The sequence below is a fragment of the Mustela putorius genome, unplaced genomic scaffold (assembly GCF_011764305.1).
Source record: "Mustela putorius furo isolate JIRA1106 unplaced genomic scaffold, ASM1176430v1.1 tig00000281_pilon_pilon_pilon, whole genome shotgun sequence".
Lineage (NCBI taxonomy): Eukaryota > Metazoa > Chordata > Mammalia > Carnivora > Mustelidae > Mustela > Mustela putorius.
The window spans coordinates 11,610,841-11,682,929 of NW_025421343.1; positions in this window are offsets into that span (position 1 = coordinate 11,610,841).

Genomic DNA, 72,089 nt, shown 5'->3' on the forward strand with positions numbered 1-72,089 from the left:
TTGAAAATCTGTACTTTCCTTCACTTTCAGAAAATACATGTACGGTACTGTGCCTATGGGGATGGGGTAGTTGAAAGAATGCAAAGGAAGAGATAATACTGTCAAAAGTACTTTGAATGTAGGGACCCCTGGGTGGCTCAATGGGTTAAGCCTCTGCCTTTGGCTCAGGTCATGAACTCAGGGTCCTGGGATGGAACCCTGTGTTGGGCTTTCTGCTCAACAGGGGGCCTGCTTCCTCCCCCCCCTCCGCTTGTCTTTCTGCCTACTTGTGATCTCTGTCAAATAAATAAAATCTTAAAAAAAAAAAAAAAAGAAAGAAAGAAAGGAAGAAAAAAAGAAAGAAAAGAAAAGAAAAGAAAGAAAGAATTTTTCTCACACAGGATCACTTTATGTTTAGGATACCTGGGTGGTTCAGTTGGTTGAGCAACTGCCTTCGGCTCAGGTCATGATCCCAGAGGAGCAGGATCGAGTCCTGCATCAGGCTCCCAGCTCCATGGGGAGTCTGCTTCTCCCTCTGATCTTCTCCTCTCTCATGCTCTCTCTCACTGTCTCTCTCTCAAATAAACAAAATCTTTTAATTAAAAACAAAAGTGCTTTGACTATAGCACAGTGCTATTCAGTAACAAAGCAGGTGTCTGTCTTGTCCAGGTTAAATAAAACATCAATCGCCCAGTGAAATATGCTTAAAATTACAGTTTATTTATGGATATGCACTGGCAGTTGCAGTCACCAATATAAACACAGTACATTTCAGTTAGAAACAGACCACTTATCAGAAAGCGTCCTGAGAGCCTGATAAGCAAGGCCGCTGTGGGGAGAAATATGTAAAAATGTTTGTGATAGATTAATGGAAGCAGCAAAATTTGTTTCTGGCAAAGGAAGGAGGTACGATGAGAGAAGAAAAAAATGAGAGAGAATAAATTGTTCTGTGCATATGAAGGCACTCTTTCTGTAATTCACTGTACTTTGCATTCAGAGATGAGACTCCTGAGGAAGCTCAATCTGGGTGGATTCTTGTGGGTAAAAAAAAATATGTGTTCATAAGTTGGTTTTGACAAATATACATAGGCTGGAAAATTAAAATAAAAAAAAACAAAACTCAACAATAACAGTAGAGAATCAAGAATGCAGTCTTCCCTTAAAAGGATTATAATACATTTGGGAGACCAGAAAACTGAAAGTGAAGGTGGTTAAAGGTTAAGTAAGGTGAGGTTGGGATTTCCTTTCTATTCCTACTTTCCCAAAAGCTAAAGTGATTTAAAGACAACTCATCTCTGAGAATAAAGAGCAGTACTTCTTCAGCTCCTAAATTATTCTTGGTGCAGATTCTACAAAGTACTTTGTAAATTTTTTTTTAATTTTTAATTTTTTATAAACATATATTTTTATCCCCAGGGGTACAGGTCTGTGAATCACCAGGTTTACACACGTCACAGCACTCACCAAAGCACATACCCTCCCCAATGTCCATAATCCCACCCCCTTCTCCCAACCTCCCTCCCCCCAGCAACCCTCAGTTTGTTTTGTGAGATTAAGAGTCACTTATGGTTTGTCTCCCTCCCAATTCCATCTTGTTTCATTGATTCTTATTCTACCCACTTAAGCCCCCATGTTACATCACCACTTCCTCATATCAGGGAGATCATATGCTTAGCAAAATAAGTCAAGCAGAGAAAGACAACTATCATATGATCTCCAAAGTACTTTGGAATCTCAGAAGTTGTTTGGTGTATTTTGCCATTAGGGAGTTCAAAATCAACTGAAAGGGGGAAAGTTGCTTTGTGAGAGAATGTTTGGGAGAGCTTGTGCACAGCTTATTCAGGTGCTTGGGTCTGTGAAGATCAAGGATAACGCAAGTAGGGTGAACAAGTGTGCCCATGTTTCCTGGGATGTTCCTGATTATAAGACTGATAGCCCCACATCCCATGAACTGCCCAAGTCTAGGGACCAGTGTATCAGTTGGTCATCGTAGAAATAGGGGAAATTAGCATCTTGCCCCCCCAACTAGAGTTAGCTGAGTATCGGAACATGCAGATAGACTCTGGTACCACTGGCTATTAAGAAAAGAGCTATGGGATGGGGGGCAGTACTTACTGAATTGGCAAAAGCATAAAGTTTTCCAAAGGAGCCAAGTTTCATGAGTAAAGGACTCCCTTTTTCTTTGTATGTCTAGGGAATACTGTAGGAAATAGGCAGAAGTGTCATGGTTGCTCTCAGTCCCTCCTAGTGAAGGACTACCTAACAGGTAAAGGGACCCAACTGAGATGTTCTGAAGTATACACAACCCAATAGAGGAGGAGACAATTACTATGCTGCTGCAGAATTTCTGACTTCAGAAACTATGAGTGTGTGTCCAGGTGTGACTCAGAGACCACCAGCTTCACCACAAAAACTTAAATGGCTCTCGTTGCTATCCAGACTGAGGGAAGTAACAGCTGGCTAGGGCACAGGCAGACTAGTTTCCAACAAAACAAGAAACTACATTGGATGTGGGAATCCAAAACTGGTGCTGGCAGAGAGATAGAAAGGAAACAAGTCATAAAAGATCCTGTTTCCTTCAGTGTTTCCTCAACGAGGCCTTAAGGAGAAAAAAACCCTCTCATTTCTGTTAGGGAATACAGGGAAAACCTATAAAGGTAGGAATGGAATTGAAAGGAGATGAGGCTTAGAAGCAAACCCTGTTGGCGATGTGTAAAGGACAGTAGCTGAAATGGGAATCCCTGAACTAAATTAAAATTGCCCTTGATTGGATTTACTCCAAGGGCGTAACTGATAAACGGGCCTAATAAGGCTAATGTGCAAGATAGAAAAGGAAAGATTTGGGAGATAGGAAATATTTGTGGTTCAGTATTACCCCAGATTTATCTTTATAGAAGAGACTCATTTGAGTTTTCTTTTATTACTAAAAATTAACATATGCTTGAGTAATGCACAATTTGCATGACTCCCTTGAGAGAGGAGTCTCACCTGGCCCATAAGCAAAAGCTGATTAAATCACACGATTCCCTCTCACCGCAGGACTCGTTCTACAAAGCCTTTCTTGTGGCATACTAATAGGACAAGACTGTTAACAGTTACTCAAAAGCAGTCCCCGGCGCTCAGCTATCTGTGTCTTCTTGGAATGACAGAAGGAATATGGAGTCTCTGTGTTGTATAGCCAGAGGCAAATAGGGAATCAAAGGCAGGCGGAGATGTCTGTTATTAAAACAGAATATACTTGTCTGAGAAACTACACTGAGAGATGTCCATGTCACATATATCATAGAAAATGGCTTCTGAAGTAGCTGAACTAATTATATATTAAAAATAAAGTGGATAGAGGGGAGGTTGAATGCTTGAAAATACAATTTTTTTTTCAATTTAAATACTAAATAAGATATAATATGCAATGGCATAGGGGAGATGTTCGGGAAATCTAGGAAGATTAGATATTAAAAAGTAAAAGATGTTGGGGTGCCTGGGTGGCTCAGTGAAGCAGTGAAGTGTCTGACTCTGGATTTCAGCTCAGGTGGTGATCTCGGGGTGATAAAATGGAGCCCATGTTGGGGACTCCTCGCTCAGTGGGGTCTTCTTCTGTCTCTCCCTCTCTCTCTCTAGAATAAAGAAAGAAATCTTAAAAAAAAAAAAAAGGTAAAGGATTGATTGAAATATGAAAACAGTCCAGTGAATTAGAAAAGCTTGTTTAACCTGTTAAACTGACTGTAAAAGATGGGGTTCTCTTGCTCAAAGAATTGCCCCAGTACAAAACATAAGATGATACTTTCTTCTTTTTTTTTTTTTTTAAAGATTTTTTATTTATTTATTTGACAGAGAGAGATCACAAGTAGGCAGAGAGGCAGGCAGAGAGAAGAGAGAGGGAAGCAGGCTCCCTGCTGAGCGGAGAGCCCGATGTGGGACTCGATCCCAGGACCCTGAGATCATGACCTGAGCCGAAGGCAGCGGCTTAAACCACTGAGCCACCCAGGCACCCCGATACTTTCTTCTTTTTGGTTATTTTTTCTTATTGCCCCTTTTGATTCTATGACATGAGAATGTGTTCACTAAGAATCAGTAATGTCAAGCTAAATCCTTTTATTTATTCTTGAGATGACCCATCGTAGAGAATTAGAAAAAGCATCATCATGTTCAGAGTTTGAAACTCTGGGCTCCAGCCTGGACTGCTTCCAATTTGTATGCCATTAGGGAATTTATATGACTTCAGAATTTCTGTTTCCTCACCAATAGGAAGGGGGAAAATATGTATATGTGAAGTTCATAAAAAAGATAAAATGTAATGACATATATGGAAACACTTCAAAAATTGCTAAGAACAGGGCACCGGGTGGTTCAGTTAGTTGAGTGTCTGATTTTGATTTCTGCTAGGTCTTGATCTCAGGGTTTTAAGATTGAGCACCATGTTGGGCCCTGCATTGGCCATGGGGCCTGCTTAAGATTCTTTCTCTCCCTCTCTCTCTCTCCCCTGCCCCCGTCCCTCCCTCCCCAAAAAGAAGGGAAAAAATTGCTGGGAATATTCTAAATTTAAAGCATGAATGTTACTATTTTCTTTTTAACAGCCTTCTAACTTCTTATTCTGGGCTGCTAGGTTCTGATTGTTCATGCTACAACTCTCACTTTATTATTTTATGTAAATCATCTCCAAGTTCATCTGGTTTCTTTTCAAATTTCAGCTCTGTTATCCTCATGCTGGTTTCTCATATGAAAGCAAAGCGCTATCACAGTGCCAGGAATCATATACAGACATGATAATGTAAAGCAGAATAAGAGAAGTTTGCTATCCCTGCATATTGTTTATATGCTACTGATCAGAGTGGAAACCTTTCAGAGAAACCCTCCTCCCAGATACTCACTCTTACATCCTTTTGGTCCAAATCCAATCATATTTCCATGCCCAGACCATCAGTGGAAAGGTGAACTTGACCACTGGGGTAAGTTTAGACCTATCAGAACCTAACCCTGAAGCATAAATCTTCTCTGTGAAGAGACAAGACATGAAGAAAAGTAGGGTTTTACTGAGATGGAGAGAGTAGGTTTTTTCGGTTGACAACAATCAGTATCCACACATAAGCATTATTCAAAATCTGGTTGCATAAAAATCGAGAATTTATATAAATATAATTAGATAGTCTGGTTCCATATATGCATTTTCCCCCTAAATCTTATGTTGGCAAAATATTTCCTACTTTTTAATACTTTTTTGAAACTATCAGAAGCAGATAAATGCATGGGAGTTGTAATACTAAAAGGTTAAGATTTTGAAAAATTAGATCTCTAGTTTTAAGTGAACACTATGTTAGACATTCAAAGGCAAAATATCAGGTACCTGTAACTACCGACAACGGATTCTGCAGTGTGTATGTGTGCAAAGAACTACACTATACAGAAATGGATTCAATAGGTGATTTTGTCTGTGTTAACGTGGGTGTGCTTTTTACTACTGTTTTAAATTCATTTGTTTTTCCTTTTATTAGTTATGTGAGGAAGAAAGACTAATTTACATTTTACAGTTTTGTGAGGAATTGCCATGGAAGTGTGGAGTTAGCTGTTCCTTATGATATATTAACAGTGATGTCTTAGAATCCTAGTAGATTACACTCCAGTCAGTTCTGGCTAGACTAACCCATATTAACAGTATCTGATATGACTTTCCTGTTTTTGGCATCTCAACAAATGAGGAAAAACTGATTTCCATGATCAAAGAAAAATAAGTTTTTTAATAAGATACTACTTCAACAGTTATAAATACTTAATGCTACATTTATTAACATTGATTTACATAATGCTTTTATGGACTGTTAATTCATTCAAGATTATAATATTGTAAACTTTTAATATTGTTTTCTTTAGGGAAGAAAACATTTAAAAGTTTCAGAATACCTCGTGTATATTGTATAGAAATTGAATAAGCTAAATTTTATTTTCATGACTTCAGGTTTAAAATCAGGAGAGGCAGGGAAAGCTTCAAAAGCAATTGTGAATTCTAAAAAAGAATCAAAATTCCATTTTCTTTTCTAATTCCCAGCCATTCATGCATCATTGCAATCCTGCATAACACAAATTTCCTGAAGGCTCTATGGTAGCAGTGTATGTGGAAAACCATTGTATTTGGGATTAAATCTCCTGAGGGCATGCTTATCAATAGAAAAAGACTGGTTCTTTCATAAAACAACTCTTTCTTATCTGTATGAACACAGTATTTTTACAGTAGAACTTAGCTGCTTTCTGGAAAATGTTTTCAAATATTGAACTGAATTCATTTGTGACATCAGCTGTTCCTTGACACTAGTGAATGTTCTCTCAGATGCCAAACAATTGTAGGTAACTAAAAAGCTAAAACCAGTACATTGAAAACAAAACAATGTAACAACAAAAAACTTAACCAAGTAATTATAACAAGAAATCAAATGTTTGTATTTATAACAATGTGTAGTGTAGTTTATCACAAGAATTTTATATTAGTTCCATCAGATTGGGTTAGTTAGTATCCATGATATTCAGATATATTCACATTGGTTTGAGGTTAAGGGAGTGTAGGAGGAGGTAAAAAATAAGTAAATAATAATCAGTGTCTTTTAACCTAATTAGAAACACGAGATAAATTCGCGTGAAAGACATCATATCTTCACTTTGTCACACAGTAAGTCCTATGGGGGTGGTTATTCCCATTTTATAGGAAACAGCTCGAAGTCTTAGAGAAAAATGGAGGAAGAGAGAGAAATGAGGGAAAGTAGATTTCAAAGCAGGGGGCTAGGATCAGAGTATACCAGACTCTTTACTTGGGATGTAACACAGCTGCTACTAACCAGCCTGGATGACATTTTGAGCCGATCGCCACTACCCACAATGAGAAAGATGGGGAAGAGATGCTCTATATTCAATGAGGAATCTGTCTTCCTAATTTTGCTCTATATATGGTTTTCTTTAATACTTCTGACCAGAGTAAGAATCATATCCAGAACCCTGCATGTGGAGGATCTGAAACTCTGGAAGGTTGTGACAGCCTCAGTGGAGAGTTTCAAGAAGCAGGGTCTGAGGCCAAACCAGAGCTTTTGTCACTGAACTGAGTGATGTCAGGCCAAAAGAGAGAAAATGAAATGCTGAAGTTAGAACACAAATGGGTGATGCATATTAGAGAGGGCACTTGTGATGAGCAGTGGGTATTAAATGTAAGTGATGAGTCACTAAATTCTGCTTCTGAAATTAATATCACACTGTATGTCAACTAATTTAAATACAAATATGAAATATTAATAAAAACATATAAATCATAGGAACAAGTTAGAGGATGCAAGATACTAAAAGCTAGGCAGAATAGAAACAATAGATTGTTAAAAAGAAAACAAAACAAAACCATAACAAATGGTATCAATTTAGGAATGACTTATTTTGTTGCAAGATTCTGGGAACTTTTACTTGCAGTCCATTATACTTCCACTTGGCAGGCATTGGCATAGAAAGTGCTCAGTTTTTACTGATGCACTACTGACTAAGGTGTTGATAGACTCCATTTCTTTTACAGATTTACTTTTAAGAAAATAACATAGTCTGACACAGTTTACCCAACATTATGAGAGAGGAGAATGCATTAAGAAACCCACTAGATACTTCTAAATAATTTCTAATTGGAGTACCTGAATTAAAGTAGTAATTGTAACAATTTCAAAATATAAAACTTCTGGTATTTTCACTGACTTGCCTCTATTCCTCTTCCCCTTCCCCCAAGTGGCATTTATCAGTCATCTCAGTTTCTCTACTTCAAATACAGTCCATACTCACATAGATGCAGGAGATTCTGTGCAAAATCTGGATTAATTCAAAAGCCTAGACCACTTTAGCCTGCGTTCTTCTTTAGTTCTCTTCTTGTTCTGGATGGCCATACTGTGTTTCCCATTAGCAATAATTGACAGTAATCTAATTTCTTAGGGCATTTTCTGAAGGTCAGGAATTGAGGCATAGATTGTGTCCTCTGCTTTACTGTCTCTCACAGAGGTATAAAGTTCTGTGGTCTCATCTGGTAGCTCAAGTGGGAAAGGATCTTCTCCCCATCTCACTCACGTAGTTGTTGACAGGGTTTGGGTCCCTGCAGTCTGGGATGGAGGGCCTTTTAGGCTGTCAGCCAGCAGCTTCCTCATTTCTTTCCAATGTGGGCCTCTACGGCTTCTACATGACAGTTTATTTCATCAAAGTGTACAATCCGAGAAGCCAATACAGAGTATGAGTGAGATAGAAGCCACAGTCTTTGTTAAGATAATAATGGCTGTGACAACTCATCACTTTTCCATATCCTGTTCATTAGAAATAAGTTTTGAGACCCACTCCACTCTCAGGGGGAGGGGATAACACAAGTTGTCAGTCTTGGGGGTGGGAATTTTCAAGGGGCATCCTAAAAGTCGGTCTACTACATCTGAATAGCGGGATTTCAGCAGTACCTGCCTCATGGGATTATGAGATAAAAATGAAAAAATAAGCACTTTCTGAATTCTTTTAGCCTTGTAATCATTCGATGGGTATTAGTTTTTACCACTGTTAACCTACCTAGCCTCCCTTAGCTTCTTTGTATATTTCATATTCCTAGTGCTTCCTGATCTGTGTGCTTTAGCCTCTGTCATACCCCACAACCTGTTACAGTAAACTACATCAACGTGACCCAGCAAAGGTTCCTTTGCAAATGGATCCAGCTTCTTGGGATGGATGATAAGCAAATGATGCAGATTTAATGAGTTAAAATCAGTTTTAATATCATGAAAAAAATAGGTATTTCACTGTAAGTTATCTCAGGTCTTCATGAACAGGTGTTTGGAAAGCTGCTTTTGTGTACATTTATATTTGTTTGTGCTTCGTTTAGGTAATGTTGGTGTCATAAAACAACTTAAATGTGCAGAATTTTTCATTCCCTCTAGGCTGTTCAGGAGCAGCTTCAGTATCTGCAGCTCTACTCTGGGAGGAACAGTTCTGTGTGCACAGAGATTAAAAACATTCTATCTCGTTGATATGCATTGGTCACTAATATAACCTTAGGAAGTTCTTTTTACTACCCAAACTTTCTGATATTGACTGGAACTTGTAATTGCATAACAACATGGATAGAGAAATAAAGTTTAAAAGTTCCGTCAGTGTTTTTATTACAAAATAGCAATTTCAGAGTTTTATATCTTCACTGTAAAATTTATAGTTAAATCAATCATTGCCCCAGGGCCTGGTCCAGAGGTGAATTTAATTTTCTGGGATGTATTTTAGGCAAAAATTTTAAGTTACAGTAACATTCAGGATATACATTTGCCCATTTGCAATGTTTAGATTAATAACAGTGACATTTTAACAGTCCGTGTTAGAAAAATACTGTATCCCTGCCACCTATTGATAATACTTTTTTGAAGATAATAGCACTTTGATCACGCTACAGAATACAAATGAAAATTGCTCAAATTATTGATGCATTGTTCTATTCTGATAACTTTCCACTTTGCAGAAATTATCCAAAGAAACTAAATTAATGCAGCTATCAGGAGGAAAAAAAAAAAGGAAGAAAAATATGAAACCTATTTATTTTTCTTTCTTAAAATATGTGACTAGAAATATTCAAAATATTAAAAGTGTCTTCAGGGATAATCCTACTCAATTCTTTAACTTTTAGTTGAGAAATCTGAAGCTCCTGTAAGTGTAGTGTTGTCTTGTGACAGAAGGACTCATTGGTAAGGGATTATTTCCAATTCCTTATTCCTGATTTTCTGTCTGCCGTCTTCTCATGTCCAAATAGTACTATATGCACTCTTCATTTGCATTTTCCTGATTACTGATCATGTTCAGAGTATTTCCCAGTACTCATTCACAATTTATATGTATCCTTTTGAAAAAATCTGCTAAACTATAAAGCTCACTTTTTTTGGTATGGTTTTTATTATTAAGTTTGCAATGTAATTTAAAACAAATTACATACAAGCACTTTGTCAGATATCTACCTAGTCAGATATATATCTATATGTACTACACCTAAGATATATAAACGTGTGTGTGTGTGTTAAATATTTTCTCCCATTTTGTGGCTTTGACTTATTTTGTTAATACTGTCACACTTCTGAATTGTTTTTGTTAGTATTTTGTTTGTTAAAATTTTTTATTTTGTTAATACTGTCACACTTCTGAATTTTTTTTAATGAAGTCAACTTAGCTTTTTTTTTTTTTTTTCTAAGTAGGCCCACACCCAGTGTGGGGCTTAAACTCATGACCCTGAGATCAAGAGTCAGATGCTCTACTAACTGAGCCAGCCAGGCACCCCACCAACTTTTTTTTTTTTAATCATTTTTTAAAAAATTTTATTTATTTGACAGACAGAGATCACAAGTAGGCAGAGAGGCAGGTGGGGGTAGGGGGAACAGGCTCCCTGCTGAGCAGAGAGCCCGATGTGGGACTGGATCCCAGGACCCTGAGATCATGACCTGAGCTGAAAGCAGAGGCTTTAATCCACTGAGCCACCCAGGTGCCCCACAACTTACCTCTTTAAAAAAATATTAACAGAAGTCCATTGTCTGTCTATATTTCCTTTGTTTTTACTTAATGTCCTTCTTCTGTTCCAGTTTCCCACCCAAGATGCCATACTACATTTTGTTGGCATGTGTCTTAGCTGTGGCAGTTTTTCTGACTTTCTTTGTTTTTCATGACCATGACAGTTTTAAGGAGTACTAGTCAAGTATTTTGAAGGATGGCTCACTATTAGAATTTCTCTAATGTTTTTCTCATGATAGTACCGTGGTTATGAATTATTGGGAGGAAGACCACAGAGGTAAAATGTCATGTTCATCTCATCATATGAAGTGTACATACAATCAACATGATTTTAACCTGTCTTTGTTAGTGTTTGTCACGTTAACCTCACTGCAAAATGCCCTTTCTCTCCCTTTCTACCTTTTCCATTCTACTTTGGAATGAAGTTAGACTATGCAGCTAACATCTAAGGAGTGTTATTTGAAATCCTTCAGCATGGGAGACTTGTCCCTTCTCTATTAATTTGTTCAATCATTTATTTAAGTTAAAATGGACACATGGATATTTATTTTATACTTTGGTAATAATCTAAGAATATTCTGTTATGTTGCTTAAATTGCTTCAGATTTGGCTAGTGGGAGCTATTTCAGTCAACTCCTATGCTCTTTTGACATACCCCCATCAATATATGTGTGTGACAGGGGTGTTGGTTACTTTCTCACTTTCTGATTCATCAAGATACTTCAGTTTTATCTTATCTTACATATTTCCTGCCACAGTCCTAGAATCAGCTATTTCTCCAAGGATCCCAGGTTCTTGTTATTTCAGGATGGTGTTCAAAACCAGGATATGGGTGCTATAGTTGGTTGTTGCTACTAAAGTGTTGGTTCTTTAGCATCTCTCAGTTGACAGAGCAAAAAATATGTTTTTATCAACCTGTATATATAAGACTATCTAGAAATATTTCATTATGTAACTATCTGTACCAAGGGTAAGCTAAACATGAGTTCACACTAATGTGTCCATACTTGATTCATTACCCTGTGGATGATTCTTGCATCCTCCTCTTAGTTTTCTATAAATTCCACTCCACCTGTAGGACAGTTGGTTTTTGCTATCTGTCACCTATTGATTTCATTATTTCATTCCAGTATGCATATATGGTAGTATACCATACCCTGAAAGGAGCAGTTTTATCAACTAGAGTAAAATATCTATGTTTAGTTCCTTTTCCCTTTATTTTTACAGATTCCACTCCTTTCTGTAGATACTCAGGTCACTGTTTCTTCCCTCCATTCCCTTCAGTGAAGTGGGTTCATGCATTTATCATGCATTTAGTTCTACTGTTACAGTCTGCATTCCTTCCTGGGTCCCTTCTAAATATATATATATATATTTTTTAACGTGCATACATTCAGTTCACTCTTTGTGAGGAGTTTTTATGTTTTTTTTTAAAAGATTTTATTTATTTGTTTGAGAGAGAGAGAGAGAAAGAACATGGAGCAGAGAGAGAGGGAGAAGCAGACTCCTCACTGAGGAAGGAACCCAATGTAGGGCTCGATCCCGGGACCCCAGGGTCATGACCTGAGCCGAAGGCAAACGCTTAACTGACTGAACCACCCAGGTGCCCCACTTCATGTTTTTTTGACACATGCCTAATGTCTTGTATCCACCATTACAATATGACTGAGAAAGATGTTTCTATGCAAACAATTCTGTGTGCTTTATTTATCCCTTCCCCTACTCCCTGAATCCCTGGACTTTTTCTTTTTTTTTTTTTTTTAATACATCCATATTTTTCAGAGGCAGTGTGTTACCAACAAAAGAGGAGTAGAACAAATTATTCTTGGACAGACCTTCTCAACTGTGTGTCAGTGTTGTCCTCCTCCACTCCTCATCATCTCCAGAGCTGCTGCAGTGGGAAGGGTCAGCAGGTTTCCGCTCTTATCAGAGGAGGCTATTGCTTGGAAGCACATGCCTCCTCCACATTTTTGCTATCTCCTTGTACCTGCAGTCCTCTCTGCGTGTCTCTTCTGCCTTCCAGAAGAATGCAGTCTGGTCAGTATCCATATGGTTGAGATACAAATAAATACATCACAAGGACATACTTTGTTTCCACTAGAGAGTACAGGTCATTATCCTGGCACCAGTTCTCACTTTTTCTTGTGAGCTGTCACCATTCACTGTCTGCTTTCATAATTCATGGAGCAGAGCACACCTTGGACCACGTAGTGAAGGTGCAGTCATCTTGACATGGTATCATTTATTCTTGCACAGGGGAGAAACCATTTGGTCCTTTTCCTGTCTCTGGAGTTTTACATTTTCCAGAAATTCCAATAATGGAAATCATATAGTATGTGGCTTTTTCAGACTGCCTTCTCTCAATGATCACCAAATTTTTTTTTCATGTCTTTTTTTTCAATTTTATTTTATTTTCAGTGATCCAAAATTCATTTGTTTATGCACCAAACCTGGTGCTCCATGCAATATGTGCCCTCCTTAATACCCACCAGTAGACTCACCCAGTTCTTTACCCTCTTCCCCTCCAAAACCCTCAGTTTGTTTCTCACAGTCCACAGTCTCTCATGGTTTGTCTCACCCTCTGATTTCCCCCAACTCAGGTCTTTTTATAGCTTTTGTATTATTGAATAATATTCTTTTTTTAAAAAGATTTTATTTATTTGACAGAGATCACAAGTAGGCAGAGAGGCAGGCAGAGAGAGGAAAAAGCAGGTTCCCTGCGGAGCAGAGAGCCTGATGTGGGGCTCGATCCCAGGACCCTGTGATCATGACCTAAGCCGAAGGCAGAGGCTTTAACCCACTGAGCCACCCAGGTGCCCCTTGAATAATATTCTATTGTATGGATGTATCGGTGTGTCTGTCCATTCAGCTACCAAGGATATCTTGATTATTCCAGATATTGGTGATCATAAATAAAGCTTTTATAAATATCTATATCTGAGTTTTTATGTACATGGTTTCTCACATTTAGCTTTGAAGAAACTGTCAGACTGTGTCCTAAAGTTGCTGTACCACTTTTCATTCCCTTCATCAATAATACAAGTTCATGTTACTTTTCATTCTCACCAGACATTGCTAATTCAGGGGATGGGTGGGTGGGTAGTTATTCTGTTAGGTGCATAGTGATTTCTGATTATTACTTTATTAATATTTGCTTCCTGATGGAAGATTATAATGAGCATTATTTCATATACTTATTTGCATCTACATATCTTTAGCAAGGTGCTTTTCCCAATCTTTTGCCTATTTTTAATAGTCTGGTTTCTTATTGTTGAGTTTTTTTTTTTTTTTTAAGATTTATTTATTTATTTATTTGACAGAGAGAAATCACAAGTAGATGGAGAGGCAGGCAGAGAGAGAGAGAGGGAAGCGGGCTCCCTGCTGAGCAGAGAGCCCGATGTGGGACTCCATCCCAGGACTGAGATCATGACCTGAGCCGAAGGCAGCGGCTTAACCCACTGAGCCACCCAGGCGCCCTTATTGTTGAGTTTTAAGTTCTTTTTGTGTGTTTTGAAGGTAAGTCCTTTATCAGATACGTATTTTGAAAGATTTCCTCCTAGTTTATGGTTTGTTTTTTGATCCTTTTAATGGTGCTTTTTACCTAGAACAGTTTTTAATTTTTAAACAGTCTAATTTCATTGAATTCTTCTTTGATGGATTGGCTTTTAGTATTGTATCTGAAATCTCATTGCCAACACCAAATTTTCTCAAAACAGATTTTCTCCTGTTCTTTTTTCTTGAAATTTTACAGTGTTGTTTGATATATTTAGATCTGTGGGCCATTTTGAATTAATTTTTTTATTTTTATGAAAATTGTAGGATTTACATCTAGAATCCTTTATTTTTTCTGCATGTGTATTTCCAGTATTCCAGCACTGTTTTTGAAATGACTGTCAGTTCTCAGAGTTTGTGACTCTGCAGCAATAAGGTAATTTTAATTTGGTGAGTCTATTTCTGGACTCTGTTTGATTCTTTTGATCTCTTTGGTTCTTTGTCAGTACCTTGCTGTATTGAATACAGTGTCTTTTGAGTAAAACTTTAATGTTGGGTATGTCAGTCCTCCAAGTTTTTTCCACTTTAATACTATGTTATTTTTTCTGGGTTTTGCCTCCCCATATAAATTTAGAATCACTTTGTGTACATTCAGAAAATAGATTTCTGGGATTTGATTAGAATCACTTTTTGGATCTACAGATTAAATTGGGAAAACTGAAATCTTAACAATATTGAACTCTCTAATTCGTGAACATAGAATATCTCTCCATTTGTTTGGCTCTTCTCCGATTTCTTTTTATCAGTTTTATAATTTCCACATATAAATGCAGTATAAAACTTATTAGTTGTGTACTTATTTTATTTTTTGGTGCTACCGTAAATGGTACTGCTTTAAATTTCAAATCTCAGTTGTTCAAATAGTAAAGTGATTGATTTTTGTATAATAACCTTATATACTATAACCTTGCTATAATCATTTATTACAGTTCTCTGAGATCTTTTATTTAGACTTTCATGCTATTCATGGTCATCATCTGTAAACAAAGGCATTAAGATTTTTTTTGTTTGTTTGTTTCAAATCTCTCTTTCTATATTTTGTTTCCTTTTCTTAAGAGGATTTACAATGCATTATTGAATGGGGTGGCAAGAAGAGATATTCCCATCTTGTCCCCAATCTTAGTAGGGAATTTTTGTTTCTCTTCATTAGGTATGATGTTAGCTTATAAGCTTTTTAAAGCTGTTCTCTATCAAGTTTAGGAGGTTCTCCCATATTTCCAGAGACTTTTTATTATGAATTAATATTGGATTTTTGTCAAATATTTTTTTCTGTTGATATTCCCATATGACTTTTCTTCCTTAGTTCTTGGTATGGGGGAATGACATTAATTGGTTTTTGACTATTGAGTGAACCTTGCATGCCTAGAATAAATTGTACATGGTCATGGTATATGTTGAATTTGATTTGATGTTATTTTGATGAGAAGTTTTAAAATCTAAATTCAATAAAGAAACTTTTAATAGTTATGATATATATAGGCATTCAAGTTTTGTACAACTTTATATCCTTTTAGATCCTTTCGTCCCTTCATCATTATTTGTTATTTTGACTATCATATGATGCTTCCTGCCTAGTTCTGTTTATTATCAATATTTCTATTTTGTTTTTGTTTTGTCTTATTTTGTAGACCCCAGTACTTTCATTGCCTATTATTTTTTTCTGAATTATAATCTCATTTTCACTAGATTTTTCATCAAAATTTTATGATATATTGATTAAATAAATTTTTATTTGCCGTTATTAGTTTCAAGTATGTATTTCAGTATTGTCTGAAGTAAATGTCACAAGTAAAGTATACTTAAAATATGCCCAGTGATATGTGTTAGACAAAATTCACTTTGTATTCTTTTACTATTTATTGATTTCTGACCTGATAATAGAAAAAAGTATCATGTCAGATAGATAAAACCCTCTTTTATTCAGTCTTGAACAGGGAATTGAAAACAAACAAATAAACTATGCTCATAATCTCAGTTTTCTTCCCCTACTACCTCAAGGAGTAAGTAATAGGCTTTAGATTAGTAGTTACTGTGATTCATCATTACAGAATTACCTCTATAAGGAAGACAATGTTCAAGTCATGTGTTAATCCGAACAATTGTTAATTTTGGTCAAGAGAGCTGTATTGAGAAAAATTCTGAAGAAATATTTTGGTTACATTGGGTCAAGTTCCCTATTTTTCCTAGAACACCTTCTATGTTATATACATCCGCCTACTGCTGTGCTCTGAAATAATGGGCTATATCTAAAAATTGCATATTCCCTCTAGCAAATGCCTTTTAAAATTTTTTTAACCTATCACTGCTCTGAGTTTAGGAGGCCTTCTCTTGTTTTCATTTGTAAGGTAAGTAAGCTTACCTTAAATGTCAGTAATTGACCAGTGCTTAGAATTTAGGAATAGAGAAACTGAGCAGAGAAGGGTCATGGATTATATCACAGTGTTTAAAGGTTACAGGTTTTAAATTTGATAGATCTAGGTTCAGTTTGTCATATATTACATACTTTCAGAGCAGTTCAAAGCAAGTTCCTTAAGTTCTCTGAACATGGGTCTTCTCATCTATGAAATGAAGTTAATAAAATATATCTCACAGTGTTTCTGTAGGGAATATACAAGATCATGCACAGGTGTGCTAAGGAGGGGGCCAAGCGGAAAGTTACAATCATGGCATCTGCAGTGATAGTGGGGGAATCATTTCACTAGCTGCGTTTTCTCCTCTTTTTCTTTTCTATTCCTGCTCTTCAGTTGGCATCTAAGATAACTGATGTTGGATTTCAGCTCTCATTATAGAGACATCTTGCTGAGTAGTCTCTCAGGGAGGAAAACACTCATAATATCATCGTCACTACGATGTACAAATCTCTTCCACAGTAACCATGACTTTTGGTATAAAATGACTGTGTTCAATTGTGACCATTCACGTTTTGTTCTTCCCTTGAGATAAATAGATATCTGTGCGGAAGGTTGAGGGACTTACTTAAGGAAAAGAGAAGTGAAAGTATAAGGTAGAATATTTACTGTGACTGTCACTGACTTTCTGAAGTTTTCCACTTATATTTCAGTAGATTGTTTTTCTCTTTAGCCAGAACTGAAATTTCTCTGGCTGAGAAGGACTTTATGAAGCAGTTGAATAACTCATCATTAAGAGGTGCACCCAAGAGAAGAAAAGACTTATTTCCTTGCATTCACTGGGTTAAAAATCATAAAAGAGAAAAGAAGCAATGTTAGTGTTTTTTCCTTTTTTTTAACGTGTAAGGAAGGTATTTTTAGTTGTATTATGCTGACGTCGGAAAATGACAGTCCCAAGGCCAATGCAAGGGAGATAACAAGATAGTGACTCTTTTTTTTAGCCATTCAGATGAAATCAATAGTGTTTTCGTGGAGTTTCAGTGAGAAAACAACTTGTCATGCCAGCAGCTAAGCAATGTGTCAACAGAAAGAAACCGTGGCTTTGAGCAGGCAAGCCCAGGAGATGACAGTTGCAGGCATGACTGCTTATTGTTGTTGGTTTCAAGTCATTGATGCACACAGTAAACTCTGATTAAAAGAGGAACATGCAGTGGTGGGAAAGCAAGGTTTTATTCTCCATGTTACAGCTCCTTTGGGTTTACACTGTGACCAAAGCAAGGCCTGGTATACCTAATGCTCTTGCACCTTCTGAACAACAAAACACACATCCAGTTGCTATTTTTCACATGATGTTGAGTAGACAGATGGTTCTCGCTGTTATTGAAAGGAGTAAATAGTATTACTGCGTGATAGAAGCAGCATAATGTAAAAATGAAAAGCGTGGAATTTGTGTGCTGACTGCCTGGGTTCAACTGCACATTTCATCACTTCCTAATGTGTGGCCAATGAGCAACCTTCTGTGTATCAGTGTATTTGTGTGTGCATGTGTGTGTGTTTGTGTATGTGTAAAGGGATAATAGGACTATATGTATCATAGTGTTGTAATCAAGTTCAAAAGAGCTAACATTTCTCAGTCATCTAAAACCATTTGGTGCTCACAGAATATGAATTCTTTATCATTCACTCATTTGAAGTATATAATTAAATGGATTTTAATATATTCATAGACTTGTACATTCCTTACCATAATCAATTTTACAACATTTCTGTTACCCTCAAGTCAAATCCTGTATCCCTTAGGTATGATCTCTAGTCTTCCCTTCCCCCAGATCCTGGCAGCCAATAATCTACTTTCTATTTCCCCATAGATTTGCCTATTTTGGGTGCTTCATATTTCTATAGGGTCATAATATGTGATCTGTTGTGACTGGATTCTTTTACTTAGGACATTGTTTTCAAGGGTCATTCATGTTATAGCAGATATCAGTACAAAATTCTCCTTCATTGCTGAAAAACACTCTATCATGTGAACGACCACATTGTGTTTATCCATTCATCATTTAATGGACAACACATCACTTTTTGGCTATTATGAATAATGTTGCTATAAATATTCATATCACCTTTGTGTGGATATGTTATGAGCTTTAATAGCTGCAAAGAGAAAGAATAATTATTAACTCTGAATTTTATCCTAACATGCACTATTTTGATTAACTAGATTCTTGTACTTTATTATTTTACTTTAAGTTCACCCAAATCCTAAAACATCCTAAAAAATGAATCCAATTCATTTTTATCATAGTATTTCAGTAAGTTTTCATTATATAGTTCTAACCCCTACATCCCCACTAAGGTCTCCCCAATCATCTCTACTGAAATTGTTAAATTGCTTCTTCCTTCATCACTTTCTGAAACTTACTTTGCCTCTCCATGGCACTTACTATATTCTGATTTAGGGTATAGTTCCTTTACCACCAAACACTTAAAAAGGAAAAATCTCTTCTCTCTGGATTTAAATTTTAAAAACATCACTTCCGAAAATAAATAAGTAAATAAATAAATAAATAAAGTATCACTTCCCAGCAAATGATTGTATCTCTTTAATGTACATTATATAACATATATTTAATATAGATATCCATATTATTATATATTATAATATATATTTACATATATTTAAGTTATAACTTATGAAGATATACTTAATATATGCCAAAATAGAAACAGTTGCTCCAGTTGGATACTGCATACTTTTTTAAAAAAGTGTCCTTCACAAATAATGCTTGCAAGAAGGCATTAATAGGGAAGATCAATGCATACTGGGAAGCTATTGATAGATCTCCTGAAGAAATAACTTCAGGGGTGCCTGGGTGGCTCGGTTAAACATCTGCCTTTGGCTCCGGTCATGATCCCAGTATCCTGGGATCGAGCCCTGCATCAGGCTCTCTGCTTGGCAGGAAACCTTTCCCACTCACCCTGCTTGTGTTCCCTCTCTTGCTGTGTCTCTCTCTGTCAAATGAATAAATAAAATCTTTTTAAAAAAAGAAATAATTTTGGGGCACCTGGGTGGCTCAGTGGGTTAAGCCGCTGCCTTCGGCTCAGGTCATGATCCCAGGGTCCTGGGATCGAGTCCCACATTGGGCTTTCTGCTGGGCGGGGAGCCTGCTTCTTCCTCTCTCTCTTTCAGCCTGCCTCTCTGCCTACTTGTGATCTCTATCTGTCAAATAAATAAATAAAATCTTTAAAAAAAAAAGAAATAATTTTAATTGTCATATTCAGAGGAAAATAAGGGGCAGGAAGTAATACCAACCATCCCCTCTCAGTGTTCTGGATGCCATTAGTGTCGATGTGTGTAACTTTTCAGTGAACAATGACTATTTGACACTATCTATAATAGAAAGCTCTCATATTTCATTTTGAGATAAAGGGAAGAGAGAAAAATACATTGATTCAATATACTAAATTGTAAGCCTCTTCAAAGTACAAACTGGCTATGAATATAATCAATATCCCCTCAATACTTACTAAGCATACTAACATGAAATAAATACACACGTGAAATTAACCACTGTTGGAGCACCACTTTGTTTGGTACATGAGGGAAATAATCGTCAATAAATGCAGGGCTCACTGTCCTGTGCAGGTGCACATCTACCACAGCCTCCTTGATAATATCTGTATTAGTTTCCTAAGATTGCTGAGATAATGTACAGTAGAGTAGGTAATTTAAACCATAGATAGTTACTTTCTCTCCATTTTTGAGGGTAGAAGTCTCAGACCAAGGTATTAGCAAGGTTTGTTTCTTCTGAAGGCCATGAGTGAAGGATCTGTTCCAGGATCGTAGATGGCTGTTTTCTCATAGTTTTCCTTCTGTAAGTGATTTTGTCCAAATTTCCTCTTCTTATAAGGACACCATTCATATTGAATTAAGGCCAACTGTAATGGGCCTCATTTTAACTTAATTACTTCTTCAAAGACACTTTCTGAGGTGTTGGTGGTTAGGACTTTAATATATGAATGTTGAGGGCATACAGTTCAGCCCACAGCATTACCTGAATCTGCTGAATGTGTGGGAGGACTGTATACAATAAAGATTTCGCTAGCTCTAAAGTAAACTGGAGTCAATTGGAAATAAAAGCATCCTTTGCTGGCATTCTCTGGCAGTATGACTGACAGAGTATTAAAGAACCACCCCCTCACATCTTTATCCATAAGAACACAAGGTGCCAATATTAATTATACAGCTGTGTATTTGCATCGATCTTTCATACTGTGAGATTTCTCCCCATAAATGCATAGGAGGAAACTGCAATTTTGTAAGGCAGTACTTGTTTTTCTTCTGCAGATATGAAAACTGACTCAGAAGTGTCAGTTGACTTCCCTAAGGCTGCAGGGTAGGTCAGTGATTTTCTGAATGCCCTGACTAGCTTGATAATGAGTTTGCTCATCAGGAGCTATATGAAAAGATAAGAAAAAATTCCACTCTCTTTTCCTTAATCTGTTTTGAAATTTGAAATTTGAAATTGGATATGTGCCTTTTTGCTCCCACAAGTTAACAGTTGTTTATAAAGTGATTCAGAGAAAAACTAAATTTTTAAGATTAGGGTATAATTATAGTAGGCTTGCCTATCCTCCTGTAATTCCCTGGGGGCAGTGAACAGGCAGGTAAACTAATGGTATCCCAAAGATGTCCTGCTGTAGTGCCCAGAAACTGTGAAGATGCTAAGTTATATGGCAAAGAAGAATTAAGGTTATAGATAGAATTAAGGTTGCTAATCAGCTGACCTGGAAATGAGAAAATCACCCTGGCATATGTGAGTAGGTGCAGTGTAATCACAGGGTTCTTTAAAAGAACCTGGAAACAGAAGAGGAGTCAGGAGAATGTGATGTGATACAGACCCAACCCACTGTTGCTGGCTTTGATTCAGGAGAAGAGCTATAACCTTAGGAATAGGGGTGGTTATCTACAAACTGGAAAACATGAAGAAATGGATTTATTCCTCGAGCCTAGATAGAAATAAATATAGCCCAGCTGGCACCTTGACTCTAGCCCAGTGAGTGCCATTTTAAAACTTCTAGTCCTCAGAACTATCAGCCAATACATTCGTATTATTTAAGCTACTAAGTTTGTAATAAATTGTTATAGCAGCTACAGAAAATGAATGCAGTGGAATAATTTATTCTCCTGTTTCATCTGTGACTTCTGTTAGTTTAATCAACAGAGATTCTATGAAGATCTCCTGCTACAAAGACTGTTACAGGTGATGAAGCACTGTTCTGGATCAGCTTCCTCCTCCCTGCTACTCATGCATGACAGGCACCAATTTTCCATCATATGTTATGAACATTGCCCTGTTATTCCATATGAAACATTAAAGTTCTGGAGCCCCACATTGGTTCCATTGATCCATTTCCATGTCATGTAGATAACCATGTGAGAATCTGTTGTTCCCCTAAAGGGGAAGAAATGGTCCTTTGAAACTACACATCAACAGAAGGAGAAGAGCAAATATTTATTGAACCCTTACATATGTCAGGCATTGTGGTAGCTGTTCATGTATATCATGATCTTTGCAGCAACATGATGAAGTAGGTTGTAATATTGTTTTTCTTTTACACATGAGAAAGCTGAAGAGCAGAGAGGTTAAATTATGTCTCTAATGCCATGAAAATAATAGGTGGTATAGCCAGGACTCCAAAGTAGGCTATTTAATTCAAGAACCTTTAGTTAACCACTGTACTCGCTGGATTGCAAGATGGAAGCAAAAATTTTAAGATTGTCTACTGTGGTTCTCCACATATAAAGAGGAAACATTTGTAAAAAATATATTGTGGAAAGGGGATAAGAGACAGAAAAGGAAGTAAGTTTTCTGAACTTCCCTTAAACTGGTAAAATCTTAACGTCAATAGAATCATAAGCTGTTTGTGTATAATAAATTCCTAGAGCAATCACTACGAAGTGCTGTGTATGGATAACACTGAACTAGATTATAGATAAACCAATATTGAATTATAAAAATGTCCAAGTAATCTATAGGGAGATGGAAAAGGGAGAAAAAAATGAAAAAGAACAAGCAAAAAAAAAAAAAAAAAGGAAAAGAACAAGCAGAAACAATAACAAAAAATTAAATGACAGATTCCTTGCCATATTAATAATTACATTATATGTAGAGAGTCATAATATACCAATTAAAAGAGACTGTCAGAATAGAAGCAAAACAAGAAAAAATTAGCCAAGTATAGGTTTGTTTACAAGAGCCTCAATTCAAATATAATGATATACATAGGTTTTCAGTAAAAAGTTGGAGAAAAAGGATACCATACGGAAAATGGAAAGCAAGACTCAGTGTACTAGTATCAGATAAAATAGACTTTGGAATAAAGAAAACTATAATAAAAAGGAAATCTCAAGGCCCAAATGGTTTTACTGGAGAATTACAGCACATATTTAATAGACTTAACATAAAGTCTTCCTTATCTGTCCCAGAAAATAGAAGAGAATACTCCCCAGTACATTTAACTGATACCTAAACCAGAGAAAGGAATGATTAAAAAAAGAGAACTACAGACCAATGTATTTCCATAATGTAGATATAAAAACCTTAATAAAATATTGGCAAACCATATTCAGGAATATATAGAAATAATTATATACCATTACCAACTTGGATTTATTTCAGGGTTGCAAGCATCACTCAGTATTTTAAAACCATCAATGCAATCTATAGAAATAGACAAGTATGTTCTATAATTTACATTTAAAGGCAAAAACTCTAGAATATCTACAATAATTTCGGAATAGAAGAATGAAGTATAAGGTATCATCTACCACATTTAAGACTTACATAGCTATAGTATAGCCATATAACCACCAGTCCTCTATATTTAAGAAACTTTTTTTGTCTCTTTTTTTCTTAAATTCCACATATGAGTGAAATCATGTTATTTGTTTTTCTCTGACTGACTTACTTCATTTAGCATTATACCGTCTACATGCATCCATGTTGTTACAAATGGCAAGGTATCTTTTTGTATGGCTGAATAATATTCCTCTGTGTGTGTGTGTGTGTGTGTGTGTGTATGATATACGTACATCACATCTTTATCCATTCATTTGTTGATGGAGACTAAGGTTGCTTCCATATCTTGGCTATTGTAAATAATGCAGCGATAAATGTCGGAGTATTGGAATTAAAAGAAAAGAAAGAAAATAAAAGAGTGCAGTTAAAAAATAGGGGTACATATATCTTTTTGAATTAGTGTTTTTGTTTACTTTGGGAAGATATATAGTATCTTATATAGTATCTTATATAGATATATAGTGGAATTATTACTGGATTCATATAGTAGTTTTATTTTTAATATTTCGAGGAACCTATATATTGTTTTCTGCAGTGAATGTATCAGTTTGGTCTCCTACCAACAATGCACTGGGGTTCCTTTTTCTCTACATCCTTGACAACACTTGTTTCTTGTGTTTCTGATTTTAGCCATTCTAACTGGTTTAAAATGAGATCTTATTGTGGTTTTGATTTGCATTTCCCTGATGGTGAGTGATGATGAGCATGAGCATCTTTTCATGCATCTTTTTAATTGGATTATTTGGGGTTTTTTTGTGTTGAGTTGTGTAAATTTTTTTGTATATTTTGAATAGTAACCCCTTATTAGATATATTTTGGATATTAACCCCTTATCATCTGCAAATATCTTCTATTCCATAGGTTTTGTTTTAGTTTTGTTGACTGTTTCCTTTGCTGTACAGAAACTTTTTATTTTGATGTAGTCCCAATAGTTTATTTTTGCTTTTGTTTCCCTTACCTTAGGAGGCATATCTAGAAAAATGTTGCTGTGGCCATTGTCAGAGAAATCACTGCCTATGGTCTCTGCTCTAGGATTTTTATGGTTATAGATCTCACAGTTAAGTCTTCAATCTATTTTGATTTATTTTTGTGTATGGTGTAAGAAAGTGGTCCAGTTTCATTCTTTTGTATTTAATTGTCTGGTTTTCCCAACACCATGTGTTGAAGAGACTGTCTTTTTCCCATTACACATTCTAGCTTCCTTTGTTGTAAATTAATTGACTGTGTAATTATGTATTTCTTTCTGGGCTCTCTGTCCTGTTCCAGTGAAAAATCAATCATGATTTAAATGTAAAATATAAAACTATAAAACTTGTAGGAAAAAACAGGAGACAGTCTTCAGGATCTAGAGTTAGATAGAGTTTTTAGACTTGACACCAAAAAGATGGTCCATAAATGGAACGATTAATAAATAAATGACTAGGAATCTGGTTACTAACAAAAGGTAAGTAATATCTCTGGAGGACAGAGGTAAAAATCCTTCATACTGAAGTTCTGTTATCAGATGAAAAATAATAATCACTTGTGGAAAAAACCATATATACATATATGAATATATGAATTTTTCTCAAACGCAAGAAGTGTATTAGCAGCCTCAAAATTGCAGCTCTTCTCCCTAGAACAATTAACAAGCCACAATTGGAATGGAAATGTATTATATGTGATTAAATTAAGAAGGACTTACAAGAAAAAAAGTTATTTTTATAAATGAGGAGAAAATTAGAATAAATTTTCATTCTTTTACACAATTAATTGACAACAGAGTATCTTTCAAGAATTCAGGTCTCAACACCAAGGAAATACAAACAATTTTAAGAACATATTATGAGCAACTGTGTGCCAAATTAGGCAATCTGGAAGAAATGGATGCATTTCTAGAAGTTTATAAACTACCACAACTGAGACAGGAAGAAATAGAAAATCTGAACAGATTCATAACCAGCAAGGAAATTGAAACAATAATCAAAAACCTCCCAAAAACAATATTCTAGGGCCAGATGGCTTCCCTGGGGAATTGTACCAAACTTTTAAAGAAGAAATATTACCTATTCTACTGAAGCTGTTTCTTAAAATAGAAACTTCCAAACTCTTTCTATGAGGCCAGCATTACCTTGAACCCCAAGCCAGATAAAGATCCCATCAAAAAGGAGAATTATAGACCAGTATTCCCAATGAACATGGTTGCCAAAATACTCACCAACATACTAGCCAGTAGGATCCAATAGTACCTTAAAAGGATTATTCACCCTGACCAAGTGGGATGTATTCCAGGGGTGCAAGCATGGATCAACATTCATAAATTTGTCAACATGATACATCACATTAATAAAAGGACAAGAATCATATGATTCTCTCAAGTGATGCAGAAAAAGCATTTGACGAAATACAGCATTGTTTCTTCATTAAAACTCTTCACAAGGTAGGGATAGAAGGAAAGTACCAAAATATCATAAAAGCCATATATGAAAAGTCCACAGTGAATATCATTTTCAGTGGGTAAAAATGGAGAGCTTTTCCCCTAATTTCTTGAACACAGCAGGATTGTCAACTGTTATGACTGTCATTCAACATAATACTAGAAGTCCTCAATAATTAGACAACAAAAAGAAATAAAAGGCATTCAAATTGAAAAAGTCAAATTCTCTATTTTTGAAGATGATATACTTTATATGGTAAACACAAAAGACTCCACCCTGAATTTGCTCAAACTCATAAAGGAATTCAGCAACATGGTAGGATATAAAATCAATGCACAGAAATCAGTTGCATTTTACACTCACAATGAGACAGAAGAAAGAGAAATTAAGGAATTGATCCCATTTATAATTGTACCAAATACCATAAGATACCTAGGAATAAACCTAACCAAAGAGATAAAGGATCTGTATTCTAAAAACTACAGAACACGTAAATGAAAGAAATTGAAGACACAAAGTGAATGGAATAACATTCCGTGCTCATTGATCAGAAGAATAAATATTGTTAAAATGTCTGTGCTACCCAGAGCAGTCTATTCATTCAGTGCAATCCCTATCAAAATACCATCAACTTTTTTCACAGAACTGGAACGAATAATACTTAAATTTATATGGTACCAGAAAAGACCCCGAAAAAGAAAACCGAAGCTGGGGGCATCACAGTGTCTGACTTCAAGCTGTATTACAAAGCTGTAATCATCAAGACAGCATGGTACTATCACAAAAACAAGATGCGTAGATCAGTGAAACAGAATAGAGAACCCAGAAATGGACCCTCAACTCTGTGGTCAACTAATCTTTGACAGAGCAAGAAAGAATATCCAGTGGGAAAAAAGCAGTCTCTTCAACAAATGGTGTTGGGAAAATTAGACAGCCACAGGCAGAAGAATGAACTTGGACCATTTCCTTATACCATACACAAAAGTAGACGCAAAATGGATGAAAGACCTAAATGTGAATCAGGAATCCATCAAAATCCTAGAGGAGAACAAAGCCAGCAGCCTCTTCAACCTCAGCCACAGCAACTTGTTGCAAGACACATCTCTAAGGGCAAGGGAAACAAAAGCAAAAATGAACTATTGTGACTTTTATCAAGATAGAAAGCTTCTGCACAGCAAAGGAAACAAAATTAAAAGGCAACCTATGGAATGGGAGAAGATATTTGCAAGTGACACAGCAGATAAAGGGCTAGTATCCAATTTCTATAGAGAACTTCTCAAACTCAACACCCAGAAAACAAATAATCCAATCAAGAATTGGGCAGAAGACGTGATCAGACATTTCTCCAATGAAGACATTCAAATGGCTAACACATAGGAGAAAATGCCCCACATCACTTGGCATCAAGGATATTGAGATCAAAACCACAATGAGATATTACCTTATATCAGTCAGAATTGCTAAACAAGACAAGAAACAACAAATGTTGGCAAGGATGTGGAGAAAGGGGAACCCTCCTACACTTTTGGTGGAATGGTAGCTGGTAGAGCCGCTCTGGAAAACAGTATGGAGGTTCCTTAAGAAGTTAAAAATAGAGCTACTCTGTGACCCAGCAAGCGCATTACTAGGTATTTACTTCAACGATGCAGATGTAGTGAAATGAAGGGTCACCTACACCCCAATGTTCATAGCAGCAATGTCCACAATAGTCAAACTGGATAGTCAAACTGTACACACACGCGCACACACACACACACACACACATGCACACACACATGCTATGGAATATTACTAAGCCATCAGAAAGATAAATAGTTACCATTTAATTTGATGTGGATGGAATTGGAAGGTACTATGCTAAGTGAAATAAGACAGTTGAAGAAAGACAATTACCAAATGGTTGCACTTATATGTGGAATATAAGGAATAGTGCAGAGGATCGTAAGGGAAAGGAGGGAAAACTGAATGGGAAAAAATTAGGGAGACAAACCATGAGAGACTCGACTCTGGGAAACAAACTGAGAGATCGCTAGAGGGGAGGTGGATGGGGGGAAGGGGTAACTGGGTGATGAGCCTTAAGGAGGCCTTAAGTAGGGCATGTGATGTGATGAGCACTGGGTGTTATAGGCAATTGATGAATTACCAACAGTATACCTGAAATTGTAGATGTACTGTATGTTGGATAATTGAATTTAAATTAAAAACAAAAAGAAAAAAAAGAGGTCAGTTCTCAAAATATATCTGACCAAATTGTTTTACATAAAATGAACAGTTATCCAGTACCAGAGACACAAGTAATTTTGAAATGTGTAACTCCTACTTCTTCTGTAGAGAGTCTAGATAAAGAAAAATGAAACAAAAAAAATCAACAAATGGTGAAGCTTTTGTATGAAATAATAACAGTATATTTAATGTAGCAAAAGATGGACTTCAGTTTATTTTGTATGATTTTTTTAAGATTTTATTTATTTATTTGACATAGAGATAGAAAAAGCACAAGCAGGGGGAATGACAGGAGGAGGAGGGAGATGGAGAAGCAGACTCTCCGCAGAGCCTGATGCAGGGCTGGGTCCCAGGATCCTGGGATCATGACCTGAGCCAAAGGCAGACACTTAACAGACTGAGCCACCCAGGTGCTCTTAGAATTTATTTTAAATAATGATTTTGATTTGTGAGATTTTTATTAAAAAACAAAAAAATTATTTGGTATAGTTATCATAACGATATAGTAAGATACCAAATCAAAAAATATAACTGTATTATTTGACTATATAACTATATAACTATATAACTGTATTATTTGACAGTAATATACCAAAGCCAAAGCACCAGAATAAATGGGTTAAAAAAATAATACTGAGAGTGAGCATAAAATATGGATATGTGAGCATTCGGTAATTTGTTCTTCATATGTAGTGTCCAAATATATGACATTATTGAAGTTTCTTTTAGAAAGGTAGATTTAAAATATTTAAGTTATAAAATATATCACCAGATTCATAAATGAAGTACATAAATATAAATATGTAGATTCATGTGTATTATATAAAGCTCTAAGCATTAGTGTCAGCAAACAAGGACAAAATGCCTTCCAAATTAATGGACATTAAAAAAAAATGTAAGCAATCCTGACTACACAAAGACAGAAAATATAGGAATATGTAAGATTGAGAGAACACGAAAAAATGAAATAGATGTTTATAAATTTAAACAGACTATTCAAAGAATACAAATCCCAGGCTTAATCTAAAAATGGGCATATAAACTATGGGTTTTTTTGGACACATCAACAGCGGTAGTTAAAGAACAGAAATATATATTTCTTCAATTAACATGAGTACAGGATGCATCTCTTTCTTGATTCTCATATTATCCTTTCTAAATTTATTATCATGAACTGAATGCTACAGGATGTATTCAAACTTTTCTCAAAACCAAGAATTATAAAAGTATTATTTAGAAAGTAGATCCCAATGAGAGTCAGTAGGCCATACGAAGTGTCTGAAATGCCACCCAAGGTATTCATAATCAAAGTTGGTGGATAGCCAGAACATTGCCTAAGATAAAGGTCACACCATGTGAGTTAGGATGGCCATGGCCAGGTTTCTTGATATGGACAAGGTTGTAGTGTTCTGAAGAATTTATAACATGTAGAATATATGATATTGGTCCAGGATGTCCCATATCAATGGAGAAAAATAACAAACAATATAATAGCAACGATAATTCAGAAACAACAAAACCAACAATTAAAAGCACTTGATTTGTTTCAGGCACTCCTCTAAAATTAGTATAGATGTTTATTTAATGCTTAGGGGAACCCTACTATTAGGTATTTATTATTATCCCAGTTTACAAAGGAAATGGAGACACAGTGGTAATCAGGTTGTGAGTTCCAAAAGAATCAAAATCCACCGCCGCCTTGCCTTTTGGGTGTATGGACAAAGAATTGAGAACCCTTTATGTTAGAATTTCTTTTTTAATACTATGGTAAAGATGCTCCCAGAAGTCTTGAATTTCCATTAAACTTGGTACAAAACTAGGTGCCAGAGAAATCAGTCTCTTTCTTTAGTGTGAATGCAACTCTTCATCTAATAATAGTCACAGATAGATGACAAGTATGAATTGTCTCAAAGGAAAAATTGGTAAACATGATATTAGAAGGTCAATGTTATGAAAGTAAATGATCCCTCTGTGGTTTGCTAGGTGATAGAATTTCAGCTAGATCAAGGCCAAACTATCAGAAGTGGTATGTATATTATTACCATGCGATGGGCACATTTCTGTGTCTTTAGATGGTTCTAATATCACTCAGAAGCCTCCCTTTGGCGTTAAAAAATGTGGAAGTTATGGGTGAGGAAAAAGCTCTACCAGTTCATCTTGAAGAAAATTTCTTAACAGTTTCCCAAAGACTGGTGTTGCAAATACCCGTGTTTTATTTCAGCTTTCAGGTAAGGATCCAACATACCAGAGAAGGGGATGCCATTGAGCCTAGCTCTAGCAGAGTTTGTGGACCATTATGGTAGACTTAGGCAATTAAGTTCAACTAACATGGGGTTTAGAGTGGCTTTGCTGTCTGTGCAATTTTTAAACAGTGGGCCACAAAGCCACAGAAAATTTACTGCTTTCTTTCTGGGCTCTATCAAATAAACAATTATAGACATAATGGTCCTTTTTATAATTGATCCTTTGTGTGTCCTAATATAGCCCTGTCTACAAAAAAAGATGATGAGTTATCTCTGCCATAGGAAATTTCTTTGGAGTCAGAAATAATGTCTGGAGCTGGTATTTTTCTGGTATCTCACAGTTCCCTTAGTGGAGAAGGCACATCTGCAAATAGAGTATGCTATTAGGGTTCTGGGAGTTTTGATGGTAGTTAGGAGATTAATACTGAAGATCAAGAGGCTTATTGCTATAAATCCCAAAAGGAAATAATAGATTTATAATATCACACATAAAAGTATGGTCTTGACTAGCCCAAGGGAAAAAATAAGCCCAATGCAATGTGTAAGTGACTTTTATCTCCGTATAAGGACAAGCAGAGCTGCCATGTCATACACTTAATTCTCAAGAGAGAGTCCTTAGTTCCAGTCCTTAATCATTTTTTTAAAATAGATTCTTCTAGTAGTTTGGTAAAGCCTGCAGACCCTTATTCTCAGTGTTTTAAAATGCTTCAAATAAAATAATGTATGATTATAAAGGAACACAATATATTAAGATATATTTTAATCCCCAAGATAAGAGCAACAAGTTTGCTAAAACAGCTTGGAGATAGGTAGTGAAGTGAGTATCCTCTCAGGAGTTCCCAAAGGATTCACATATTGTACCCAATTTAGAATCCCAGACCAAGACATTTGAAAGTTACTCTGTGGATAAAAATACTATGATATACAGGACAGAAGTGACTCTGACAAAGAATCTAGCTTTTCTTTCTCCCTTCCTTCCTTCCTTGCTTCCTTTCTCTCTCTTTCTTTCTTTCTAGGGAAATTAGATGACTTAATTTTAGCATACAAAACTTTAATGACAATTATGCCATTTAAGGACATTGTGCTTGTTTTGAGATCTGCAGACTTAAAGAAGACTTCATAGGAAATAAATTACTGTGCTCACGTATTTTGGAGAAAGATGCATATTTACCCCAAAACTAATCACTCCTTTTTAAGACACAAAATCTCACTTCCTACATAGCGATCAGTTTCCTTTTGTATGGACAAAGATCACTGTAAGATTATCATAAAATGGCAGATTTTTTTTTTTTCATAAAAGTGCATGGAAGTTATAAAACTCAATTTTTAAGCAATAAACTAAAAAGAGAATTTTGTCACCAGGATAGATTAAAGTTTTTGACTAAATGAATTTTCTTGCCAAAGGGGTTTATAGTACTTCATAGAATCTATTTTCCTGACAGAATAAATCATTGCATGTGACAAAATGCAGTTCCTCAGAAAGGATTTAGCTCCCCCCCCCCCAATCTATTCTCTTTGTAGAAATATATTTTACAAGACAGTAGCAGTTCCAAGTCTCAGGTTTCTTGGGGAGAAGTGTATTTATACTCAGTGAAGTTGTTTACAAGTGGTGAAAAGTTAGTGACTAGAGAGATGTAAAAGGTATAGATACTAGGCGCCTGTCAGTTTTTATTTTGAGTCAGCATATTGTGATTCATAACTTGAAACAATTCTATAACCTGAATTGTCCCCCTCTCATTAAGTTCTGTATTAGGCACAATTTTATTAGTTGTTTTCAGTTTAATACAGAATTAGAGTGAATATGGCATAGGGCAGAACACATAATGAGAAGGAATAAGGATCCTTCAGAAGATCCTTATTAATCAGAAGGATGTTTCTGATTAGAAATTTTTGAATGTGAATTCATGTTTTGGGTTCACCATATGATCTGTCAACTGTATATACTAGTCATATACATGTACATACTTATGTAGGGAGATGCTCATTATCTTAAATCCTCTTCTCAAAAGGGCTCATGAAACAAAACGTTAAAATTTAAGTCCAGATACACAGATTCAAACTTTTGGGTAGGTAAGGGAAATGGATGGGGAAGAAGAAAATGAGAAATCTTCAAACATTGTCCAAGTATATCTGTGCTCTTTGTTCAAGTGAAGGACCTTAACCTCTAATTATATAACATCATTATAATGGAGAAAAATACATTTGATGATAATAGTATTCATTCTATTCTTGTTAACAAGAATGAAAGATAATGGTAAGTATACAAAGAAAAATCTTTAAGCAATTTAATATAAATAGTATTTTAAAAAAAAAAACTGTAGACAATAAGGAAAGAAGCTTCTAATGGCAGGAAACTTGTTTTTCTTTTTTTTTTTTTTTTTTTTTTTCTTTTAAGGTTTTATTTATTTGTTTGAGAGAGCACTGAGAGAGGGGAGGAACAGAGGGAGAGGGACAAGTGGACTCTGCACTGAGGGCAGAGACTGACCCAGGGCTCAATCTCATGACCCTGAGATCATGACTAGCACCTCAATCAAGAATAAGAGGCTTAACATACTGAGACCCCAAGAAGCACCAAGAAACTTGTTTCTTCTTGAACCCTTTATGATGAATGCCTACATAATTTATAGGTTCAGTGCAAAATGAAAATGTGGGACCTCTGGTTCAAAAGAAAAAAACAAAACAAAACACCACCAACAACACTTTTAAAGAATTTTAGGACTGCAGTAGCAGAACATTTTATCAAGTTCTAGTCTTTCTCACACACAGGATCCTGGACAGCTGTGTACACATTGCATGTCCGCAATGACAAGCCTCTCTTTCTAATTTTCAGAACATTTGAAAGACCTATATAAAGATAGAAACAAATATCATGGAGGAAGTAAAGAAGTGTTGTCAACAGACCATGGGGTTTACACAGACAAATTTAGTTATTTTTCTTTAGGAGTTTTGGTCTTTTACATATTCATTACTGAACATCCATATGCAAGATAAGCTGTAACACTCTTGAGATACAACAGAGCACAGAGCATAGGGTGGCCACAGTTGTGCCTGCACGGTGTCTTCAGATTCTGTCTCCTCTCTTGGCGTTCATAATCACATGTTCCTCTCTTATTGTAGAAAACTATTCCAAAACATATGTCCCAGAAGAGTAATAGAGGATATCAGCCTAATTTCTAGACAACAACCTGCCAGTCCTCCTACAGCCTTAAGTATATTGTGTCTCTGTTCCTCCGATTTTGCCAAGTGAGCAGCACACCCACTCATCCTCCTACAACCATGCCGTTCCATTCTCATCTCCTCACAGACTTTGCTGCTTCAAATAGTCTTCTTTCTCTGAGTTTTACCAGCTATTAGAGTTGATAGTTACATCCATCAATCCTATTAACTTTTCAACTCTACAGATTGGCTTAAGTCATCTCCTTGTTCTTTTCATTGGCACGTTCCCCTCTCTAAATCACACATGAACTCACTTTGATGAAATTTTCTTAAAAAGCACTCATTTTTATTAAAAAGAAATTACAGTTTTCGTTCACTGTTTATGTTTTTGCTGTTTTTACACTGTGTTTACCTGTCGCAGCTGGTGCGACACCACGACCAGGGTCGAGAGGGGAAGAGGATGGTGAGACGAAGACGAGACATAAAGAGATGGGGACGGGAGGGACACAGTGGAGGATGTCCAAGCAGTGCCAATTTTATTCAAGGCTGTGAGGCATTATATAGCTAACAGAAACAATTATAAGGAAGTATCTATTTTCGGTTGATTGCTCATACACACGTAACATTCACATGAAACCTCTCAAGCTTTTATGGAACTCATTTCCCAAGCGTTGGTAGCAGACCCTCCAATGCAAGTAACTTTTGTCTACTTAGCTAATCTTTAACTAGCAATTCACGAGCTTACAATGATGCACTTTATAATCCATGCAAGTACAGGGTAATCTTGTAACAGTTAAATGTGCAACCTGGTTTTGCCTCTAACACGGGCCGGCAGTCACGTCAGCGAGTCTTAGGGTCCATAGCTTAGGCTCTTTCTCAAGCGCAACTCAACTGATATTCAGGAGGCACGAGTCAGGGCCTGGTTTGATCCCTCGCCCCTAGCTGGGTCCGTGGCTGCCTACATTTACCACACTCAAATTCCATTTTTTTCTTTTGTCTTTACTTTTTTAAGGTATTTTGTAGAATTTTTGCAGAACAGTAAGAAGTACAAAATCAGAGTAGGAATTCCATATTCCTCCCCAATCTAGTTACAATTGACAACATGGATAAGTTTATATTCTTATTTTGGAATGATAGGACAAAGAAAGATTGAGGGTAGAAGTGGAGGCAGTGAAATTGGCAGCTAAATCCTCGTGTATAGCTTTCAATATTTTTGACAGCTTATGGTACTTACTTCAGTGTTTGTAAGCAATGTCACTGTTATTTCATGCGAGGTACTTAGCTCTTGTAACTGATCCTCTTCCCCCCAAATATACATTCTTTCTTTCAAAATTCTTATGGAAATAATAATTTCTGAATATCTAATTATTAGCTTATAGATCTATAACTATGTAAGTTTTACTCATTTGAGTCTGTTTATTCAACTTTTTTTTTTTATTGAAGCCAATACCTTGTTTTCTTTCATTTCTTAGCTTTCTATTAGATTCTATTCAGAAAAAAGAAATTACAGTAATGTATTATCTCTAAAACTTCTCACATTATCTACTACCTTTAACATGTGGTCTTGCAAAATACAATCCTTTTCCTCTTATATTTTATTCTTCTCTTTCTAGCAGCATAATACATACTTTCCCTGACTTTTTTTTCTTTTACTGAGTCATATATAACCTGAAGATACCTGGTAGAAATGGAAAACTAGATGATTTATGGAATATTTGATGACTATTTGATTACACAAATCAAACATGTGCACTGCTTTGTCCTTTTGACATGTACAAATGTACACAGTTTTTCAAAATTTGCTTTTATGATTCGATATATCATTGTCTTCATCTTCATAATCATCAAAATTGTTAAATGTCTAGCATCCCCAGAGCTGTGGCAACATTGACACAAAGAGCATTATACCTTAACTAGTCTTACTCCTCAGGAGAATCTAACAGATGGACTCCTATTTTAATACTAAATTAAATATATTTTCACCAAGAATTGAAGTTCACTACAAAGGCACTTGACAGAATGCTTGTTAAGTCATTGAGATAATTTGATGGTGTTATTTTCCCCATATTTGTACCTTTGTCTGATTTTCCAGAAATTATTACAGAATGGATATGAAATAAGTCAATTCACTTTGAGCCATAAGACATAATTATATGTTTTAACAGCAAAGTTGTTTATTTCAGACTTATGTCTATATCAGTGGACTATAACAGAGAGGGACCCCTATTAACAATTGTGTGTTGTGCAGATGAGTAACTTGAATAATCAAAACCAGTAACTTTCTTCTCCTTAGAAATATAATAGGTATTTTTGGTTCTGGTGTGTGTAAGTGTACGTGTGTGTGTGTGTGTGTGTGTGTGTGTTTTGAATCATTCTTGATAAATGTTTAGTCTTCTTTTGTACTTCATGGACAATCATAGACAGGAAAGATAGAGTTCAGAATATCCAGAAGTTTCAAGCATTTTACATTTCCTCTGCAGTAGCTGTAGTCTTTCTTCAGTACCTTCTGGGTGATAAAATTCAGTAATTCTATTCTAAAACTCATTCAGTTGGGAATCTCTGGAAATATAAAATTTTAGTATCAACCCAGGCTTACAAATGCACAATTTCAAATTATTGACTTCTACATACATGGACACATTATCAAAAGATGTTTGAAAGAAGTGTGTGACATAAACATATATTGTTGGTATATTTGCCCTCCATGATTGTGCTTTGTAAGCCAAATATGTGGGAAGCAGGAGTGATTATCACAAACTATGTGTGCTTTTATGTTCTTGTAGTCAATAGGAGATGATAAATAAGATATTTCCTCAAGCTGTCTACTTTTTCTCCAGAGGAGATTCAGCCTCTATTCAACATTCCCTGTTGTGATTTTATTCTACTATTAGCTCCTTATTTTATTTTATCCCCTATGTTCAACAGAAATAAGGATTTCTACACAAAGACATTACATTTCTTTCAAATCTGAATTTTAGTTTTAATAGCAGTGCTTATTTTTAAGGGTTTGCCCTATATAAATAACCTACGAAATAAATTTCTGCATGAGTGTAGCTCTAGGGACAATGAAATTTCTACAGAAAATGTACCAGTCTCTCTAATAACTAAAATAAAAACTGCAAAACAGCATATTTATCCAAACATATAGGATTCTATTCCAAATTTAAATCGGTTTGAATCAGAAGCTCACATAAAGGAATTATAGGTGTTTACTACAATGCATTTTAAATCAGAAGTATTCACCTGTGTATTTAGTAAATGAATGAGATAATTATTTAAAACTCTTAAAATAGATTCATAAAATCATTTGACTGGCTCAAAAGATAGATTGAGTGGTATTTTCAGTTTATGGTAGTCTGGAAAACTGCGAAGATTGAACAAAATTCTTAGTATGTCTCTGTTTCACTCTTCCTATGGGTAATACTGCAATGTTGCATGCTAAATCTTCTTTATTCTTCACTTAGATATGCCCAGTGCACTTAATCATCTGCTGACCTCATAAATACAGGGGCCTCTCTTCATCTGGGGCCATGAATAATCACACCAACTCACCATTCACATATTGTAAGAAGGTTGCTTGGACAAAGTCAGAGGAAAGTGAATTAACCATTTAATGCTATCAAAAATCTATTAATCCTGTTGCAATGATATATACAACTTTCAGTCTTCTTCAGAGATCAAGATGCTCTCAGTTTTAAGAGTTTGCATATAGTTATTCATTTAATCCTCACATGAACCTATGATATAGGTACTGTCGTCATCACAGTTTACATACAAAAAGTCAAGGCTTAGAAATATAATTTCCAAAGATTATTGAGCTGGTATCTAGACTCATAACTGTAGATTTTATGGTTTAAGCACTGTTTTATGCTATCTCTCTAAAGTTTCTGATTTTAAGAGGATTTGTCACTTTGGAAGTAATTTCTGTTCTTTTGGTAGTCAGTACTCAATTTTTATAGTAACTATTTTATTTTGTAGAAATCTAATGTATTAATACTTACAACACCCCACCCCCTTTATGATGAAGGTGCTTCAACTCCTGACCAAGCATTATCTCCTCTCTTCTATTGTTATCATGAACTTGTTGTCCAATAGAATGCCCTACGATGATGGAGATAGTCTGTATCTTCAATCTGGCTGATAGAGTTGATACTGACTGACTCCATGTGGCTCTTGAGTACTTGAAATGTGGTGTGACTGAGGCAGTGAATTTTAATTTAATCTTATTTAGTTGTAGTTAAATGGAAATTGTCACATGTGTCTGTCTCTGTCTGTGTGTCTATTAGACACCACTGGCCTTGAACTTTAGTTTTATTTTCTTTGGAGGAAAAAAAACTAAATGAAAATATAAATTTATTTTACAGTCAGTAGTTATGCAGATTCCTGGTATATTTTATATATTTCCCTATATGCCAATACTTCCTTATAGCCTGTGTACCCTCTGGTTCAATTTCTTTTTGCTGTTAGAGGGAGAATGGGAAGCAAATAAGCAAACTTTTAATTAAAAATAAATCCTTCATATGTTATAAAGTTGTTAACTGCTAAAGAGAAAAGAAAACAGGATGGGAGATAGATAGGATCAGGTTGTAAAAGTATAAGAGGTTGTCTCAGTAAGCCAAGTTATGTTGCAAATGACCACAAAATATTACTGCCACAATACTACAGAATATATTTCCCACTCAAACCACAAGTTGAACAGCAGTTGACCCTCTAGCTCTGTTCATTTTACTCCCTCAAGGATTCAGCCTACTTGGATTTCCTCTTGACTTGTGCTTCTGTAATTACCATAACAATAGACAGAGAATGTAAGCACAAGAGTGAGAGTGAGACACATAGCACCCCAACTTTTAAAGCATTTGCATGGGGTAACATAATACATCTGTTTATATCTATCCAGTCTATCTTTATGTCTACAGATATCGATCAGCAGACATGATAGATAGATGATATAGAGTCGATACACAATGTTCCATTAGTTTCAGATGTACAGCATAGTAATTCAAGAACTCTACATGTTGTGCTCACCATAAGTGTAGCTACCATCTGTCACCATGCAGGGCTGTTATAATACCATTGTCTGTATTCCCTATGCTTTACCTATTATTTCCATGACTTAATTCATTCAATAACTGGAAGTTTGTATCTCCCACTCCCCTTTATTCATTTTACCCATCTTCCTACTTCTCTCCCCTTTGGCAACCATCAGTTCTCTGTTTTTCATTTATGTTTTTTAGATTCTACATATAAGTGAAATCATATTCCGACTTATTTCACTTAGTATAATACCCTCTAGGTACATCCATGTTGTCATAAGGGCAAGATCTCATCCTTTTTAATGACTGATACATATATATATATATATCTTCTTTATACCTTTATCTGCCGGTGCACACTTGGGCTGCTTCTGTATCTTTACTATTGTAAGTAATCCTCCTATAAACATAGAGGTGTAGTTAACTTTTAGAATTAATGCTTTTGCCTTCTTTGGATAAATACATTTTTTTTAGATGTCTCCTAAGGCAAGGGAAAATAAAAGCAAAAATAAACTGTTGGGGCCACATCAGAATAAAAAACCTTTGCACAATGAGGGAAACTATCATTAAAAACAAAAAAGGTAGCCTCCTGAATGGGAAAAGGTATTTGAAAATGATTTATCTCATAGGAAGTTAATATGCAAAATATCTAAGGAACTATAACTCAATACCAAAAAACCGCAAATAATTCAATTAAAGAATGGGCAGAGAAGCTGAATAGGCATTTTTCCAAAGAAGACATAGAAATAGCCAACAGATGTATGAAAAGATGCTTCACATTACTAATCAGGGAAATGCAAATCCAAACCACAATGAGATATTACCTTACACCTGTCAGAATATCTAGAATCAGAAGACAAGATAAAATAAGTGTTGGCTTGGATGTGGAGAAAAAAAGGACTTCCTGTTCACTATTGACGGAAAACAGTATGGTAGCTCTCAAAAAATTAAAAACAGGAATACCGTATAATCCCATATGTTTGTTAACATTTTATCAAGCCAAGAAAATCACGTGATTATACATTAACTCCAAGTTTAGAAATCACCTAAGTCTATTCTTGTAAGCAAATGTGCTCGTCCTTTCCTCAAAACAGCAAATAAATATTTCGTCTAGTCTAGACATGATGTAGTCTTCATATCAATTTTAAATGTGGCTCCTTTTGATCCAGAGACTTAAATTCTTTAAAGGTATATGGTCTCCTCCCCAGATACATGATACACAATGGTGATAATAGGCATAGATGACTCTAGCATGCACTCCTATAAAAACGAATAGGAGACATAAGTTGGTAACTGCTCCTTAGTAATTCTTGATTTTTAGTGGGCAGTTTGTGAGCCTTATCTTAGGTAAGAAGTTTCTTTGATTAGATTGTATTTGTGTTTTCTGAAAGGGAGTTTCCATTAATTTATTATCTGATGCTTCTGACTTTACATTCTGAGAGATCCTTGCTTTTTCATTATATTTCTTTGTGATAAAAGATCACTTAAAAATTACTGAATTACTGGAAAATTACCATTCTTGGGGGATTTGTAGCTTTTTCAGCCTAATTTCTGCAGAGAGTTGTGATTCTAAGGTAAAGTTAAAATACTGAATGCTTATAAGTCTATTCTATGGGTAGATAGGTAATAGATAGATATGGATATCTAGTGAGATAAATCGATCAATTGGTCAATAAATGACAGAAAATCTAAGGAACCATGGTTCCTGAATTAAGTGGGATAGAGTCAATTTATTCAGTCTGCTGTTTTGTTTCAAAGACCATTTGCTTTCTTTAGATCATCCTACCTCTTACAAGACTTAATGATTAGAGAGAACTTTGTATATATTTTTTTAAGATTATATTTATTTATTTGACAGAGAGAGATCACAAGCAGGCAGAGAGGCAGGCAGAGAGAGAAAGAAGAGGAAGGAGGCTCCCCGCTGAGCAGAGAGCCCGATGTGGGGACTTGATCCCAGGACCCTGAGACCATGACCTGAGCCTAAGGCAGAGGTTTAACCCACTGAGCCACCCAGGCGCCCCAGAACTTTGTATATTTAATAGAACTGTAATGGGTGGACACAAAGAGCAGACAAAAAAAGAAGTGATGCCTTAGATGACAGGTATGAAGTTGGCAGAAAATGTAGATGAAATCCTTTATCAACCATTTATTTATCCCTTACAATGTGTCATGCATTAAGACATGTAAAACATATCTATATATATAAGACAGGAAACTGATTGTATTCATGGGGAATCTTTATCATGAAGGCAATGGGTGACCTATGTTTTGAGGGAAGATAGTGTACTATCAAGTAATGGAATTATAAAAGAATGGAGAAGGGGTCTTTTATTAATATCTGTAGAATGTGTGGTTTATGTTGTAAATGTAGGAAACTGAGTTTAGATGGGAGTAATGAGAAACATACAAAAACAGGAAGAGGATTATTTTTTCTTTCAGAAATTACATTATAGTGAGTTCTTGAATTAATGGAGACAACTTTTATCTCTTAGGCCACTTGGTAAATCAGCCATTGCCAGTGACATGATAGGAAGTCTTATTTCATCTGTGAAGTATTTTGAAAACCTTACTCCCTTCCATGGGATTTAATATACATTTAAAGTAATCTCTTCCACTGCAATGAATAATTCATTGACCACACAGAGGGTCATTGAGTTACATACCTCCACAGTTGTCCATTTAAAACCATGTGTTCTCTCCAATAAATGAGACAGAATACCTTATGTTGAACCCCTGGTGATTTTAACAGAAAGCATATTAATTGAATGACTAACATATTATGTGACTTCATTAAATGGTAACAGTAATTATATGGCTTTTAATTTAAAGGACAGGCATTAGTGACTAATCTAATGAGGTACAAATGACCACACACTAATTCTGCATTTGTTTTATAACTAGAAATAGGAGCTGTATTGTCAAGTGTAGAATTCATTTGAATAAAAGAGTTACTTCATTATTATTAAAAAAAGGAAAACAACTAAATTCTTTGAACATTTTTTCTTATACTTTGAAATGAGAATGTTGATATTAGGCCAAGTTTTTTCTTTTTTTATTATCCATATGTGTACTTAAAAGAAAAAAGAATTAGAATCCATTAGAAAAAAAAATCTATTATACTTTCTTCTTTCTCAGCCTTGGTTCTTCTGATATAACCAATGAAATTACCATGTAAACTTTTGTCTCTCTGATTAACTATTTCATTTATCACCTAGAAATACTTGGTGCCCCATATGTGCACTTACTTGCAGGAGTTCTTGTTTTTACTTCTCTTCCCTGTATCCTATCTCAAAGAATCTATAGTGGTAATTTCCAATTAATGCACAATTAGGTCAATGCAGTCCCTCTTTCCATGTAATTTTAACTACTGTACCATCCTTGAAAGATAGTTTTGTGACTTACATAGATTTTCCATTCACTCTGATCAGAAATTTAGAAGGATTCAGGGAAAGTAGAACCTTCTGGAGCTTTTAATTATATCCCATGTAATAAAACTGTGTCATCATTTGTATTAGGCCTTTCTAAATTGCAGTAATACCACTGTTGAAAGAATGAATACTCAGGGAATATTCCACTTTAAATACAGGTGATTATATGTACCATGATCACTAGCCACATAGTATTGATACTTTAGAAATGAAGTTATCACTTTAAGGAGGAGAAACAAAACAAGAGCTTGCTTTCCTATGAGATGTAAACATTTTTCACAAATATTTTGGATATCAGGAAAAGGAAGTACTTTTCCCAAAGAAGAAAGTGATTAGGGAGTACTTTACAAATAAGGGAACATTTGAGGTAATTCTTCAGTAATGAAATTCAACCCGCTGATGAGGGGAGGGTAGAAGAGATATCTATACCTCAGGTCTTACATGTGAAATGTCAAGAAAGTGAAAGTCAAGTGTATACATTGTGATTCATTCATTATAGCTGAACAGTATATGATGCACAGCAGTGGGAGGCAACACTGGAGTAGTTGGTACATATTAAAAAGAAATGTCATAATAACATATCAATATAATAACAAGATACTTGATATTAATCTTTGTGTGGCAGAGACTAGAGGTTAGAAAGACATTCCACAATAAAAAATTCATTGTAGACCTAACTTTGGCAGGAATGTTGAAGACAGAGTTGAATAATGAGACAGATATATACAAGTAGATCAGTCAAGAAATGATAGAATTATTTATTTAGCAATACATATTCAATGGGAAGGAAATGTTCATCTTAACATTTTGAAGAAGGGTATAGAATACTTTATAGCTGCTGGGGGAAAAAAGATCAAGTATCCAAAAGAATTTGATATCATTAATTAAAATTTCAAAATAGAAGTCTTAGAAAAATTTGAAATTCAGTAGTTTAAAAATCAGACAATTTCCATCAAGAGAGAAAATAGGCTCTTCCATAATCAATATAAATAATCTTCATTCCCTATAGTAACTTTTTTAAAAAAATATTTTTTATTTATTTATTTGACAGAGAGAGACACAGTGAGGAAAGGAACACAAGCTGGGGAGTGGAAGAGGGAGAAGCAGGCTTCCCGCCAGAGAGCCCCATGTAGGACTGGATCCTAGGGCCCTGGAACATGACCTGAGCCAAAGGCAGAGACATTTAACACTGAGCCACCCAGGTGCCCCTTCCTACAATATCTTAAAAATCCAAATATATAAAGATTTTTTAAGCATTCTAATGAAGTAGGGAAAATTAAGCCTAAAGCAGGTAGTGAAAAGAAATAGTAAAAATTATGGAGGAAATCAATAAAACTGAAAACAGGAAATAAATAACAGGAAAACAGAGATACATAAAGAAACCAAAAGATATTCTGTTGAAAAGTGAAAAAAATCTATCATCCACTTGGTAGATTAACCAAAGGGGGGAAAAAAAAAGTGAAGTGAAAGAGGGCCCATCACTGTGCAACCCATGGCCGTTAAAAGGATAATAAAGAAATATTATGAACAACTGTATCCAAATTTTATATCCTATATGAAATAGAACAATTCCTTTAAAGACAAACTACCAAACTCACACAAAAAGAAATAGATAGCCTCAATATGCTGTATCTATTTAAGAAATTGAACCACTAATTAATATCATTTCATAAAACAAAGGTGATTTCACTTATAAATTCTACATTTATCAAAAAAATTATATGAATTTTCTACAGTCATTTCCAGAAAATAGAGGAAATAAACCTAACAAAAACCAAATAAAGAATTCCAAGAAAACTAACAAAAACCAAATAAAGAATTCCAAGAAAACTACAGTCCAGTATTCCTCATGAACATAGATGCAAAATCACACACACACACAAAAATAGTACTGAATCCAATAATGTTGGAGAATTATATACCCCAGGTGGGATTCATTCTGGATATGCAAGGCTGGTTCAGCATTGAAATCAATTACTGTGATATACCATATCTAGAGAATCAAAGTCATATGATCATTCCAGTTGATGCAGGCAAAAAACACATGACAAAATGTAGCACGTATTTATGATAAAAATTATATACATACTTGAAATAGATGAGAACTTTCTCAACTTCATAAAGGATATCTGTAAAATCATCTACAGTTAACATCATTTTTGATAGTGAAAGACTAGACATTTCCATCTAAGACAGGGGAAAAAGGCACAGAAATTATCTTTTAGTACTTGTATTCAACATTGTACTGCGTGTTCTAACTAGCACGATAAAACAAGAAAAACAAAAGGTAAACAGATTGGAAAAAAAAAATTGTCTTTGTTAATTGTGACATCCTTGGTTATGTAGAAAATTCCAAAGATTCTATAGTAAAACTCCTGGAAACAATGACTGTTAGGATCACAGGATAGAAGATCAATATACAAAAGCCAATCACTTTCCTATTTACCAGCAATCCGTATGCAAGTTGGCTTTGAAATTAAAAGCTATGTATCATTTATGGTAACAGCACAAACTAAAATATTTAGCTGTAGATGTAACAAAATATGTGCAGGATCTATCTGTATGCAGAAACAACAGTAAAAGACTGATGAAATAAATGAGATATAAATGGGATATGTTCTAAGTTCATATATTGCAAGTATTGTTAAGGAATCAATTTTTCTGACTCAATCAAATGGCATCAGGCATCAGTGCAATTCTAATCAAAATCTCAGACCCTTCATAGATGTCAATAAATTATTCTAAAAAATGATCTGCACTTACTTAGTATATTACTGATTAGAAGAAGAAAGCTAGAAGATTTGAAGATTTGAAGTCTTACTATAAAACTACTGCAAACAAAATACCATTTTAGTGGAAGAATACATGCATGGATGGAACAGAATAGAGAACCGTGAAATAGAGCCACACACACACACACACACACACACACACACACAGTGAACTGATTTTTGACAAAGGCACATAGGCAATGCTATAGATACAGGATTGTATTTCCAACATATAGTGGTAGAAAAATTGGAAATCATATGCAAAAAAAGACCTAGACACAGAGCTTATGCCTTTCACAAAAATGAACTCAAAATGGATCCTAGATCTAAATGTAAAACACCAAACTATAGACTTTCTATAAAAAGAAAAAATTAGAAAATGTGTATGATCTTGGGCTTGGTCTTGAATTTAAAAATCTGTCATGAATGGGGCGCCTGGGTGGCTCAGTGGGTTAAGCCGCTGCCTTCGGCTCAGGTCATGATCTCGGGGTCCTGGGATGAAGTCCCGCGTGGGGCTCTCTGCTCAGCAGGGAGTCTGCTTCTCTCTCTCTCTCTCTCTCTGCCTGCCTCTCTGTCTACTTGTGATCTCTCTGTCCAATAAATAAATAAATAAATCTTTAAAAAAAAAATCTGTCATGAAAATGCAGTGCCTAAAAGTTAATAAATGAGACCTTATTAAAAAATTCTCTATAGGGGAAAAAATAATGAATACTGTTTTTCTGAAAATAAATAAATTGAAAAAATTAAAAAAAAAATTCTCTACAGGGGCACCTGGGTGGCTCAATGGGTTAAAGCCTCTGCCTTTGGCTCAGGTCATGATCCAGGGCCCTGGGACTGAGCCCTGCATCAGGGCTTCTGCTCAGTGGGGAGCCTGCTTCCTCCTCTCTTTGTCTGCCTCTCTGCCTACATGTGATCTCTGTCTGTCAAATAAATAATTAAAACAAAACAAAAACACCCAAAAAACTTCTCTAGTAAGGCAAGAGAATGAAAAAAGAAGCCACAGAATGGGATAAAGTATTTGCAAAGCATTTGCCCAATAAAGGACTAGTGCCCAAACTGTACGAACCATTCTTAAAACTGAACAATAAGAAAACAAAATTCAGTTAAAAAAGGGGCAAATATCTGAATATATGCTTCACTGAAGAAGATAGAAAAATAAGAATAAGAGAAGATTCTCAACATCATTTACAATTAGGGAGATGCAAATTAAAATGAGGTACCACTACCTAATTATTAGAATGGCTAAAATTCTAAAAACTGTGGTATCAGTTGCCAAAGAGATCACAGAATAGTGGTAGCCCTTATTCATTTTTGGTGTGGTTGTAAAATCATACACTCTTTTAGAAGAGTTTGGCAGTTTCTTATAAAGCTGAGCATACTCTTCCCATGTGATCCAGCAGTCAAGCTCCTAGACATTCTAGGTATCCACATTCACATTAGTATTTTTCCTTTCTCTTGAGCACCTGGGTGGCTCAGTTGATAGAGTGTCCAACTCTTGACCTTGACTCAGTTCTGGATCTCATGTTGTGAGTTTTAGCTCTGTGCAGCATGGAGACTACTTTAAAAAAAAACAAAAGGGACGCCTGAGTGGCTCAGTGGGTTAAGCATCTCCCTTTGGCTCAGGTCATAATCTCAAGGCCCTGGGATTGAGTCCCATGTAGGGCTCTCTGCTCAGCAGGGAGTCTCCTTCCCCTTCTCTCTCTGCTGGCTGCTCTGCCTACTTGTGATATCTCTCTCTCTCTCTCTGTCAAATAAATAGGTAAAATCTTTAAAAAACAAAACAAAACAAAACAAAAACCACAAAGTTTTCTTTCTTAAACCAGTTCCTGTTCTTCCTGCACTCAGTAACAGTTGTGGGATAAATATTACACAAGTTTCCTTATTCTTCAATTTAATTCATGGAAACCAAAAGTAAACTTGTTTCCAAGACTACCATCAAAATGGAACATACCGAAGAATGCCAATATCTCAAGATGAATGTTTGAGAATGATCACAAATTGAAATATAGGGAAATTGTGTGTGTGTGTTGTGTGTGGACGAGTATATTTTCTTTATATAAAATAAACCCCACTTCATATGACTTCTCTTGCTTACAGGGACAAAGCTGGAGGCTTGATTTTAAAATTTTTTCTAGTTTAAATTTTTGCATTGAAAATATAATTACATTCAGAGACTCATCCTCATTTGTCTACCATGAATTTATTACAGCATAATGAAAATACTCTGACAATACATTTAGTTAACCTCTGTCTATTCAGTCAACCAACACATTTATTTATAGCATATTATGTGAGATATACAAATTTGGGGGTAGAGTGTTAAAAACAAACCAGCTCAGGGTCTGCTTTTATCAAGTTTACATTGACCATATGAATCATTTAATTATGTGATAGCTAATTTTATGTGTCATCTTGGCTAGCCTGTGGTACCTATTTTTTTCTGTAACACTAATTTAGAGGTCACTGTGAAAGTACTTTTTAGACATGATTAACACATAAATAAGTAGACTTTGAGTAAATTTGATTAATCTCCATAACATGAGTAGGTCTCATCCAGTCTGTTGAAGGCTTTAACATAAAAGACGGAGGGACTCCCAAAAAGAAGGAGGAATTTAACTTCCAGACTGCCTTGGACTCAAGACTGCAGTACCGACTGCTGGCAGAATTTGCAGCATGTGCAGCAACCTTCAGACTTGTCCACCTCCCAGATCATGTGATTCAATATTCTTAAAATAAGTATCTCTCTCCATAAGTCCTATTGGTTCTGTTTTCCTGGAGAACTCTAATACAGACTGTAACAGCATGTTAAGCAGTATACTAACAAAAAGGGAAAATTCTGCAGGTTATTTCCAGAGATGTGGGGACTGCTTGGTCACATGTAGATAATGGGCATAACTTACCTTAGAAAGCGCATTTACTTTGATGGCAGATAAGGTGAACAGGGGTCTTTTATAAGCATAATGTCAGACATTCTAAACATTTTCGCTTGGATATTAAAGACATGATTAAGTAATGGAGTAAAAGAGGCATTTCTGCGATAAATTTTATTTCATAGTTTCTCCAGTATTGTTTTATTATCATATGTATCACGTTAATTCACTTCGTTGAGAATTTATTTCACACAGGGCACATTTTTGTCATTTGAGAAATTCACTTCTATTGATTTCATACTTGAAAGAGAATGTCACTCAATAGAAAACTTACTGGTACACTAACAGTCTTCCTCCATGAATCTGTTGCAGATGCTTTGTTACTTCCCAACATGGAGTGATAATCAGCAGTCTGATGTCAGCTGAGTTTTTTTTTCTTTTCTTTATGAGCCACTTGATGATTTTCTTTTTCTAATGCCCAGATATCTAAAGGCATTTATCTTTGTAATAATGGCTTTTGAAAACACTGAGGTATGATAAGATATTGTTCTTTTATTATTTTTCTCAACAATCCTTTTTGAACAATCCTTTTTAGTTGATACAGTCAGGAATTGTAAGAAAGTTTTTTAGTAATATTACTGATGAGAATGATGATTTTAGGGTTTTTTTGTTTTTGTTTTTGTTTTTTTGTAGTTAGTTACCATACCAAGGACACGCTGCTCATTTTCTGGAGAAATTCATCAAAAATGAATCTTTCTTTAAATCAAAATTCAACTACTAAATGTTAGTTACAATTTACTCCTGATTTGTGTTGAAAAGAAATTTTTATATTTTGATTTTGAGGTTTGTAATTTGCTATTCTTATCTTTTCATTTCACCTATTTGACTTTTTTTTCTCGTTTCCAACTTGCGATTTTCTTCAAAGGTGATGCCTTCATATGTCTTTTATTTGTTGTTTTTTTGTAGTAAATTATTTTTAGATTATTTAAAAAATTTTTTAAAGGATTTTATTTTATTTATTTGACAGACAGATGACAAGTAGGCAGAGAGGCAGGCAGAGAGAGAGTGGGGGAAGCAGACTCCCTGCTGAACAGAGAGCCTGATATGGGGCTCTATCCCAGGACCCTGGGATCACGACCTGAGCTGAAGACAAGAGGCTTTAACCCACTGAGCCACCCAGGCGCCCAGGTTACTTTTAATTTTTTAAGACAGTTTCTTTTCGTTTTTGTGGTAAATTATTTTTAGTTATCTGCGTCTGGTTAGTATATGGTGACATGACTTTTTTTCTCAATCTGTATTCATTTTTAGTGAGCCTTAAAATGGTAGGTTTTTTTGGTGTTTCTTCATCATTCAGTAAGATAATCAACCCTCTGCATCAATTTTGCCTATAAACAGGCTTTGATTATTGCTCCTGGCACAATTCTGATTAGTAAGTTCTGATCAGATCTCTTTATTAGATCCAGAGAGATGACAGGCAGATATTTAATGACTTTATGCCTGTTCCAAGTTCCTATAGCAATCTTTGACCTAATGTAATTCTCTTGGTTTGAAATATAGACTTCTACTGCTTAACTCTGAACATACAAATAAATCAATAATTAATGTCACTAATTCTCTGCCAGAACTCTTGTTATGCGTCCTTCCTGACTTGTGGCAATTGTAAAAATTTTACTACCCAGATTGTGATACATCTGCAGTCCTAAATAGACCCATACACATTCTTCCCTACAATTCTCCGGATATTGATCCAACTGTCTGAGCTCCACATGTGAGGAGATAAGGAAGATGGCTTTCTGGTGGCCAAAGGCCTTTTTGTCTAGGAATCAATTTCAGAGCTATGTGATTCCATTAAGACTTGTGTTTCTGAACCAGGTGGTAGATGGGGGGATGTGGAATGGACTACTTTCTAGTTTATTTCTTTAAAAAAAAAAAAAAAGATTTTATTTATTTATTTGAGAGAGAGAGCACGCATGAGCCAGGGGGACAGGGTGAATGAGAAGCAGACTCGATGCTGAGCAGGGAGCCCTAGGGACTTCAGATTCCGGGCTCAATCCTGGGACCCCAAGATCACAACCTAAACCAAAGGCAGATGCTTAACCAACTGAGCCAGCCAGGCACCCATACTTCTTAATCTGACAGACCATTTCACATAGTGTTTAATACAGGTAGACTGTGTACTATAATCTGCTGAACTTTGATGATACATTTCTAACTAGTTTTAGTTCAGGCTGGTGATGGATTTTCATTTTGTATATCATCTCTATATAAAATCTGATGAGAAGTTAGAAAAGAATATGGTGGGGGCTCCTGGCTAGAAACCAAGTGATGTTTTTAATAGAAGTCAGTTTTTCACTTATTACCTTATTCCCCAGCTATTTGATTTTCTCTTATATAATTGTCTTATTTTTATCCTCATCATTTTTTTTTAAGATTTTATTTATTTATTTATTTGACAGAGAGAGATCACAAGTAGGCAGAGAGACAGGCAGAGAGAGAGAGAGGAGGAAGCAGGCTCCCTGCTGAGCAGAGAGCCCGATGCGGGACTCGATCCCAGGACCCTGAGATCATGACCTGAGCCGAAGGCAGCGGCTTAACCCACTGAGCCACCTAGGCGCCCCGCCTCATCATTCTTAAGTAATTTATCCAATGTGTTTGAATGGAAAAGTATAAGTTCAGAATAATGTAATACAGATTCTGAAATAATCTTCCCAACAAGGACCCTATTAAACAGATTTTAACACATATATTAATAAAAAATTTGGATAATAAAACAAAGGAAAGACATCTCACATCCAAAAGATATTAAGTTCGCATGTGAGCAAACTTGCTTAACTGAATTCATTAAAAGTGTGGTATTATTAAGAGCCTGGCTGTATGCATTTAACAATTTAATGTACATATAGGAAACCAGGAGATCAGGTGGTTATATGTATAACATATGAATATTATATATATTTTACATATATAGATATATTATTTTACCAAATAGGTATGTATATATGTTTATGAATTTACCAGTTGATTGCATTTATGTTGGAGAATATAATTATGAAGGAATACTTAAACTTGATAAGGCAAATGCTTTAGTGATAACAAAACTAAAATTTCTGATACGTAAATGTAATTATAGATCGTATGTAGTGGTCACATTTATTTTCTTAAATAATATTTACTTACAAGAAAAAAATTTTAAGAATTAAATGTTTACTTAAAAGAAATTGCAAAGGAGTCTAGATCAGCCACCTATCAGAATTTTGGATGACATTCATTTGACAGTTAATGGTAAAGGCTAGTATACATTATCTTTAGACACATTTGACATCATCTTGACAGTGTATATGTAACTAGGAAACATTCTATTATGTGATATTTTAGATCTTCTTAGAGCCCCTTACCTATACCCCTCAAGAACAGTAGGTATCATACTGATCTGAACTTTTTTTACTAGAGGTTTTTAGTAAATAACTATTGGTTGGTTAATTGTGTGTGTGTGTGTGTGTATGTGTGTGTGTGTATACACTAAAATTTGTTTTTGCATGTCTTTAAATATAAAATGATAAACTATGGGATAAACTATTCTCATTTACACCTAGCCTTCCTCATCAACTTTTTATTGTATAAATATCTGTCTATAGAGTCTTCATCTTACAACAGAATGGACCCCTTCAGGTATTTGGCAAGATGTATTGCCAAGTTTTAATAAAATTCTGCTGATGATAGACTTTAGAGTTACTACTCTTCTGACTTTTGTAACTATAAATCCTTCAGATTTGGCCATCTTTCAAGCCAAAGCTGCTCAGATTATTCATGCTTGTGATGATGCTTTAAACCTGAATCTTCCTGTCAAATACCTTGCAGAGGAAGAAATAACAAAATGGTTGAAAATAAAAATCCTTACAAAATCAAGGAAGTATCATTACCTGTTTGTTTCACTTGTCTTGTTTAAAGAGCAGTGCACTGCTGTAAGATTTTCACTTAACAAGCTGTACCCCCACCCCAAAATATAGCAATATTCATAACTGAACTCTGACATATTGTGAGATAGATTAGCCTTATAGGACAAATTTTCAAACTCTAATCTTCTCTTTTTATTTAGAATAAGCAGTAGTACTCCATTAGGTAAAAATTCTGCTCCCCAGGGGATGTTTGTAGTATCTGGAGACATTTTAGTCTGGAGCAACTTTGTAGGGACTGCTACTGTCATCTAGAGGGCAGAGGCCAGGACTGCTGTTACATAGCCTGTAATACACAGGACTTCCCTCAGAAGAATTCTGTAATCATGATGTCTGTAGTCAGTTGAGTCAGTTGGGTCAGTTAATTAAACTAAATTTTGCTATTTTTAATAGCACAGCTGTCTCAGTGGCTTCAGCTTTTACTAAACTCTGAGATCATGCCATATCCAGTATCTGCACATTTTCATTACTTACCTCAAATCTTTTTAAAGATTTACTCAGTACAAAATTCAAGGACTGACATTCCCTGGGCTAGGACTGAGGTGTTTGGGTGTAGGTACATACCATTTTAACTTCTAGGAAATTTGAAATTTCTAAACAGATAGAGCCTTGCTGGACACTATTGGTGAACTTAAATTAGCTTCCTATCTGTTGCATCATGTTATATATTATAGATATTGATGAGATTCAATACCTGCTATAAAATAAGAAAGCTGAAACAGAAAAATGCTTCCTGTCCCTAGCAGAGAAGAGGCTGGTACCTGGTGCAGTCAAGACACAGACTCTGGAACTCTAGGTGATAAGAAACAAAAAGTGTTTGTTTACTTTACCCATGGAGGTTCTAGTAGTGCTTGAGGGGCAGGGGAGGGGAGGGAATTAGGTAAAGCATATTTTTATATTTTTGTAAGTTAATGGTAGTCATATAAAGTGTTACAAGTTTCAGAAACTAATGTAGTGAATACTGAAAATTTAAAATGTATATAATACTAATTCTAATGACTTCATTATTGGGGATCTAGCCCATAGAAGTAAAAGAACCAATTTATAAAGACTTATGTACAGAGATGTTTATTACATCAATTTAGTACAGGCCAAAAAGATAGGAATACCCATCTGAAGGAAGTAGATTAATAAGTTTTGGTCTGTGGAATATTATGTAGCCAATGGAAAAAGAAAGCATTAGAGGTGGACCAGACCTGGGAGGAAGGAATTGTAATAAGTCATCATGAGAGAGAAAACTGCATTAACAAATAAGCTCAGTGTGTGCGTTTGCTTCTGTTTAGGTCTGTATAGGATTGCTTAAACGTTTTGTTTCACATGTGAGATAGTTATAGAGCTTTCTGTTTCTTGACCTTCCAGGGTTACTTGCCTCCCACCTATTTTCCAACACTGGTTCTTCAGGCAACTACCCATTCTGGGAGTCTGGGCTATGTACAGTCAGTTTATTGTTTTTAGTTTAAGATAACCAGGATAGTTTTTAACACTTATAACCAATAACTCCACAAACACAGGCACTTTTTTTTTTTTTTTTTTTTTTTTTTTTAATTTGTAGTGTCAGCCCAAAATTGCTCCTGCAGTGTTTTTTAGGTCCTCAGCCTTGGATCCTCACTCCCTGTCAAGCTCCATCTTGTGGTGTTTTTCCCTCTCCTTGCATGAGCTGTGCTGCTCATTAGTAGGTCTGTTATATTAGCCACAAAAGAGCCATCTCTTCTTTCTGGAAGGTAGCGAAAAATGCTGTGCTGGGGAAGAATAGGTACATAAGCCGATTTTAAAATTGGAATATAACTTAGCCTAAATATTACTTCATAGGTTGTGATGCTCTACAGCCACAGTGAGAAAAATCGGGAGGAAAAAACAAACAAACATACTCTTTGTCTTCAGATTTGTTTCATCTTTACAATCTGAACACACTGAAGAAATATCAAACTTGAGGAGCATGTCATTTAAAGAGTGGAATTTTTCAAGGTATTCTTATTTTTGTTCAATAGAGGAAACATTTGAAAATGTTTGGGTATTTTTCTTTATTATATTCAATTAGCCTACAGATAGTATATCATTAGTTTTTTTGGGGGGGTATTTTTAAAGGAACTTTTTACCTTGCTGACTATTGTCACTAAATATATCTTTTTCTGACTTGTAATTTATCTTCAGTTTCTTTCATTGTCCCACTAACAGGTAAGAGGAATTGTCATTTCCTTCTACTCTCATTCAGTAATACAAATCATTTTAATTAGCTCAGCCTTAATAGTGCACTCATTTGCCAGAGATATCTTGAGTTGAACAATTTTCTAGTCTGGGCAGCTACATTTTAAGCTGTCATCAAATCTCAGATAGTGCCTTTGTAACTACACAACGCTAAGAAATTAAAATACAAGCAGGCATGCTCTTGACACACACAAAATAAAGAAAAAAATTAATATCTCAGTATCCATTTTTAATTCTTCCCCTTCTCAAATATAGTTAGTCCACCTATCTGCCAGATTCATTATCTCATCTTGCCTTGTCAAGATAAATCATTATTTTATTGGTTTTAATAATTTAAAAAATAGACTTAGTATTATGAAGAGCTACAACCAGATTTCTTCACCCTTCATTTAACAATTACCAAAAATTAACTGCTATAGGTTTTCATGACTTGTGCCAGACATACAGCTGTAATTCATAATTTAAGATAAAGATTTTTTGCTATTTTCTAACAAGATGGTATTTTTTTTTTGCTTAACTAAAAATGATTTCCTAAAAAGTTAAGTTTAGCAAATATTAAACAATATGATCTTTTGTGGAAAAATGATACAGTCAAGCTTAATTGAGCTGGACATTATTTTGCAATGTATTTTCTATCAAGAAGAAGTCAACAAATAAAAATTGCCTCAAATAGGAAATTAAATCAATAAAATGCAGGGTTTTACTATTCTTATTTTATAATTTGTAATGAAGTGGTAAAGTCAGTCGAAGTTTCAGATCCCTAAAGTGACACGGTGTCCTTGGATCAGACATTTTAATCTAAAAGAGAGAATTCTTATATTTTATCTGTGCAATACAGGAGTCTATCTTTTTGATGATTAAATGTTTTAAATGGACAAAAGTAATTTCATGGGTGACTAATTCCACAGATGGAAATAATGCCTACCACCTGTTCAAGATAGATGACAACTGATACAGTTGTCCAAACACCTGGGTTTAAGTCCTTGTTTCTTGATTTGCTTGATTTGTGACCTTGGGGGGAGAAAAATATCTATTGCCCAGGATCAGCCTTCTCCATTAAATTATGAAGATAATATGATAATAAAATATTCCCTAAAATATTCCCTGCCTATTATGATTCCTGACTTGAAGCTTAACATGCAAGTCAAACTATTATACAAAAAATTAATGATAATTTATAGACATTGTCTGTAGACATGAGTCTTAGGAGAAATATCACCCTGAAATCTAAAATTTTTGTTAACCTTCAAACATACGTTATACACATAATAAGAGAAAATGTTAAGAGAGCAGTCTTTTGTCAAATGCTCCTTCGGAGAAATACCACCAAGGCAACATGTTGATAAGTCAAAGCTGGGTTCATGAAATGCTGCAGTAAGGTAGAGTCCTACCTTGAGAGAGTTTCAGTATCAGTAGGGGATATTTATAAGGTTTGGGAATCTGTCTTCAATTTAGTGAAGGAATTGGATTTAGGTTGAGTAAGGAACATGATGTAATATTTTAGAATTGGCGGATACAATAACAAGGCACTCATTTCAGAAGCAAACAATTGTTTCATGTCATCTCTTGAAAAATGAACAATCTTATGTATATTCAGATGGGTTATTCAGAAACTCTGGAACAAACAGGAATATTATTTATAACTTTTATCTTGCTGGACAAGAATTTCCTGGAACAGCAAAGTCATACTGATGAAGACTGTAAAATGGTGTTAAAGAGAGCTAAAGATTAAAATGTTATTGATATAGACAGTAAACTGAGTATAGATGGTTACAGTTCTCACTATACAATCAAAATGTTCAGATTAAAAAATGTTTATTATAGGCACACTATATCTTCCTAATAAATCACAGGCATATCCAGATCTTCCCTAAACCCAATATAAATCCTCTGTATTTATCCCTGAACGTGATTTGAGGCCAACCTAATTTATAGAATAATCCACTGGGAAATGTTAAGATTAGTAGAAACAGAGGTTTTATAACTTTGGCATTGACTTTGCATTAGATAGAGCTAAAGAGAATTGCTGTATTTCTCTCCCTCCCAAATCATCTGCATCTTGGAGGATGATGGGACCAAGTTTCAGGGAAATAGCTTTTCATTTACTTTTGTTTTTATAATTGTGCTCTTCTTAGGGAGAGATTATATTTCTTTTAAATTGTTCAGATATGAATATTATAATGATGTTTCTTTAGTAAGGAGAAAAACATAGACAAAGAGCTCCAGTAGACTAGAGTTAAGCTGTGGAATTCTTTAAAAAGAATAATCATTTGTGTTTTTTTGTAAATATATCATAACATAAAGATGTAACCTATAGGGCGCCTGGGTGGCTCAGTGGGTTGAGCCACTGCCTTCAGCTCAGGTCATGATCTCAGGGTCCTGGGATCGAGTCCCACATCGGGCTCTCTGCTCAGCAGGGAGCCTGCTTCCCTCTATCTCTCTCTCTGCCTGCTTCTCCATCTACTTGTGATCTCTCTCTGTCAAATAAATAAATAAAATCTTTAAAAAAAAAAAAAAAAAAAAAAAGATGTAACCTATATACTACAAATTAATGTTATGATTTATTATATGCAAATAATCTAATGGGAATTTTGATTAGGTTTCTGAATTAATCTAATACATTACATCTGAAAGATAAAGTCCATTATTTATAGTTCAGGGAAGGGCCGAGAAGAGGATTTAGGGACTCAGTGATTTTTTTTTTTTTTCTTATAAGCTCAGTGAGCCTTATTATTACAGCCTCCCTTCTAGAAATCTGATAAATGCAAAGAAGCTGAAGTTATAATTTTGAAAGTATAAAAGATTTTCAAGGAAAAGACAATATGCATAAATATCTTACTTTGTCTCATTACTCATTTATTTGTAAGATGTTTATTATATAGTTTGCATGATATTTATAAACACTGATTAGTAGCTATTTAGATAGAAAGTATAATAGCTTCTTTTTTAAAATATTTTTAAAAATTTATTTGACACAGAGATGGAAGGTATAAGCAGGGGGAGTGAGAGAGGGAGAGACAGGCTCCCTGCTGAGCAGGGAGCCCAAGGTGGGACTTGATCCCACAACCTAACCTGAGCTGAAGGCAGATGCTTCACCATCTAAGCCACCGAGGTACCTGAAAGTATAATAGCTTCTACCAAATTAAATGAGCTCTAATTAATTTCTTTACTCAAAGTGAGTAACTTGTGGTTGAAAAAACCTGTCTTAAATTCAAAATACTAATGATGGTAATTATAATCTTTTCTGCCATCTCTCTGGCTTCTAAATAAGCAACTTAAAATTTAAAAAAGAAAAATGAAGGAATGACATAAGGAAGGCAGGAGGAAGTAAGGATATTCATAATGATGAGGGAGCAGGAGGCTGGCTGAGGACAAAGCAAAAGCTGGCACCTTGCACCCCCTCTCCACCAGCTCCCTTTGGTAATATGTATAGCATTCCTCAGCCACCCCTGACCTCCATAAAATAGTTAACTTGCAGAGATCACAATCCTGCAAGACAGGAATCTCCCAACTATCTTGATGTTAATGGCTTGCTAAAAGACAACATTGGTCTCCAGGCACCTTGTAGGCCCTCGTTAGCATATGAAAACTCCATTGAAACCTCCCTTTCCCTCACCTTCCCCCAACCACAGGGTACATAGCCTGCCATCCCTCATAACCCCGGTGCAGCAGCAGCACTTTCTGCCCATGGGTCCTGTTCCCATGCTTTAATAAACCACTATTTTGCACCAAAGATGTCTCAAGAATTCTTTCTTGGTCATCGGCTCCGGACGTCAGCCTACCGAAGCTCACCTAGGTTCTAGAACTTCATCAATAATACACTTTGGTATCTTTGGGTGAAAGAAAGTACATTTGAGGCAAGCACATATAGAGACATTATTATTCCAATTAGCCTGTGTTTAATACCATTATCTTCAAGGCCAAAGAAAATCTTTGTAATGCTCTACGTAATACAGTTAATTTTTAAAATTTCAAAACTTGCTTGCCTTACTGTGCAGCTTTTAAATGATACAACATATTTAAACGTTAATACTTCAAAAATATTAAACATTTGGCAGAGCCAGTCCCAAGAAAAGTGTTGAAATAGTTTTAATTAATTAAAAAATTAATTAAAAAAATTAGTGGAGTACTGGGTGTTTACCCCAAAGATACAGACGTAATGAACAGAAGGGCCATCTATACCCCAATGTTCATAGCAGCAATAGCCACAATCACCAGATGTGGAAAGAACCAAGATATGCCCTTCAATAGATGAATGGATAAAGAAGATATGGTCCATATATACAATGGGGTATTATGCCTCCATGAGAAAGGATGAATACCCAACTTTTGTATCAACATGGATGGGACTGGAAGAAATGATGCTGAGTGAGATAAGTCAAGCAGAGAGAGTCAATTATCATATGGTTTCACTTATTCGTGGAGCATAAGGAATAACACGGAGGACATTGGGAGATGGAGAGGAGAAGTGAGTTGGGGGAAATTGGAGGAGGAGACTAACCATGAGAGACTATGGACTCTGAGAAACAAACTGAGGGTTTTGGAGGGGAGAGGCGTGTGGGGGTTGGGTGAGCCTGGTGGTGGGTATTATGTAGGGCACATACTGCATGGAGCACTGGGTGTGGTGTATAAACAATGAATTTTGGAACACTGAAAAAAAAAATGAAAAAAAAAAAAAAAAGAAGAAAATGTAGTGGGAAAGCTAACAAGTCCAAGAAATAATATAGAAAAAGAGGGGCACTGGGTGGCTCAGTTGGCTGAGCGTCCAGCTGTTGGTTTTGGCTCAGGTTGTGATTTCATGGGTCATGATTGAACTCTGCTTAAAACTCCATGCTCAGCGGGTCAGCTTAAGATTTTCTCCCTCTGCCCCTGTCCGCACTTGTGCATGCAGTCTCCTAAATGAATAAATAAACATTAAGAAATAGTATAAAAAACACATTTTCTAGTAGTAGCACTAAATATGTTATCTATGTCTATAACCCAAGATATTCAAGGTTTGTATGTACAGAAAGTATAGAACTTAAATAAATGAAATTAACAACTTTAACTGAAAAGATACACAGAGTTTAGTAATGATAAGTCAGGATTATAAAGTTGTTACTTAATGTCAAATCGATAACAAGATTCAATATAATTTCGGTAATATCCCCAGTAGATTTTGGAACTTAGTTACATAATTCTAATTTTTTTTAAAAGCCCATCTTATTGACAAAAATCTGAAGAAGAAAAGCAAGACTTTATCTGCCAAATACATCATGAAATTGTGTTTATTAAGATAAATTAAGTGTGATGTTAGTATATCTATCACCAAGTTGATAAGTGCATTTAGAATAAGTGCCTCAAAATAGACCTGTAGGGCGTTTGGATTTTGGTATTTGGACGAAAGCAGAATGTAAAATTAGTTAGGGGAAGAAAGCTTTTTTTCAGTAAAAGAGTTAAAAAAATATTTATATTTAAATAATATGACAGGTGATCCCCTCCTCAGAAAAATTAAAGAATTCATTGCTAAAATAAACTTGAATATTCTTATTAGAGAATGTGAGTTAATATATTTTATAACGTGGAATATGCAGTGATTTCTTAAAAATGACCCAAAAGTACGGATTGTAAAGGAAAGGACAGAAGTTAGCCACTTATTTATCTCAGAACCCCTTCGAGGAAAGTGGAACTATAACAAATATCAGAAAATATGTTATTGATATCCTTAATTAGCAAGGTACTCTCTGTGGCCTGTAGTCAGGGAAAATGACATACAGAATGTGAAAGTTACCAGTCCATTTCCTTCCTTTAGCTATCTACTGCAAGGGACTAGTATTTTTGTTCTGGTGGTGATGGTGGTTTGATTTGACTTGTTTTGTTTTGTTGCGAATACAGTTTATTTAAATAAGACAAAACGTAATCAGTTTACTCATTTCTACCCCCCTGTGCCCTCCCACCTCTGGCAACCACTAGTCTGTTCTCTGTATCTATGAGTTTATCTTTTAATTTTTTTTTTTTTTAGATTCCACATAAAAGAGCAATCATATAGCATTGTCTTTCTCAGTCTGTCTTATTTCACTTAGCATATATGTACTTGAGGTCCATCCATGTTGTTGCCAATGGCAAGATTTATTTATTTTTATGACTAAATAATACTCCATTGTATATGTATCCAGATTTTTTTATTCATTCATCCATTGATGGGCACTTAGGTTGTTTCCGTATCTTGGCTATTGTACATAATGCTGCAGTAAACATAGGTGGGCATCTACATTTTCAAATAATATGATTGTTTTGTTCAAATACCTAGAAGTGGGATTGCTAGATCATGTGGTAAGTCTATTTTTAGTTTTTTGAGGAACCTCCATATATAAGTGGTAAGCTCCTTGTCCTAGATCTTGATGATGATTTTTTTAATCTAACATCAAAAGCAAAAACAAATGAGTGGGACTGTGTCAAATTAAAAGGCTTCTGCACAGTAAAGGAAGCTGTCAACAAAATGAAAAGGCAACCAACTGAATATAGGACAGTAGTTGTAAATCACATATCTAATAACGGGCTAATATCCATAATATACAAAGAACTCATATAATTCAGTAGAAAGAAGGGAATGATCATACCAAAATAGGAGATGATGTGAATAGACATTTTTCCAAAAAATACTTAATGGGGGCCAACAGGTAAATGGAAAGATTCTCTACATTATTAATCATCAGGGAAATGCAAATCAGAACCACATTGGGAATGTTAATTATACTGGTATTTAAAAATTAATAAATCTATTTTTTAAAAATTTTAAAAAACACAATGATGGCTGTTATCAAAAAGACTAGTAACAAATATTCGCAAGGATGTGGAAGAAAGGGAATCCTTATGCACTGTTGGGATTGTAAACTGGTGTCGTCACCATGGAAACAGAATGGAAGTTCCTCAAAAAATTAAAAATAGAACTAACATATGATCCAATAATTCCACTTCTGGGTATTTATCCAGAAAAGGCTAGTGTTGATACCAGTATACACTTGAACATTTTCCACTGAAATCAAAGATACATGTGTTACAATGCTTATGTTTTCTTTAAACCTGAAACCTAATTTAAAAAAAACTTCATAACTTCATAACTCATGTATATGTCAAATATAAAATACATTATCATATCATTATATTAACATATATTACTATAATATAGTAATATATATTATATATTACTATAATTTATATTATATAAATACATTATCATAGATCAATTATTGACTCAAGGTAAGTTTAGATATTTTGCTATTTGTAAAACTGAGTTAGTAGGAACTCTAATACTATCTGATACTAACCTTTATATATTTTTAACACAGCAGACACTAGTATAAAGAGATCAAGGCACCTGGGTGGCTCAGTGGGTTAAAGCCTCTGCCTTAGGCTCAGGTCACAAACTCAGGGTCCTGGGATCAAGCCCTTCATCAGGCTCTCTGCTCAGCAGGGAGTCTGCTTCCTTCTCTCTCTCTGCCTGCCTCTCTGCCTACTTGTGATCTCTGTCAAATAAATAAATAAAATCTTAAAAAAAAGACATGAAAATAAATATAATAACTTATTATAGGTGCTCTGACAGATATGTGTTCAGGTTTCTTGGAAGCCACAAAAACAAGGATGTTCAATTCTATCTGGAGAGTTAGTAAAGGTTAACAAAGGACTTCACCCATGCATCCACTGCATTTACCAAGAAAACTACACTTAACTGAGTCTCGTAACAATAGATACATGACTTAGATCCCAGATAAGCAGGAAATTCACTGACTTACTTCACCCTCCGCCAGCTAAGAGCTCTACAAGGTAGACTTTACTGTTAATTATACTCTCAGTCCATATAATAAACCAAAATAAAATACTATTAATGTTGCACATAGGATTCTGTAGTAAGAGGAGATGGACTGTCCTCCTGGAACTTTTAAACTTTAATTTTCAAGATGATTTGATATTTTGACTTTAGAGTTTACTGTAAATAACTTGGTAGTATTTAGATAATCTGGATATATTTGAGAAGAAAACCAGTAATAATTATAGAAAGTATTCAGAGTTACTGGATAAGATTCAGACAAACACACTTTTATAAGATAAACTCCAGATATTTCTTTTAAGGAAAATTATCAAGAAATCATTACTTAAGTCAAGATGAGGTTAGACTTGAGGTCATATCGGATTGGTAAGGCAAGATAATTTTGAGGCCAGACCTACTTTATCAATTAATCTGGTAGGAAAAATTACTGGGTGATCTTATTCAACTGAAGAAGGAGATATTAGATGGCAGTTTAAAAAAATCATTCTTGATTTTGGTAAACCTAGGATTTTTCAATTTAATAGCTCTTATACTCTGAGAAATCCTAAGACAAAGTCTACAGAAGTATGTTAGAGAGCAAAAAAAGTATCTTATTCAAAATAGTACCTTATTCGCCTACCTCCCCTCTGCTAACCATCAGTTTGTTCTCTGTAGCTGAGAGTCTGTTTCTTTGTCTCTCTTATTTGTTTTTCCTTGGCTCATTTGTTTTGTTTCTTAAATTTCACATGTGAGGGAGATCATATGATATTTGTCTTTATTTTGCTTATGATTATACTCTATCCATTTTGTTGCAAATGGCAAGATTTCATTATTTTTATGATATGTGTTATACATAATTCATTGCATATATTTTGTATATATATTTCAAATATTTCATTATCTTTATTATATATTGAATATATCACTTTATGTATGAGGTGTGTATTATATATATACATCACTTTTCCTTTATCTGTTCATAAATAGGTAGACATTTGGGTTGCTTCCATAGTTTGGCTATTGAAAGTAATGCTGCAGTAAACATAGGGGTGCCAGGGTGGCTCAGTTGGTTGAGTGTCTGACTCTTGATTTCAGCTCAGGTCATGACCTCAGTGGTGTGGGGTAGACGAGGGTACACATTAGGCTCTACCGTCAGCAAGGAGTCTACTTGTCTCTCTCCCTCTGCTCCTTCCCCTGCTGTCTCTCTCTCGCAAATTAAAAGAATCTTAAAAAAGTAAATAAACAAACACAGGAGTTGCATATATCCCTTTGAATTAATATTTATGTATTCTTTGGGTAAGTACCCAATAGTATGACTCATGGATCATAGACTAGTTCTATTTTTAATTTTTTGAGGAACCTCCATGCTGTTTTCCAGAGTAGCTGCACCAGTTTCCATTCTACCAATAGTACAAGAGTGTTCCCCCTTCTCCATGTCCCCCGCAATACCCGTTGTTTCTTGTGTTTTTGTTTTTAGCCATTCTGACAGGTGTGAGGTGGTATCTTATGTGTTTTTTTTTTTAAGATTTTATTTATTTATTTGACAGAGATAACAAGTAGGCAGAGAGGCAGGCAGAAAGAGAGGAAGGGAAGCAGGCTCCCCGCTAAGCAGAGAGCCCGACGCGGGGCTCAATGCCAGGACCCTGGAATTATGACCTGAGCCAAAGGCAGAGGCTTTAACCCACTGAGCCACCCAGGTACCCCTTGTTGTAGTTTTGATTTGCATTTCCCTAATGATGAGTGATGTTGAGCATCTTTTTGTGAATCTGTTGGCCATCTGTATGTTTTCTTTGGAGAAATGTCTGTTCATATCTTCTACCTATTTTTTTATTGAATTGTTTTTTGGGTATTGAGTCATCAGTTCTTCATATATTTTGGATGCTATCTCCCATTCTGTAGGTTGCCTTTTAGTTTTGTTGATTATTTCCTTTGCTGTCCAGAAGCTTTTCATTTTCATGTAGCCCCAATAGTTTATTTTGTTTTTATTTACCTTGCCTGAGGAGACATCTCTAGAAAAATGTTGCCACAGCCAACGTCAAAGAGATTACTGCCTGTGCTCTCTTCAAAGATTTTTATGATTTCAGGTCTCACACTTTTGTATTGAATTCATTTTGAGTTTTAATTTTGTGTATGGTGAAAAAAAGTAGTCTAGTTTCATTTTTTTGCATGTACCTTTCCAGCTTTCCCAGCACCTTTTGTTGAAGAGACTGTCTTTTTCCCATTGGATATTCATTCCTCCTTTGTGGAAGACTAATTGACCATATAATTGTGGGTTTGTTTCTGAATTTTCTGTTCTATTCCATTGATTGATGTTTTCTATTTTTATGCTAGTACCATACTGTTTTGATTACAACTGCTTTGTGATATAACTTGAAATCTGGAATTCTGATAATCCAGTTGGGTTTTGGTTTTGTTTTGTTTTGTTTTTTCAAGATTGCTTTGGTTATTTGTGGTCTTTTGTAGTTCTGTGCAAATTTTAGGGTTTTCTTTGTTCTAGTTCTGTGAAAAAAAGCTGTCGGTATTTTGATAGGGATTGCATTAAATCTGTAGAATGCCTTGGGTAATATAGACATTTTAATAATATTTATTCTTCCAACCCATGTGCATGGAATGTCTTTCCATTTCCTTACATAGTGTTGAATTTCTGTCATTAGTTTTATAGTTTTTAGAGTACAGATGTTTCACCTCTTTGGTTAAGTTCATTCTTAGGTATTTTATTTTATTTGGTGCAATTGTAAATAGGATTGTTTTCTTAATTTCATTTTCTGCTGCTTCTTTAGTGGTGTATAGGAATGTAACAAATTTTTGTCATTGATTTTGTATTCTGTGACTTTACTGAAATAATTTTTCAGTTCTAGTAGTATTTTGTCAGAGTCTTTAGGGCTTTCTATATATAGTATCATGCCATCTGAATATAGTGAGAATTTTACTTCTTTCTTACCAGTCTGGATGGCTTTCATTTTTAAGGTTGCTTAATTGCTGTGGCTAGGACTTCCACTAATATGTTGAATTAAAGAGGTAAGAGTGGACATACTTTATTTTTTCCTGACCTTAGAAGAAAAGCTCTCAGTTTTTCACCATTGATATGATGTTGCCTTTGGATTTTTCATGTAAGGCCTTTACTGTGTTGAGATATGTTCCCTCTAAACCTACTTTGCAGAGGGTTTTTATTAGGAATGGATTTACTTTGTCAAATACTTTTTCTGCATCTGTTGAAATGATCATATGTGTGTTATTTTGCAAACTAATAAAAAATTTTATTTTATATTTTTTAAAGATTGATTCATTTGAAGGAGAGAGTATGTGAGCAGGGAGAGGGGCAGAGGGAGAGAAAAAAAGAGAATCCTCAAGCAGACTCCTTGCAGAAAGCAGAGCCCAGAGTGGGGCTTGATCCCAGGATCCTGAGATCATGACCTGAGCCAAAATCAAGAGTCCACCACTCAATCAACTGAGGCACCCCAGTCGCCTGATCATAAGGGTTTTTTTTAATCATTACTTATTGATGTGATATGTCACGTTGATTATTTTGTGACTATTGAGATACCTTTGCATCCCAGGAATAAATCCCACTTGACTGTGGTTTATGATTTTTTAAAATATATTTTTAAATTCAGTTTGCTAGTATTTTGTTGAGGATGTTTTAAAAGATTTTATTCATATATTTGTGAGAGAAAGAGAACATGAGAGAGTGAGTGAGTGAAGTGGGGGGGAGGCAGAGGGATAGGGACAAGCAGACTCTGCACTGAGCTGGGAGCTCAATACAGGGCTTCATCACACAACACTGACATCATGACCTGAGCCGAAATCAGGAGTCAGAGGCTCAAGTGATTGAGCCTTCCAGGCACCCTGGTTGAGGAATTTTATTTTATTTTTTTTTAAGATTTTACTTATTTAATTTTGAAAGAGAGAGAGCAAGCATGCATGTGAGTAGGGAGAGGAAAAGGAGAGAGATAAGCAGACTCCATGCTAAGCGTGGAGCCCACCCTGGAGCTCAGTCTCACCACCCTGAGATCATGACCTGAGCTGAAACTAAGAGTTTGACACTTAACTGACTGAGCTACCCAGGTGTCCCTTGTTGTGGATTTTTGCATCTGTATTCATGAGAGATACTGGCTTGTAGTTCTCTTTTTTGGTTTTGTCTTTATCTGGTTTTGTTATCGGGGTGATACTGGCCTCATAAAATGAATTGGGACATTTTTCCTTCCTCTTACATTTTTTTGGAATGGTTTGAGAAGAATGGGTAGTAACTCTCTTTTAGATATTTGGTAGAATTTGCCTATGATGCCAGCTAGTCTTAGACTTATGTTTCTTGATTAATGATTTAGTTTCATTGCTGGTAGCCAGTCTGTTCAAATTTTCTATTTCTTCCTGCTTTAGTTTGGCAGGTTATATGTTTCTAGGAATTTATCAATTTCTTCTAAGATGTCCAGTTTGTTAGCATATAGATTTTCATGATATCCTGTTATAATCATTTGTATTTCTGTGGTGTTGGTTGTTATTTCTTCTCTTTAATTAGTAATTTTGTCAATTTGGGTTCTTTTTCTCTTTCTTCCATTTTTTTTTTTTTTTAATGAGTCTGGCTGTAGGTTTATCAGTGTTGTTGATTTTTTTCAAAGAACTACCTCCTGCTTTCATTGATCTATTCTACTGTTGGTATTTGTTGTTTTATTTTTATTTTCTATATCATTCATTTCTGCTCTAATATTTATAGTTTCTTTCCTTTTGCTGGGTTTGGATTTTTTTAGTTCTTCTTCTCTTTTAGATGTAAATTTAGAATGTTTCTTTGCAATTTTTCTTTTTTTCAGAGGTAGGCCTATATTGCTATAAACTTCCCTCCTAGAACCACTTTTTCTGCATCCCAAAGATTTTGTACCTTTGTATTTTCATTTTCATGTAATTTCTGTTTTCTTCTTTGATTTCTTGGTTAATCCATTCACTGTTTAATGGCATATTATTTTTTAAAGATTTTATTCATTTATTTGAGAGAGAAGAAAGAGAAAGAGAGAGTGGGAGCAGGGGGAAGAACAGAGGGAGAGGGACAAGAGGACTCCATGCTCAGCACAGAGCCTAACACAGCACTCCATCCCATGACCCTGCAATCATGACCTGAACTGAAATCAAGAGTCAGACATTTAACCAACTGAGCCACCCAGGAACCCCTAATAGCATGTTATTTAACCTCCATGTATTGTGCTCTTTCTAGATTTTTTTTTTGTGCTTGATTTCTGGTTTCATAGTGTTTTGCTCAGAAAAGATGCATGGTATTACTTGACTTTTTTTTTTTTTTTTAATTTGTGGAGATTTGTTGTGGCCTCATAAGTGATCTCTTCTGAAGAATCTTCTATGTGCACTTGGAATGTGTATTCTGCAGTTTTAAGATGGAATGTTCTGAATATGTCTGTTAAATCCATCTGGTCCAAACATTTTCTGTTTGGATGATCTATCAATTTAAGTAGGTTGTTAAAGAACCCTACTATTATTGTGTATTACTGTTGATTATTTTATGTTTGCTATTAACAGTTTTATGTATGTGGGTATTCCCATGTTGGGTATATAAATATTTACAATTGTCATATCCTCATTTGTCCTCATTATTATTATATAGTATTATATACTATCCTTCTTAATCTTTTATTACAATCTTTGTTTTAAAGTCTATTTTGTCTGATGTTAAGTATTGGTACTCCAGCTTTCTCTTGACATTCATATTTGCATAATAAATATTTCTCCATCCCTTCACTTTCAATCCACAGATGTCTTTGGTTTGAAATGAGTGCCTTTTTTTTTTTAAGATTTTATTTATTTATTTGACAGACTGAGAGAGAGAGAGAGAGAGAGAGAGATCACAAATGGGCAGAGAGGCAGGCAGAGAGATAGGGAGAAGCAGGCTCCCTGCTGAGCAGAGATCCCGATGTGGGGCTCGATCCCAGGACCCTGAGACCATGACCTGAGCGGAAGGCAGAGGCGTAACCCACTTTGTCACCCAGGTGTCCTGAAGTCAGTATCTTGTAGGTAGCATTATAATAGGCCTTTTTTAAAAAAATCCGCTTTTACCCTGTGTCTTTTGATTGGAACATTTCGTCCCTTACATTCAAACTGATTATTGATAGATACACATTTATTGCCATTTTGCTACTTGTTTTATTTGTTAAATAAGCAAGGGAACTTATATGCTAGGCTTAGATGGGCAGCTGCAAATGAGTAGATCTCTACACCTGCAGACCAGAATCTTAAACATTTATAGATTTATAGAGTTTAAACATTTATAGAGGCCTTAACTGGGTTCAGTCACATAAACTGTCCACATGATCTCAACATCATATTACTATCTCAAGACTGTGTCGCTGGGAGAGCTTCTGAGAGGAGGGAAAGCAAGTGGGATGCACATACTAAGGATCGGGGAGTAGGAGAGGAGCTACCAGTCGACTCTGTGCAGCTCAGAGGTCAGTTGCTGGTCACATCCTTTTGATGACCTCCCCCCCACCCCTGGACTGGTTCTTACAATCTCACATGCTCCTCTCTTCCACAACATGGCCTGAGTAGTCAGCAGGGGTTTTTTACCAGCATGGAGGTGGCTCCTTTGGTGGCTCTTCTGCTGCATTGGGGGGTGGATGCCACAGCAACAATATAGGTGCATGCAAGAGAAAACACAGATTAAGACAGTGATTTCCCAGTCACTGACAATTTTTTCCGTTACCAGCCCCCTGATTTGAACCACTGATTTATGAAGTCCCATAAACAGGTGTTCACTTCTGTTCTCTTGTGATTTAATAATGATGATCCATTAGCAGACTCATCAGGTATGAACACATAACATTATGTTTGAGTAACAGCAAGGTGCCTTCCTGTGAGGCAGTTATAAAGTCCAGGGCCATCCTGTTTTGGAGGATAGCTTTTCTCATTAGGGATATTTCAGTGTTCAGTAAAAACAAGCTTTGTTGGCTATCGTTTAAGGCTTGCTGGGTGAATTTAGTAAGGGCTTCTTTGTGTGCTGTAATGTCCTCCAGGCTAATGGAGGGAACAAAAACAGTAGCCAAATGATCATATCAGTGAAAAACAGAACATGCTCATCTGGTCTTGAGAAGAGAGGGAAGTTAGAGAGAAAAACTCAGATTAAAAAATAAAATAAAAAAGAATGTGTTGCTCATACTTTGAGTTTTTGGAGCCTGTTGATTATTGGTGCTTTATGAAAAACAATACTGGTATTATTTTCCATGCTAACTCTATGTTTTGTGGAGTTGAGACTGTGAGGGGAAGGCTTTTGAATATGTATACAGAAATTCTGGCAGAAGTGTAACATCAAACTTGAAATTATACTCTGTATTCTCTCAGATGGCAAATAAAATGGGATGTGGTATAAAGAACACAAGCCGACTTCAGATATGCATGGACTCTGATGCTTACCGGCCCTGGGACAGTGAAAGTGTTACTTCCTCTTCCATAAAACTGGGAAGACCGAGACAGCTGATGAGTGCATTTCTCTTAACCTTGAGTATTCTCCAATTTAACATGATACGGAATGTTTTTCTTTTTTTTCAAGGTAGATGCAAGTCTCTTAAGGTTGGCCCTTGCTTTTCTTGCACACCAAGTTTTAGTACCCTTCACTTAGTGCTTTCAGAATGAAAAAGTGAGTGATGTTATACAAAACGGTGTTGTCTTTATTACAATGCAAAAGAGCAAGTGTTTCTCTTAGCAACCAGTTTACTCACATGACCTAATTGTTTCTAACTGTAGAGAACACATGGCTTGGGGATCATGAATCTTTAATGGATTTTGAGGTTTAAAGGCACTGGAATAAAAATAAACCATGGGAATGTTGAGTAATGTTGATTATGCATTAAATTTTGCCATGCGTCAGAAGGATAATATGTTTCTTTGAATTCCATTTCTATTTCTCATTATCTGCATCCTACATCATTAACTTTTAATGAATCTGGGCTTTTGTTTGCTGTCCCACCATCAGAAAAGTTCATTTTTCTTCTCCAATGCCTAACACTTTTAAGAAACAAAGCGTATTTTCTTTTCGTATGAATTCATATTTACAGCTGGGTCTTATTCTCTTGAGTTTGTAATAGCTCAAAGCAGAAGAAGATAGAGTCCTTGGCAAAAAGTCTCTAAGAATTTGTCATCAAACCATCACATCCTCACTCCAAGAGCAAGAATTTTATTTTCTGTGGAAACCCAGGGAGATTATGTCTTGACATAAATTTCCTGATATCCCAAAGAAACACTAGAACAATGCATTTCAAAATGTTAAAAGCTGAAGGAATTATTCTCAGATATCATGAAGTCAAGCAATAGGACATTCTATAGGGGAATATATTTAGGACAGGATTCTATTTCATTGATTCTTACCTTATGCCAGAGAGTGGCTTCTTTTTCATTGCTGTGCATAAAAGTATATCTGACTTCTGGACAGTGAGCAGCCCGGTTCCAATTGAAGATCCCCATGGCATGGGGCCTGTCCTACTGAAATGAGCAAAGGTAAGTGGAAAAAGAATATCTATTTCTTTTATTTGAGGAGAGGTTATGTACAAAGGGCCTGGGACTTGATTCACATATGGAGAATGCAATTATCATGTCCATAGAGTGACCTCTTATAACTCAGACCTACCTATGTGGCTCTGGCTTTTTATACTTCATTGATCTCTACTGCTGAGAGCTGGGAAATCCAGAGGATTTTATTCAGTCTCTCTTATCTGTAGACTGAAAAATGTTTTTCTGCCAATGCAAGCTCTGTGATTCCTACAAATCTGATTAACTATGTTTGTTTAGGGATAGACTAGGATTTTTCCTCACATATTATTTAGCTGCCCTCAAAAAATTCTCAGTCTGACATTCAAGATTAAGGTATTCTTTCTTGCTTATATATACTCACTCTGTGGTCCAAAGGGTCTGAATGGTTTTGCACAGAAGCATCAGGAGGTTATCAGGGAAATAAGGGGCAGGGTTATAGGATCCTATTCTGTTGAAGCAAAGCGGCTCTGCCTTCCTTATCTGTTGTACCTAGTAAGATTGCCTAAAATTAAAGTTCAAGAAAAGATTAACTGCAAAAACCTGGGCAGTGATGGTTCTAACTTAATTTTTCTCTCTAATACTCTAAAAGACCTCTGCTCTGTTAAATTATATTCTCTCTTTACTCAGAATATTATGGTGCCTTGTTGAGACTTTGCCGTATTTAATGCAAGGCCTCAGGCTGTGAAAGCTGTGCGGAGCAAGTTTCTGGTCTGGGGACACTCACACTCTGCCTTCTTCTTGTCAGGCACCTCAATCCTTCTTTAAAATCTAGTCATGTGGGGCACAGTGGGGTGTCTGCTTCTCCCTCCCCGCCCCCACCCACTGCCTTCCTGATTCATGCTCTCTTTTACTCTGCCCCTCTCTCTCAAATAAGTAAAATCTTAAGACAAATAAAAATAAATAAAATCCAGCTCAGCCACATAAATATCCTGCATGCCAGAGTAGAAATGGCCCCTTCCTTCCTGTACCAACGTGGAGATTCAGCTCATACTTTGTTTTCTGAACTAAGTAAGGTATCAGAATTAAGGCTCTTGTATGCCCCAAGTGGAGATTAGTGGCAGTTGAATCACAGTGTTCAGGGTTGTGTAGGAGAAAACTGCTTTCCTATCTCCAGGTTAAAAACAAGCATAATTCTCTCAGTTTACAAACAGACCATGGTATTACTGTAGTTGGGAGGATTTAGATATTTGGATTTTTGATGAGAGAGTGACAGCCTCAGAAATACCATGCCTAAGTAGTCACTTAACTGCCAGCTGAGCGTGTCCCCCACTAACACAGACTTTCTCATTAACAGTCCTCCCTTGCTTTCTAGTGTAATGACCCATCTGTCTCCCGGTGAACTGCACTTCTTCCCTTTCAGAGAAGTGTTTAGGTGTGTGTTAGATAGAACAGAGTGTCATAAAAGTGACTTCAAATTCCATAAGCAATTAGAGGAATTTCTGATTACGTCATGACCCAATGGAATCTTTCCATCTCTTCTTAAATGTAGTACATCAGTGTATTAAATAAATATTTATCTTTGTGAAACATGTGGTAGTGGTTTATTGAATATGGTCTAATAGGGATTGAATCCATAATCTAATACTTAGCAACTGGACGACCCTGGGCATGATCTCTACCCTGTATTAGCCTAAAAATGAAGAGATGCCACCTCACACCAATCAGAATGGCTAAAATTAACAAGTGAGGAAACCACAGATGTTGGAGAGGATGTGGAGAAGGGGAGCCCTCCTACACAGTTGATGAGAGTGTAAGCTGGTGCAGCCACTCTAGAAAACAATATGGAGGTTCCTCAAAAAGTTGAAAATAGAGTTACCCTCTGATCCAGCAATTACATTACTGGGTATTTACCCTAAAGATACAAATATAGTGATCTGAAGGGACACATGCACCCAAATGTTTATAGTACCAATGTCCACAATAGCCAAATGATGGAAAGAGCCTAGATGTCCATCAACAGATGAATGGATAAAGAAGATGTGGTATATATATACAATGGAATATATATAAACTGAGGGTTGCTGGAGGGAAGGAGGGTGGAGGGATGGGGTGGCTGGATGATGGACATTGGTGAGGGTGTATGTTGTGATGAGTGCTGTGTATTGTATAAGATGGTGAATCATGGACCTGTACCCCTGAAGCAAATAATACATTATATGTTAATAATAATAATAAAATGACAGTTAAAATTTTAAAAATGAAATAATCATAAGCAGAGAATTGG